Source organism: Chrysoperla carnea (genome assembly GCF_905475395.1).
Source record: "Chrysoperla carnea chromosome X unlocalized genomic scaffold, inChrCarn1.1 SUPER_X_unloc_21, whole genome shotgun sequence".
Classification (NCBI taxonomy): Eukaryota; Metazoa; Arthropoda; class Insecta; order Neuroptera; family Chrysopidae; genus Chrysoperla; species Chrysoperla carnea.
This window is the reverse complement of record NW_025408147.1, coordinates 1-57,500: the sequence shown is the minus strand read 5'-3', so window position 1 is coordinate 57,500 and position 57,500 is coordinate 1. Positions and strand designations below refer to the sequence as shown.

The 57,500-nt window shown below is 24.2% G+C and overlaps 8 non-coding genes across 8 annotated transcripts; all 8 read right to left on the bottom strand.

The window, feature by feature from the left end:
* Window positions 1–5,788: 5,788 nt before the first annotated feature.
* Window positions 5,789–5,907, bottom strand: LOC123304112. Its single transcript, XR_006536162.1, has one exon. It is a non-coding gene; the product is annotated as a 5S ribosomal RNA (ribosomal RNA).
* Window positions 5,908–12,264: 6,357 nt separating this feature from the next.
* On the bottom strand, window positions 12,265–12,383 carry LOC123304115. The gene has a single exon (XR_006536165.1). It is a non-coding gene; the product is annotated as a 5S ribosomal RNA (ribosomal RNA).
* A 6,355-nt stretch (window positions 12,384–18,738) lies between these two features.
* LOC123304120 lies at window positions 18,739–18,857 on the bottom strand. The gene has a single exon (XR_006536169.1). It is a non-coding gene; the product is annotated as a 5S ribosomal RNA (ribosomal RNA).
* Window positions 18,858–25,214: 6,357 nt separating this feature from the next.
* Window positions 25,215–25,333, bottom strand: LOC123304119. The gene has a single exon (XR_006536168.1). It is a non-coding gene; the product is annotated as a 5S ribosomal RNA (ribosomal RNA).
* A 6,352-nt stretch (window positions 25,334–31,685) lies between these two features.
* On the bottom strand, window positions 31,686–31,804 carry LOC123304117. Its single transcript, XR_006536167.1, has one exon. It is a non-coding gene; the product is annotated as a 5S ribosomal RNA (ribosomal RNA).
* Window positions 31,805–38,157: 6,353 nt separating this feature from the next.
* Window positions 38,158–38,276, bottom strand: LOC123304116. Its single transcript, XR_006536166.1, has one exon. It is a non-coding gene; the product is annotated as a 5S ribosomal RNA (ribosomal RNA).
* A 6,987-nt stretch (window positions 38,277–45,263) lies between these two features.
* On the bottom strand, window positions 45,264–45,382 carry LOC123304114. The gene has a single exon (XR_006536164.1). It is a non-coding gene; the product is annotated as a 5S ribosomal RNA (ribosomal RNA).
* A 6,357-nt stretch (window positions 45,383–51,739) lies between these two features.
* Window positions 51,740–51,858, bottom strand: LOC123304111. The gene has a single exon (XR_006536161.1). It is a non-coding gene; the product is annotated as a 5S ribosomal RNA (ribosomal RNA).
* Between the last annotated feature and the right edge of the window lie 5,642 nt (window positions 51,859–57,500).

Here is a 57,500-nt window from a genome sequence, read left to right as displayed (position 1 = left end):
TGCTTTAGGCTTTTTGGCTGCCAATGATGTAGTTGTGGCTTTCTTTTCTTTTGGTGCCCGTTTACTTTTAGCACTCTTTGCTGAACCTTTTGCTCCACTTTCTTTTTTGGATACTTTTGATTTAGCTGAAGAATTAGATGAAGCGGAAGCAGCCAATTTGAATGAACCAGATGCACCTTTACCTTTAGTTTGTACCAAGGCTCCTCAGTTACAGCAGCTTTTAAATATTTTTTAATAAATGGTGAAATTTTATCAGAATCCACTTTATAATTTGCAGCTAAATATTTTTTAATTGCTTGTAATGATGAACCACCACGTTCTTTTAAATTTTTAATTGCGTTAACAACCATTTCTGATGTACGTGGATGTGTTGGTTTTGAATGTTGTTTTGTACGTTTAGCACCAGAAGCTGTTGCTTTTTTTGTTGGTGTTGTAGAAGCAGCAGTAACCGCAGTTGCTGCAACAGCTGTAGAATTTTCTTCGGCCATATTTTTTTACTTTATAAAAATAATGTATTTATTATAAATATTTAAATGATAAAATATAATAATTCTATCAAATAAAAAATAAAGGTTTTCAATTATATCATTATTCACAATAATATAAGTCCCTATGTAAGTCAAAGTACCATGTAGAAAACACATAAAAATTAAATAGTATTTCTAATTTACTGTCGTAGTAAACATGATTTATTTTTTCAATTTCTATAATATATAAAATAATAAATTATAAATTTAATAATAATATTTATTTTATAAATTAAAATATATTTAATTTTTTTATTAACAATTATTAATAAACATAGTTTAATATTAATTATTTCAATCATACAAAACAATAATATTTTTAAGGTAAACTTAAAAAGTATATATTTTTATTTTTTATTTAATATCGATTTATTATAAATTATTAGTATATAAATAATTAAAAAATTTAATATATAAATATATATATTATAGTATAAGATTTCATTTTTAGAAAAACTTTTTTTGTCAATAATGAAAACGTATTATTATGAAATGTGTTAATCGAACATTGACAAAATATATTTCATTAGAAAATACTTTTATTTATGCATTAATATCAATAATTAACTATTAAATTAATTTTTTCATAATTATATAAAGAAATTTTATACTGATATAAGTATTTATATATTATAATATTTATTTTAAATATAAAAAAATTTATGACAAAATATATTATTAGAGTATTTGTTGAGATTAATATAAGATTATTTTAAATAAGAATTAATTTATATAATTATTAAATATTATTAATTTTATGTTATGTAATTTTAATAAAATAAATAATAATAATAATAAATATACAAATTTTTTAACAATTTAAATTTTATATGATCTAAATAATTTTGTTAAGTACGATATGAGAAATCATTGTAAGCTTCGTTAAGAAACTTTGTAATATAAAATAATAATAATAATATTAAATATATAAATAAATAAAATAAATTTGATATATATTTTTAGTTCATTCTGTGTATAAATCAAAGGATACCGAATAATTGGTAACGGATGCGATATATTATAGTATCGAGTATTAAAACATAATATATAAATTTATCTTGTTATTCAAATTTTTTGTTACTTAACTTATGTATTTAGAAAATTTATAATATTATTTATATAATTGACATAAAATCTTATAAATTGAAATTTTATTAATATGTATCAAAAGAAGAGAGTAACGTATTGATATAATATCAAAGGATACTGATTATTTAAATAACGAATACGTCATATATTGTTTGTGTAACGAAGTTCACTTGGCCATCTAGTTTAAAATAACATTTTCAATAGAAAGTTTATATGCTTTGTTTTTTTTTTTTCTTTAATTATTAAAAAAATAAATTGAAATTTAATTCAATCAAATTTTATAATAATTTTAAAAAAATTTTTCCTTTTAAAAAATATTTTGTGATGTTGTGATAATATGTATTAATACAAGTGCATCCTGATACTTTTATCTCTAGTAAAGGTATGAGTATCATGAACAGTTTTGTTATCTAATGATATTATTTTGATAATATTTTGTGTATATTCTTATAATATTTTGTCTAAATATCATCATAATACAATATTATTTTGATAATATTTTATGAATATTCTTATAATATGTTACCTAAATGTCATCATAATATGATGAATTATTTCCATAATAACATATAAAAAAAGAAAAAAAAAAAAAGAATCATTAATTTATAATTATTTAAATTGATTCTTTAAAAAATATTATAATATATTATTTATAAAAATAATTTTTACTCTTATTTTAAATAAATTTGTGGCCTTTTATTAAAAGGCCTATGATCGATGTATTATTATTATAAAAATTAATGCAATGTTTTTAATTTATGCTTTCTTTTCAGTTTTCTTTGGTAATAACACTGCTTGAATGTTTGGTAATACACCACCTTGAGCAATTGTTACACCAGATAATAATTTATTTAATTCTTCATCATTACGAATTGCCAATTGTAAATGACGTGGAATGATACGTGTTTTTTTGTTATCACGGGCAGCATTACCAGCTAACTCGAGAACTTCTGCAGCCAAATATTCCATAACAGCAGCCAAATATACTGGGGCACCAGCACCTACTCGTTCAGCATAATTTCCTTTTCGTAATAATCTGTGAATTCTTCCAACAGGAAATTGTAATCCTGCTCGGCTTGATCTTGACTTTGCCTTTCCCTTTACTTTACCACCTTTACCTCGTCCAGACATAGCGAATAAATTTATTTAATTAATATTTTTTTTTGTAAATATAATCACACAGATGTGTACGTTACGGGGATTGTAACATAAATGTTTAAAATGTTATTTGGGTATTTTAATTTATAATATTTATAAAATATAAAACTTTAAAAATAAACCAATCACCTTATAGTATTATTTTTAGCCAATCAGAGAGTAGTATTCATTTTTATTGTTATATCCATCTTCGCGTATATAATACGCTAGTTGTATACACGACACGCTCATACATATACTGACTGGTGTTCTGTAACTATCTGTGTATATTAATTGTTTGTAACAATGCCACCAAAAACAAGTGGAAAAGCAGCAAAAAAAGCTGGCAAAGCTCAAAAAAATATATCAAAGAGTGATAAGAAAAAGAAGAGGAAGCGCAAGGAATCATATGCAATTTACATTTACAAAGTATTAAAACAAGTGCATCCTGATACTGGTATCTCTAGTAAAGCTATGAGTATCATGAACAGTTTTGTTAATGATATTTTTGAACGTATTGCTGCTGAAGCATCACGTTTAGCACATTATAATAAACGTTCAACAATCACAAGTCGGGAAATTCAAACCGCAGTTCGATTATTATTACCTGGTGAATTGGCAAAGCACGCTGTTAGTGAAGGTACTAAAGCTGTTACAAAATATACAAGTTCAAAATAAATAAATCGAAAATATTATTTAATTGATAACATAAAAATACATCAACATATAAAAACGGCTCTCTTTTTAAGAGAGCCATCAAATTTTTTAAATAAGAGTAAATTATTTTTATATATACAAAAAAATAAAATAAACAATTATTAATATCATATTTAATATAAAATTTTATATATTAATAGCTTGAATATATCTATTATTAGTATATCAATATTATTAATTTTAAATATAATAAAGGATATCGCGGAATATATATCGTAAATCAGTGTAATGCAAATGCATTACATTACCTTTATTATTTTCATTTTACATTTACTACTTGTTTATGTACGCTTATAATTATTAGAAAAATATTTTTAATAATTTTAAAAAATAAATGAAATAATAAAAATTTAATAATAAATTATTTATTGAAAGTATAAAAAATGGTATAGCAAAATCTTTATTTTCTTTGATTAAGGCGAAATGTTTTATTAGTTATAAATTCGATAATCTCCTATCGATACTTGTTACTCTTAACTTGTATATATAAAAAATATAATAGTATATTAATTTATAATAAAATTTTTTCAAAAATTCAATAAGTTATTGTAAAATAAAATAGATAATATACAAATTATAATTTATTATTGCAGATATATTACAATAAAAAAAAAAAAAATAAATAAAAATATTTGGTAATGTATGTTATAAACAAAATAATTTGTTGTAAACAAATTATATAATATGTTATATTTATTAACAAATTTATTTACTCTTATATAAATAAAATTAGTGGCTTCCCAAAAAGGAAAGCCTGTTTAAATTTATCGGATGTATTAAATATTCTTTAATAAATTTACTAAATATTTTAAGTAAATTATTATATTTTCTTAACCTCCAAAACCATACAAAGTACGACCTTGTCGTTTTAATGCATATACAACATCCATAGCTGTAACTGTTTTACGTTTTGCGTGTTCAGTATATGTAACAGCATCCCGAATAACATTTTCAAGGAATACTTTAAGTACACCACGTGTTTCTTCATAAATTAAACCAGAGATACGTTTTACTCCACCTCGTCGTGCTAAACGACGAATTGCAGGTTTTGTAATACCTTGGATATTATCACGCAAAACTTTTCTATGACGTTTTGCACCCCCTTTTCCAAGACCCTTTCCACCTTTTCCTCTGCCAGTCATTTTAATAAAAAATTATTTACAATATTTTAACGAACGGATAACACGTGTGTTAACCTCACAAGTATTGTAATGTATGTGAGCGCCGGTACAATTGTGCCTTTTTATATAAAGCATTAAAGATTTTTTAAGCCACGCCTATACAATTTGATTAGTCCATACTCTGATAGCTATCCAATAGGATATGACAACAAAAATTTTGAAATTTCATATAAATATAAATACAACACATTTATTTCGCATTTAAACATTTGACTTTGTAGTATCAAATTGTCGAATATAATTTTTAAAATTGTGTGTTTTTTTGTAAAAACATTATTATTTGAAAATGGCTAGAACCAAGCAAACTGCACGTAAATCAACTGGTGGTAAAGCACCAAGAAAACAATTAGCAACGAAAGCTGCACGTAAAAGTGCACCAGCAACTGGTGGAGTAAAAAAACCACACAGATATCGTCCTGGTACAGTAGCTTTACGAGAAATTCGTCGTTATCAAAAAAGTACTGAATTGTTAATTCGTAAATTACCATTCCAACGTTTAGTACGTGAAATTGCACAAGATTTTAAAACCGATTTACGTTTCCAAAGTTCAGCTGTTATGGCATTACAAGAAGCTAGTGAAGCCTATTTAGTAGGTTTATTTGAAGATACCAATTTATGCGCAATTCATGCAAAGCGTGTTACAATTATGCCTAAGGATATACAATTGGCAAGACGTATTCGTGGAGAACGTGCATAAGCGTTTTAAATGACAATTTAAAAAAAAAAAAAACAAATAAGAAATATTTTCGGTCCTATATATAGGACCAACATATATTATTAAATAAGAGTATATTATTTTTATTAAAAAATATATATATATATATATATATATAAATTATTGAAATAAAATTAAACATTATTAAAATTTTGTTATAATTATAAGCGATTGCTATTTCTAAAAATAAATAAATTTCATAAAATTTATATTATTTTATATTCATTTGAAATATTAAAAAAACTTCTCGCTTTAAAGTAACCATGATATGAGTTATAAATGCAATAAAATTTTATACAAAAAATAATATTTATTTGTTGACGAATAATATAAAAGGTTTACATTTCTAAATAACATATATTTATATATGGTGTGTAAAAAAAAAGAAAAGAAGAAAAATAATTTATATTTTTAATATAAAAAGGCAACCGCACACAGTGTTCCCAAGCGGTCACCCATCCAAGTACTGACTGTGCCCAATGTTGCTTAACTTCGGTGATCGGACGAGAACCGGTGTTTTCAACGTGGTATGGCTGTTGCCAGTAATAAATGAAAATTTTTACAAATATATATTTTTCATAAATATCATTAATATTAAAGTATATTATTAAAATTTTCAATGAAGTAATCAATTTAAATATATACTTATTTATTATACCATATATTTTAAATAAAAATGCAACCGCACACAGTATTCTCAAGTGGCCACCCATCCGTGGTACTGACTGTGGCAAATGTTTCTTAACTATTATTTTATAAAATATTTATACAAAAAATAATTTACTCTTATCAAATATTAATTTGTGGCCTGTATTAAGGCCTATGTTATTTTCATTTTTTAGCAAAAATAATGAAATATTTCAATATATTATTAAAGTAACAGATCATTTCTTTTTTGGTGCTGCTTTTTTAATTTTTGTAGGAGATGATTTGGCAACAGAAGCTTTCTTAGCTTTTGGTGCTTTCGGTTTACGAGCAGGGCTACTTTTGGCAGCGGGTTTTGTACTTTTTGCTGGTTTTGCTTTAACTGGTGCTTTTTTTGATGCCGCTGATGATTTTGCAGTAACTTTTTTAGCAGCAGTTGATGATGATGGAGTCGCTTTTTTTGCTTTAGGCTTTTTGGCTGCCAATGATGTAGTTGTGGCTTTCTTTTCTTTTGGTGCCCGTTTACTTTTAGCACTCTTTGCTGAACCTTTTGCTCCACTTTCTTTTTTGGATACTTTTGATTTAGCTGAAGAATTAGATGAAGCGGAAGCAGCCAATTTGAATGAACCAGATGCACCTTTACCTTTAGTTTGTACCAAGGCTCCCTCAGTTACAGCAGCTTTTAAATATTTTTTAATAAATGGTGAAATTTTATCAGAATCCACTTTATAATTTGCAGCTAAATATTTTTTAATTGCTTGTAATGATGAACCACCACGTTCTTTTAAATTTTTAATTGCGTTAACAACCATTTCTGATGTACGTGGATGTGTTGGTTTTGAATGTTGTTTTGTACGTTTAGCACCAGAAGCTGTTGCTTTTTTTGTTGGTGTTGTAGAAGCAGCAGTAACCGCAGTTGCTGCAACAGCTGTAGAATTTTCTTCGGCCATATTTTTTTACTTTATAAAAATAATGTATTTATTATAAATATTTAAATGATAAAATATAATAATTCTATCAAATAAAAAATAAAGGTTTTCAATTATATCATTATTCACAATAATATAAGTCCCTATGTAAGTCAAAGTACCATGTAGAAAACACATAAAAATTAAATAGTATTTCTAATTTACTGTCGTAGTAAACATGATTTATTTTTTCAATTTCTATAATATATAAAATAATAAATTATAAATTTAATAATAATATTTATTTTATAAATTAAAATATATTTAATTTTTTTATTAACAATTATTAATAAACATAGTTTAATATTAATTATTTCAATCATACAAAACAATAATATTTTTAAGGTAAACTTAAAAAGTATATATTTTTATTTTTTATTTAATATCGATTTATTATAAATTATTAGTATATAAATAATTAAAAAATTTAATATATAAATATATATATTATAGTATAAGATTTCATTTTTAGAAAAACTTTTTTTGTCAATAATGAAAACGTATTATTATGAAATGTGTTAATCGAACATTGACAAAATATATTTCATTAGAAAATACTTTTATTTATGCATTAATATCAATAATTAACTATTAAATTAATTTTTTCATAATTATATAAAGAAATTTTATACTGATATAAGTATTTATATATTATAATATTTATTTTAAATATAAAAAAATTTATGACAAAATATATTATTAGAGTATTTGTTGAGATTAATATAAGATTATTTTAAATAAGAATTAATTTATATAATTATTAAAATATTATTAATTTTATGTTATGTAATTTTAATAAAAATAAATAATAATAATAATAAATATACAAATTTTTTAACAATTTAAATTTTATATGATCTAAATAATTTTGTTAAGTACGATATGAGAAATCATTGTAAGCTTCGTTAAGAAACTTTGTAATATAAAATAATAATAATAATATTAAATATATAAATAAATAAAATAAATTTGATATATATTTTTAGTTCATTCTGTGTATAAATCAAAGGATACCGAATAATTGGTAACGGATGCGATATATTATAGTATCGAGTATTAAAACATAATATATAAATTTATCTTGTTATTCAAATTTTTTGTTACTTAACTTATGTATTTAGAAAATTTATAATATTATTTATATAATTGACATAAAATCTTATAAATTGAAATTTTATTAATATGTATCAAAAGAAGAGAGTAACGTATTGATATAATATCAAAGGATACTGATTATTTAAATAACGAATACGTCATATATTGTTTGTGTAACGAAGTTCACTTGGCCATCTAGTTTAAAATAACATTTTCAATAGAAAGTTTATATGCTTTGTTTTTTTTTTTTCTTTAATTATTAAAAAAATAAATTGAAATTTAATTCAATCAAATTTTATAATAATTTTAAAAAAATTTTTCCTTTTAAAAAATATTTTGTGATGTTGTGATAATATGTATTAATACAAGTGCATCCTGATACTTTTATCTCTAGTAAAGGTATGAGTATCATGAACAGTTTTGTTATCTAATGATATTATTTTGATAATATTTTGTGTATATTCTTATAATATTTTGTCTAAATATCATCATAATACAATATTATTTTGATAATATTTTATGAATATTCTTATAATATGTTACCTAAATGTCATCATAATATGATGAATTATTTCCATAATAACATATAAAAAAAGAAAAAAAAAAAAAGAATCATTAATTTATAATTATTTAAATTGATTCTTTAAAAAAATATTATAATATATTATTTATAAAAATAATTTTTACTCTTATTTTAAATAAATTTGTGGCCTTTTATTAAAAGGCCTATGATCGATGTATTATTATTATAAAAATTAATGCAATGTTTTTAATTTATGCTTTCTTTTCAGTTTTCTTTGGTAATAACACTGCTTGAATGTTTGGTAATACACCACCTTGAGCAATTGTTACACCAGATAATAATTTATTTAATTCTTCATCATTACGAATTGCCAATTGTAAATGACGTGGAATGATACGTGTTTTTTTGTTATCACGGGCAGCATTACCAGCTAACTCGAGAACTTCTGCAGCCAAATATTCCATAACAGCAGCCAAATATACTGGGGCACCAGCACCTACTCGTTCAGCATAATTTCCTTTTCGTAATAATCTGTGAATTCTTCCAACAGGAAATTGTAATCCTGCTCGGCTTGATCTTGACTTTGCCTTTCCCTTTACTTTACCACCTTTACCTCGTCCAGACATAGCGAATAAATTTATTTAATTAATATTTTTTTTTGTAAATATAATCACACAGATGTGTACGTTACGGGGATTGTAACATAAATGTTTAAAATGTTATTTGGGTATTTTAATTTATAATATTTATAAAATATAAAACTTTAAAAATAAACCAATCACCTTATAGTATTATTTTTAGCCAATCAGAGAGTAGTATTCATTTTTATTGTTATATCCATCTTCGCGTATATAATACGCTAGTTGTATACACGACACGCTCATACATATACTGACTGGTGTTCTGTAACTATCTGTGTATATTAATTGTTTGTAACAATGCCACCAAAAACAAGTGGAAAAGCAGCAAAAAAAGCTGGCAAAGCTCAAAAAAATATATCAAAGAGTGATAAGAAAAAGAAGAGGAAGCGCAAGGAATCATATGCAATTTACATTTACAAAGTATTAAAACAAGTGCATCCTGATACTGGTATCTCTAGTAAAGCTATGAGTATCATGAACAGTTTTGTTAATGATATTTTTGAACGTATTGCTGCTGAAGCATCACGTTTAGCACATTATAATAAACGTTCAACAATCACAAGTCGGGAAATTCAAACCGCAGTTCGATTATTATTACCTGGTGAATTGGCAAAGCACGCTGTTAGTGAAGGTACTAAAGCTGTTACAAAATATACAAGTTCAAAATAAATAAATCGAAAATATTATTTAATTGATAACATAAAAATACATCAACATATAAAAACGGCTCTCTTTTTAAGAGAGCCATCAAATTTTTTAAATAAGAGTAAATTATTTTTATATATACAAAAAAATAAAATAAACAATTATTAATATCATATTTAATATAAAATTTTATATATTAATAGCTTGAATATATCTATTATTAGTATATCAATATTATTAATTTTAAATATAATAAAGGATATCGCGGAATATATATCGTAAATCAGTGTAATGCAAATGCATTACATTACCTTTATTATTTTCATTTTACATTTACTACTTGTTTATGTACGCTTATAATTATTAGAAAAATATTTTTAATAATTTTAAAAAATAAATGAAATAATAAAAATTTAATAATAAATTATTTATTGAAAGTATAAAAAATGGTATAGCAAAATCTTTATTTTCTTTGATTAAGGCGAAATGTTTTATTAGTTATAAATTCGATAATCTCCTATCGATACTTGTTACTCTTAACTTGTATATATAAAAAATATAATAGTATATTAATTTATAATAAAATTTTTTCAAAAATTCAATAAGTTATTGTAAAATAAAATAGATAATATACAAATTATAATTTATTATTGCAGATATATTACAATAAAAAAAAAAAAAATAAATAAAAATATTTGGTAATGTATGTTATAAACAAAATAATTTGTTGTAAACAAATTATATAATATGTTATATTTATTAACAAATTTATTTACTCTTATATAAATAAAATTAGTGGCTTCCCAAAAAGGAAAGCCTGTTTAAATTTATCGGATGTATTAAATATTCTTTAATAAATTTACTAAATATTTTAAGTAAATTATTATATTTTCTTAACCTCCAAAACCATACAAAGTACGACCTTGTCGTTTTAATGCATATACAACATCCATAGCTGTAACTGTTTTACGTTTTGCGTGTTCAGTATATGTAACAGCATCCCGAATAACATTTTCAAGGAATACTTTAAGTACACCACGTGTTTCTTCATAAATTAAACCAGAGATACGTTTTACTCCACCTCGTCGTGCTAAACGACGAATTGCAGGTTTTGTAATACCTTGGATATTATCACGCAAAACTTTTCTATGACGTTTTGCACCCCCTTTTCCAAGACCCTTTCCACCTTTTCCTCTGCCAGTCATTTTAATAAAAAATTATTTACAATATTTTAACGAACGGATAACACGTGTGTTAACCTCACAAGTATTGTAATGTATGTGAGCGCCGGTACAATTGTGCCTTTTTATATAAAGCATTAAAGATTTTTTAAGCCACGCCTATACAATTTGATTAGTCCATACTCTGATAGCTATCCAATAGGATATGACAACAAAAATTTTGAAATTTCATATAAATATAAATACAACACATTTATTTCGCATTTAAACATTTGACTTTGTAGTATCAAATTGTCGAATATAATTTTTAAAATTGTGTGTTTTTTTGTAAAAACATTATTATTTGAAAATGGCTAGAACCAAGCAAACTGCACGTAAATCAACTGGTGGTAAAGCACCAAGAAAACAATTAGCAACGAAAGCTGCACGTAAAAGTGCACCAGCAACTGGTGGAGTAAAAAAACCACACAGATATCGTCCTGGTACAGTAGCTTTACGAGAAATTCGTCGTTATCAAAAAAGTACTGAATTGTTAATTCGTAAATTACCATTCCAACGTTTAGTACGTGAAATTGCACAAAATTTTAAAACCGATTTACGTTTCCAAAGTTCAGCTGTTATGGCATTACAAGAAGCTAGTGAAGCCTATTTAGTAGGTTTATTTGAAGATACCAATTTATGCGCAATTCATGCAAAGCGTGTTACAATTATGCCTAAGGATATACAATTGGCAAGACGTATTCGTGGAGAACGTGCATAAGCGTTTTAAATGACAATTTAAAAAAAAAAAAAACAAATAAGAAATATTTTCGGTCCTATATATAGGACCAACATATATTATTAAATAAGAGTATATTATTTTTATTAAAAAATATATATATATATATATATATATAAATTATTGAAATAAAATTAAACATTATTAAAATTTTGTTATAATTATAAGCGATTGCTATTTCTAAAAATAAATAAATTTCATAAAATTTATATTATTTTATATTCATTTGAAATATTAAAAAAACTTCTCGCTTTAAAGTAACCATGATATGAGTTATAAATGCAATAAAATTTTATACAAAAAATAATATTTATTTGTTGACGAATAATATAAAAGGTTTACATTTCTAAATAACATATATTTATATATGGTGTGTAAAAAAAAAGAAAAGAAGAAAAATAATTTATATTTTTAATATAAAAAGGCAACCGCACACAGTGTTCCCAAGCGGTCACCCATCCAAGTACTGACTGTGCCCAATGTTGCTTAACTTCGGTGATCGGACGAGAACCGGTGTTTTCAACGTGGTATTGCTGTTGCCAGTAATAAATGAAAATTTTTACAAATATATATTTTTCATAAATATCATTAATATTAAAGTATATTATTAAAATTTTCAATGAAGTAATCAATTTAAATATATACTTATTTATTATACCATATATTTTAAATAAAAATGCAACCGCACACAGTATTCTCAAGTGGCCACCCATCCGTGGTACTGACTGTGGCAAATGTTTCTTAACTATTATTTTATAAAATATTTATACAAAAAATAATTTACTCTTATCAAATATTAATTTGTGGCCTGTATTAAGGCCTATGTTATTTTCATTTTTTAGCAAAAATAATGAAATATTTCAATATATTATTAAAGTAACAGATCATTTCTTTTTTGGTGCTGCTTTTTTAATTTTTGTAGGAGATGATTTGGCAACAGAAGCTTTCTTAGCTTTTGGTGCTTTCGGTTTACGAGCAGGGCTACTTTTGGCAGCGGATTTTGTACTTTTTGCTGGTTTTGCTTTAACTGGTGCTTTTTTTGATGCCGCTGATGATTTTGCAGTAACTTTTTTAGCAGCAGTTGATGATGATGGAGTCGCTTTTTTTGCTTTAGGCTTTTTGGCTGCCAATGATGTAGTTGTGGCTTTCTTTTCTTTTGGTGCCCGTTTACTTTTAGCACTCTTTGCTGAACCTTTTGCTCCACTTTCTTTTTTGGATACTTTTGATTTAGCTGAAGAATTAGATGAAGCGGAAGCAGCCAATTTGAATGAACCAGATGCACCTTTACCTTTAGTTTGTACCAAGGCTCCCTCAGTTACAGCAGCTTTTAAATATTTTTTAATAAATGGTGAAATTTTATCAGAATCCACTTTATAATTTGCAGCTAAATATTTTTTAATTGCTTGTAATGATGAACCACCACGTTCTTTTAAATTTTTAATTGCGTTAACAACCATTTCTGATGTACGTGGATGTGTTGGTTTTGAATGTTGTTTTGTACGTTTAGCACCAGAAGCTGTTGCTTTTTTTGTTGGTGTTGTAGAAGCAGCAGTAACCGCAGTTGCTGCAACAGCTGTAGAATTTTCTTCGGCCATATTTTTTTACTTTATAAAAATAATGTATTTATTATAAATATTTAAATGATAAAATATAATAATTCTATCAAATAAAAAATAAAGGTTTTCAATTATATCATTATTCACAATAATATAAGTCCCTATGTAAGTCAAAGTACCATGTAGAAAACACATAAAAATTAAATAGTATTTCTAATTTACTGTCGTAGTAAACATGATTTATTTTTTCAATTTCTATAATATATAAAATAATAAATTATAAATTTAATAATAATATTTATTTTATAAATTAAAATATATTTAATTTTTTTATTAACAATTATTAATAAACATAGTTTAATATTAATTATTTCAATCATACAAAACAATAATATTTTTAAGGTAAACTTAAAAAGTATATATTTTTATTTTTTATTTAATATCGATTTATTATAAATTATTAGTATATAAATAATTAAAAAATTTAATATATAAATATATATATTATAGTATAAGATTTCATTTTTAGAAAAACTTTTTTTGTCAATAATGAAAACGTATTATTATGAAATGTGTTAATCGAACATTGACAAAATATATTTCATTAGAAAATACTTTTATTTATGCATTAATATCAATAATTAACTATTAAATTAATTTTTTCATAATTATATAAAGAAATTTTATACTGATATAAGTATTTATATATTATAATATTTATTTTAAATATAAAAAAATTTATGACAAAATATATTATTAGAGTATTTGTTGAGATTAATATAAGATTATTTTAAATAAGAATTAATTTATATAATTATTAAAATATTATTAATTTTATGTTATGTAATTTTAATAAAAATAAATAATAATAATAATAAATATACAAATTTTTTAACAATTTAAATTTTATATGATCTAAATAATTTTGTTAAGTACGATATGAGAAATCATTGTAAGCTTCGTTAAGAAACTTTGTAATATAAAATAATAATAATAATATTAAATATATAAATAAATAAAATAAATTTGATATATATTTTTAGTTCATTCTGTGTATAAATCAAAGGATACCGAATAATTGGTAACGGATGCGATATATTATAGTATCGAGTATTAAAACATAATATATAAATTTATCTTGTTATTCAAATTTTTTGTTACTTAACTTATGTATTTAGAAAATTTATAATATTATTTATATAATTGACATAAAATCTTATAAATTGAAATTTTATTAATATGTATCAAAAGAAGAGAGTAACGTATTGATATAATATCAAAGGATACTGATTATTTAAATAACGAATACGTCATATATTGTTTGTGTAACGAAGTTCACTTGGCCATCTAGTTTAAAATAACATTTTCAATAGAAAGTTTATATGCTTTGTTTTTTTTTTTTCTTTAATTATTAAAAAAATAAATTGAAATTTAATTCAATCAAATTTTATAATAATTTTAAAAAAATTTTTCCTTTTAAAAAATATTTTGTGATGTTGTGATAATATGTATTAATACAAGTGCATCCTGATACTTTTATCTCTAGTAAAGGTATGAGTATCATGAACAGTTTTGTTATCTAATGATATTATTTTGATAATATTTTGTGTATATTCTTATAATATTTTGTCTAAATATCATCATAATACAATATTATTTTGATAATATTTTATGAATATTCTTATAATATGTTACCTAAATGTCATCATAATATGATGAATTATTTCCATAATAACATATAAAAAAAGAAAAAAAAAAAAAGAATCATTAATTTATAATTATTTAAATTGATTCTTTAAAAAAATATTATAATATATTATTTATAAAAATAATTTTTACTCTTATTTTAAATAAATTTGTGGCCTTTTATTAAAAGGCCTATGATCGATGTATTATTATTATAAAAATTAATGCAATGTTTTTAATTTATGCTTTCTTTTCAGTTTTCTTTGGTAATAACACTGCTTGAATGTTTGGTAATACACCACCTTGAGCAATTGTTACACCAGATAATAATTTATTTAATTCTTCATCATTACGAATTGCCAATTGTAAATGACGTGGAATGATACGTGTTTTTTTGTTATCACGGGCAGCATTACCAGCTAACTCGAGAACTTCTGCAGCCAAATATTCCATAACAGCAGCCAAATATACTGGGGCACCAGCACCTACTCGTTCAGCATAATTTCCTTTTCGTAATAATCTGTGAATTCTTCCAACAGGAAATTGTAATCCTGCTCGGCTTGATCTTGACTTTGCCTTTCCCTTTACTTTACCACCTTTACCTCGTCCAGACATAGCGAATAAATTTATTTAATTAATATTTTTTTTTGTAAATATAATCACACAGATGTGTACGTTACGGGGATTGTAACATAAATGTTTAAAATGTTATTTGGGTATTTTAATTTATAATATTTATAAAATATAAAACTTTAAAAATAAACCAATCACCTTATAGTATTATTTTTAGCCAATCAGAGAGTAGTATTCATTTTTATTGTTATATCCATCTTCGCGTATATAATACGCTAGTTGTATACACGACACGCTCATACATATACTGACTGGTGTTCTGTAACTATCTGTGTATATTAATTGTTTGTAACAATGCCACCAAAAACAAGTGGAAAAGCAGCAAAAAAAGCTGGCAAAGCTCAAAAAAATATATCAAAGAGTGATAAGAAAAAGAAGAGGAAGCGCAAGGAATCATATGCAATTTACATTTACAAAGTATTAAAACAAGTGCATCCTGATACTGGTATCTCTAGTAAAGCTATGAGTATCATGAACAGTTTTGTTAATGATATTTTTGAACGTATTGCTGCTGAAGCATCACGTTTAGCACATTATAATAAACGTTCAACAATCACAAGTCGGGAAATTCAAACCGCAGTTCGATTATTATTACCTGGTGAATTGGCAAAGCACGCTGTTAGTGAAGGTACTAAAGCTGTTACAAAATATACAAGTTCAAAATAAATAAATCGAAAATATTATTTAATTGATAACATAAAAATACATCAACATATAAAAACGGCTCTCTTTTTAAGAGAGCCATCAAATTTTTTAAATAAGAGTAAATTATTTTTATATATACAAAAAAATAAAATAAACAATTATTAATATCATATTTAATATAAAATTTTATATATTAATAGCTTGAATATATCTATTATTAGTATATCAATATTATTAATTTTAAATATAATAAAGGATATCGCGGAATATATATCGTAAATCAGTGTAATGCAAATGCATTACATTACCTTTATTATTTTCATTTTACATTTACTACTTGTTTATGTACGCTTATAATTATTAGAAAAATATTTTTAATAATTTTAAAAAATAAATGAAATAATAAAAATTTAATAATAAATTATTTATTGAAAGTATAAAAAATGGTATAGCAAAATCTTTATTTTCTTTGATTAAGGCGAAATGTTTTATTAGTTATAAATTCGATAATCTCCTATCGATACTTGTTACTCTTAACTTGTATATATAAAAAATATAATAGTATATTAATTTATAATAAAATTTTTTCAAAAATTCAATAAGTTATTGTAAAATAAAATAGATAATATACAAATTATAAGTTATTATTGCAGATATATTACAATAAAAAAAAAAAAAATAAATAAAAATATTTGGTAATGTATGTTATAAACAAAATAATTTGTTGTAAACAAATTATATAATATGTTATATTTATTAACAAATTTATTTACTCTTATATAAATAAAATTAGTGGCTTCCCAAAAAGGAAAGCCTGTTTAAATTTATCGGATGTATTAAATATTCTTTAATAAATTTACTAAATATTTTAAGTAAATTATTATATTTTCTTAACCTCCAAAACCATACAAAGTACGACCTTGTCGTTTTAATGCATATACAACATCCATAGCTGTAACTGTTTTACGTTTTGCGTGTTCAGTATATGTAACAGCATCCCGAATAACATTTTCAAGGAATACTTTAAGTACACCACGTGTTTCTTCATAAATTAAACCAGAGATACGTTTTACTCCACCTCGTCGTGCTAAACGACGAATTGCAGGTTTTGTAATACCTTGGATATTATCACGCAAAACTTTTCTATGACGTTTTGCACCCCCTTTTCCAAGACCCTTTCCACCTTTTCCTCTGCCAGTCATTTTAATAAAAAATTATTTACAATATTTTAACGAACGGATAACACGTGTGTTAACCTCACAAGTATTGTAATGTATGTGAGCGCCGGTACAATTGTGCCTTTTTATATAAAGCATTAAAGATTTTTTAAGCCACGCCTATACAATTTGATTAGTCCATACTCTGATAGCTATCCAATAGGATATGACAACAAAAATTTTGAAATTTCATATAAATATAAATACAACACATTTATTTCGCATTTAAACATTTGACTTTGTAGTATCAAATTGTCGAATATAATTTTTAAAATTGTGTGTTTTTTTGTAAAAACATTATTATTTGAAAATGGCTAGAACCAAGCAAACTGCACGTAAATCAACTGGTGGTAAAGCACCAAGAAAACAATTAGCAACGAAAGCTGCACGTAAAAGTGCACCAGCAACTGGTGGAGTAAAAAAACCACACAGATATCGTCCTGGTACAGTAGCTTTACGAGAAATTCGTCGTTATCAAAAAAGTACTGAATTGTTAATTCGTAAATTACCATTCCAACGTTTAGTACGTGAAATTGCACAAGATTTTAAAACCGATTTACGTTTCCAAAGTTCAGCTGTTATGGCATTACAAGAAGCTAGTGAAGCCTATTTAGTAGGTTTATTTGAAGATACCAATTTATGCGCAATTCATGCAAAGCGTGTTACAATTATGCCTAAGGATATACAATTGGCAAGACGTATTCGTGGAGAACGTGCATAAGCGTTTTAAATGACAATTTAAAAAAAAAAAAAACAAATAAGAAATATTTTCGGTCCTATATATAGGACCAACATATATTATTAAATAAGAGTATATTATTTTTATTAAAAAATATATATATATATATATATATAAATTATTGAAATAAAATTAAACATTATTAAAATTTTGTTATAATTATAAGCGATTGCTATTTCTAAAAATAAATAAATTTCATAAAATTTATATTATTTTATATTCATTTGAAATATTAAAAAAACTTCTCGCTTTAAAGTAACCATGATATGAGTTATAAATGCAATAAAATTTTATACAAAAAATAATATTTATTTGTTGACGAATAATATAAAAGGTTTACATTTCTAAATAACATATATTTATATATGGTGTGTAAAAAAAAAGAAAAGAAGAAAAATAATTTATATTTTTAATATAAAAAGGCAACCGCACACAGTGTTCCCAAGCGGTCACCCATCCAAGTACTGACTGTGCCCAATGTTGCTTAACTTCGGTGATCGGACGAGAACCGGTGTTTTCAACGTGGTATGGCTGTTGCCAGTAATAAATGAAAATTTTTACAAATATATATTTTTCATAAATATCATTAATATTAAAGTATATTATTAAAATTTTCAATGAAGTAATCAATTTAAATATATACTTATTTATTATACCATATATTTTAAATAAAAATGCAACCGCACACAGTATTTCTCAAGTGGCCACCCATCCGTGGTACTGACCTGTGGCAAATGTTTCTTAACTATTATTTTATAAAATATTTATACAAAAAAATTAATTTACTCTTATCAAATATTAATTTGTGGCCTGTATTAAGGCCTATGTTATTTTCATTTTTTAGCAAAAATAATGAAATATTTCAATATTTCATTCATTCATTTCTTTTTTGGTGCTGCTTTTTTAATTTTTGTAGGAGATGATTTGGCAACAGAAGCTTTCTTAGCTTTTGGTGCTTTCGGTTTACGAGCAGGGCTACTTTTGGCAGCGGATTTTGTACTTTTTGCTGGTTTTGCTTTAACTGGGTGCTTTTTTTGATGCCGCTGATGATTTTGCAGTAACTTTTTTAGCAGCAGTTGATGATGATGGAGTCGCTTTTTTTGCTTTAGGCTTTTTGGCTGCCAATGATGTAGTTGTGGCTTTCTTTTCTTTTGGTGCCCGTTTACTTTTAGCACTCTTTGCTGAAACCTTTTGCTCCACTTTCTTTTTTGGATACTTTTGATTTAGCTGAAGAATTAGATGAAGCGGAAGCAGCCAATTTGAATGAACCAGATGCACCTTTACCTTTAGTTTGTACCAAGGCTCCCTCAGTTACAGCAGCTTTTAAATATTTTTTAATAAATGGTGAAATTTTATCAGAATCCACTTTATAATTTGCAGCTAAATATTTTTTAATTGCTTGTAATGATGAACCACCACGTTCTTTTAAATTTTTAATTGCGTTAACAACCATTTCTGATGTACGTGGATGTGTTGGTTTTGAATGTTGTTTTGTACGTTTAGCACCAGAAGCTGTTGCTTTTTTTGTTGGTGTTGTAGAAGCAGCAGTAACCGCAGTTGCTGCAACAGCTGTAGAATTTTCTTCGGCCATATTTTTTTACTTTATAAAAATAATGTATTTATTATAAATATTTAAATGATAAAATATAATAATTCTATCAAATAAAAAATAAAGGTTTTCAATTATATCATTATTCACAATAATATAAGTCCCTATGTAAGTCAAAGTACCATGTAGAAAACACATAAAAATTAAATAGTATTTCTAATTTACTGTCGTAGTAAACATGATTTATTTTTTCAATTTCTATAATATATAAAATAATAAATTATAAATTTAATAATAATATTTATTTTATAAATTAAAATATATTTAATTTTTTTATTAACAATTATTAATAAACAATAGTTTAATATTAATTATTTCAATCATACAAAACAATAATATTTTTAAGGTAAACTTAAAAAGTATATATTTTTATTTTTTATTTAATATCGATTTATTATAAATTATTAGTATATAAATAATTAAAAATTTAATATATAAATATATATATTATAGTATAAGATTTCATTTTTAGAAAAACTTTTTTTGTCAATAATGAAAACGTATTATTATGAAATGTGTTAATCGAACATTGACAAAATATATTTCATTAGAAAATACTTTTATTTATGCATTAATATCAATAATTAACTATTAAATTAATTTTTTTCATAATTATATAAAGAAATTTTATACTGATATAAGTATTTATATATTATAATATTTATTTTAAATATAAAAAAATTTATGACAAAATATATTATTAGAGTATTTGTTGAGATTAATATAAGATTATTTTAAATAAGAATTAATTTATATAAATTATTAAAATATTATTAATTTTATGTTATGTAATTTTAATAAAAATAAATAATAATAATAATAAATATACAAATTTTTTAACAATTTAAATTTTATATGATCTAAATAATTTTGTTAAGTACGATATGAGAAATCATTGTAAGCTTCGTTAAGAAACTTTGTAATATAAAATAATAATAATAATATTAAATATATAAATAAATAAAATAAATTGATATATATTTTTAGTTCATTCTGTGTATAAATCAAAGGATACCGAATAATTGGTAACGGATGCGATATATTATAGTATCGAGTATTAAAACATAATATATAAATTTATCTTGTTATTCAAATTTTTGGTTACTTAACTTATGTATTTAGAAAATTTATAATATTATTTATATAATTGACATAAAATCTTATAAATTGAAATTTTATTAATATGTATCAAAAGAATAGAGTAACGTATTGATATAATATCAAAGGATACTGATTATTTAAATAACGAATACGTCATATATTGTTTGTGTAACGAAGTTCACTTGGCCATCTAGTTTAAAATAACATTTTCAATAGAAAGTTTATATGCTTTGGTTTTTTTTTTTCTTTAATTATTAAAAAAATAAATTGAAATTTAATTCAATCAAATTTTATAATAATTTTAAAAAAATTTTTCCTTTTAAAAAATATTTTGTGATGTTGTGATAATATGTATTAATACAAGTGCATCCTGATACTTTATCTCTAGTAAAGGTATGAGTATCATGAACAGTTTTGTTATCTAATGATATTATTTTGATAATATTTTGTGTATATTCTTATAATATTTTGTCTAAATATCATCATAATACAATATTATTTTGATAATATTTTATGAATATTCTTATAATATGTTACCTAAATGTCATCATAATATGATGAATTATTTCCATAATAACATATAAAAAAAGAAAAAAAAAAAAAGAATCATTAATTTATAATTATTTAAATTGATTCTTTAAAAAAATATTATAATATTTTTTTAAAATAATTTTTACTCTTATTTTAAATAAATTTGGTGGCCTTTTATTAAAAGGGCCTATGATCGATGTATTATTATTATAAAAATTAATGCAATGTTTTTAATTTATGCTTTCTTTTCAGTTTTCTTTGGTAATAACACTGCTTGAATGTTTGGTAATACACCACCTTGAGCAATTGTTACACCAGATAATAATTTATTTAATTCTTCATCATTACGAATTGCCAATTGTAAATGACGTGGAATGATACGTGTTTTTTTGTTATCACGGGCAGCATTACCAGCTAACTCGAGAACTTCTGCAGCCAAATATTCCATAACAGCAGCCAAATATACTGGGGCACCAGCACCTACCTCGTTCAGCATAATTTCCTTTTCGTAATAATCTGTGAATTCTTCCAACAGGAAATTGTAATCCTGCTCGGCTTGATCTTGACTTTGCCTTTCCCTTTACTTTACCACCTTACCTCGTCCAGACATAGCGAATAAATTTATTTAATTAATATTTTTTTTTGTAAATATAATCACACAGATGTGTACGTTACGGGGATTGTAACATAAATGTTTAAAATGTTATTTGGGTATTTTAATTTTATAATATTTATAAAATATAAAACTTTAAAAATAAACCAATCACCTTATAGTATTATTTTTAGCCAATCAGAGAGTAGTATTCATTTTTATTGTTATAATCCATCTTCGCGTATATAATACGCTAGTTGTATACACGACACGCTCATACATATACTGACTGGTGTTCTGTAACTATCTGTGTATATAATTGTTTGTAACAATGCCACCAAAAACAAGTGGAAAAGCAGCAAAAAAAGCTGGCAAAGCTCAAAAAAATATATCAAAGAGTGATAAGAAAAAGAAGAGGAAGCGCAAGGAATCATATGCAATTTACATTTACAAAGTATTAAAACAAGTGCATCCTGATACTGGTATCTCTAGTAAAGCTATGAGTATCATGAACAGTTTTGTTAATGATATTTTTGAACGTATTGCTGCTGAAGCATCACGTTTAGCACATTATAATAAACGTTCAACAATCACAAGTCGGGAAATTCAAACCGCAGTTCGATTATTATTACCTGGTGAATTGGCAAAGCACGCTGTTAGTGAAGGTACTAAAGCTGTTACAAAATATACAAGGTTCAAAATAAATAAATCGAAAATATTATTTAATTGATAACATAAAAATACATCAACATATAAAAACGGCTCTCTTTTTAAGAGAGCCATCAAATTTTTTAAATAAGAGTAAATTATTTTTATATATACAAAAAAATAAAATAAACAATTATTAATATCATATTTAATATAAAATTTTATATATTAATAGCTTGAATATATCTATTATTAGTATATCAATATTATTAATTTTAAATATAATAAAGGATATCGCGGAATATATATCGTAAATCAGTGTAATGCAAATGCATTACATTACCTTTATTATTTTCATTTTACATTTACTACTTGTTTATGTACGCTTATAATTATTAGAAAAATATTTTTAATAATTTTAAAAAATAAATGAAATAATAAAAATTTAATAATAAATTATTTATTGAAAGTATAAAAAATGGTATAGCAAAATCTTTATTTTCTTTGATTAAGGCGAAATGTTTTATTAGTTATAAATTCGATAATCTCCTATCGATACTTGTTACTCTTAACTTGTATATATAAAAAATATAATAGTATATTAATTTATAATAAAATTTTTTCAAAAATTCAATAAGTTATTGTAAAATAAAATAGATAATATACAAATTATAATTTATTATTGCAGATATATTACAATAAAAAAAAAAAAAATAAATAAAAATATTTGGTAATGTATGTTATAAACAAAATAATTTGTTGTAAACAAATTATATAATATGTTATATTTATTAACAAATTTATTTACTCTTATATAAATAAAATTAGTGGCTTCCCAAAAAGGAAAGCCTGTTTAAATTTATCGGATGTATTAAATATTCTTTAATAAATTTACTAAATATTTTAAGTAAATTATTATATTTTCTTAACCTCCAAAACCATACAAAGTACGACCTTGTCGTTTTTAATGCATATACAACATCCATAGCTGTAACTGTTTTACGTTTTGCGTGTTCAGTATATGTAACAGCATCCCGAATAACTTTTTCAAGGAATACTTTAAGTACACCACGTGTTTCTTCATAAATTAAACCAGAGATACGTTTTACTCCACCTCGTCGTGCTAAACGACGAATTGCAGGTTTTGTAATACCTTGGATATTATCACGCAAAACTTTTCTATGACGTTTTGCACCCCCTTTTCCAAGACCCTTTCCACCTTTTCCTCTGCCAGTCATTTTAATAAAAAATTATTTACAATATTTTAACGAACGGATAACACGTGTGTTAACCTCACAAGTATTGTAATGTATGTGAGCGCCGGTACAATTGTGCCTTTTTATATAAAGCATTAAAGATTTTTTAAGCCACGCCTATACAATTTGATTAGTCCCATACTCTGATAGCTATCCAATAGGATATGACAACAAAAATTTTGAAATTTCATATAAATATAAATACAACACATTTATTTCGCATTTAAACATTTGACTTTGTAGTATCAAATTGTCGAATATAATTTTTAAAATTGTGTGTTTTTTTGTAAAAACATTATTATTTGAAAATGGCTAGAACCAAGCAAACTGCACGTAAATCAACTGGTGGTAAAGCACCAAGAAAACAATTAGCAACGAAAGCTGCACGTAAAAGTGCACCAGCAACTGGTGGAGTAAAAAAACCACACAGATATCGTCCTGGTACAGTAGCTTTACGAGAAATTCGTCGTTATCAAAAAAGTACTGAATTGTTAATTCGTAAATTACCATTCCAACGTTTAGTACGTGAAATTGCACAAGATTTTAAAACCGATTTACGTTTCCAAAGTTCAGCTGTTATGGCATTACAAGAAGCTAGTGAAGCCTATTTAGTAGGTTTATTTGAAGATACCAATTTATGCGCAATTCATGCAAAGCGTGTTACAATTATGCCTAAGGATATACAATTGGCAAGACGTATTCGTGGAGAACGTGCATAAGCGTTTTAAATGACAATTTAAAAAAAAAAAAAACAAATAAGAAATATTTTCGGTCCTATATATAGGACCAACATATATTATTAAATAAGAGTATATTATTTTTATTAAAAATATATATATATATATATATATATAAATTATTGAAATAAAATTAAACATTATTAAAATTTTGTTATAATTATAAGCGATTGCTATTTCTAAAAATAAATAAATTTCATAAAATTTATATTATTTTTTATTCATTTGAAATATTAAAAAAACTTCTCGCTTTAAAGTAACCATGATATGAGTTATAAATGCAATAAAATTTTATACAAAAAATAATATTTATTTGTTGACGAATAATATAAAAGGTTTACATTTCTAAATAACATATATTTATATATGGTGTGTAAAAAAAAAGAAAAGAAGAAAAAATAATATATATTTTTAATATAAAAAGGCAACCGCACACAGTGTTCCCAAGCGGTCACCCATCCAAGTACTGACTGTGCCCAATGTTGCTTAACTTCGGTGATCGGACGAGAACCGGTGTTTTCAACGTGGTATGGCTGTTGCCAGTAATAAATGAAAATTTTTACAAATATATATTTTTCATAAATATCATTAATATTAAAGTATATTATTAAAATTTTCAATGAAGTAATCAATTTAAATATATACTTATTTATTATACCATATATTTTAAATAAAAATGCAACCGCACACAGTATTCTCAAGTGGCCACCCATCCGTGGTACTGACTGTGGCAAATGTTTCTAAACTATTATTTTATAAAATATTTATACAAAAAATAATTTACTCTTATCAAATATTAATTTGTGGCCTGTATTAAGGCCTATGTTATTTTCATTTTTTAGCAAAAATAATGAAATATTTCAATATATTATTAAAGTAACAGATCATTTCTTTTTTGGTGCTGCTTTTTTAATTTTTGTAGGAGATGATTTGGCAACAGAAGCTTTCTTAGCTTTTGGTGCTTTCGGTTTACGAGCAGGGCTACTTTTGGCAGCGGATTTTGTACTTTTTGCTGGTTTTGCTTTAACTGGTGCTTTTTTTGATGCCGCTGATGATTTTGCAGTAACTTTTTTAGCAGCAGTTGATGATGATGGAGTCGCTTTTTTTGCTTTAGGCTTTTTGGCTGCCAATGATGTAGTTGTGGCTTTCTTTTCTTTTGGTGCCCGTTTACTTTTAGCACTCTTTGCTGAACCTTTTGCTCCACTTTCTTTTTTGGATACTTTTGATTTAGCTGAAGAATTAGATGAAGCGGAAGCAGCCAATTTGAATGAACCAGATGCACCTTTACCTTTAGTTTGTACCAAGGCTCCCTCAGTTACAGCAGCTTTTAAATATTTTTTAATAAATGGTGAAATTTTATCAGAATCCACTTTATAATTTGCAGCTAAATATTTTTTAATTGCTTGTAATGATGAACCACCACGTTCTTTTAAATTTTTAATTGCGTTAACAACCATTTCTGATGTACGTGGATGTGTTGGTTTTGAATGTTGTTTTGTACGTTTAGCACCAGAAGCTGTTGCGTTTTTTTGTTGGTGTTGTAGAAGCAGCAGTAACCGCAGTTGCTGCAACAGCTGTAGAATTTTCTTCGGCCATATTTTTTTACTTTATAAAAATAATGTATTTATTATAAATATTTAAATGATAAAATATAATAATTCTATCAAATAAAAAATAAAGGTTTTCAATTATATCATTATTCACAATAATATAAGTCCCTATGTAAGTCAAAGTACCATGTAGAAAACACATAAAAATTAAATAGTATTTCTAATTTACTGTCGTAGTAAACATGATTTATTTTTTCAATTTCTATAATATATAAAATAATAAATTATAAATTTAATAATAATATTTATTTTATAAATTAAAATATATTTAATTTTTTTATTAACAATTATTAATAAACATAGTTTAATATTAATTATTTCAATCATACAAAACAATAATATTTTTAAGGTAAACTTAAAAAGTATATATTTTTATTTTTTATTTAATATCGATTTATTATAAATTATTAGTATATAAATAATTAAAAAATTTAATATATAAATATATAATTATAGTATAAGATTTCATTTTTAGAAAAACTTTTTTTGTCAATAATGAAAACGTATTATTATGAAATGTGTTAATCGAACATTGACAAAATATATTTCATTAGAAAATACTTTTATTTATGCATTAATATCAATAATTAACTATTAAATTAATTTTTTCATAATTATATAAAGAAATTTTATACTGATATAAGTATTTATATATTATAATATTTATTTTAAATATAAAAAAATTTATGACAAAATATATTATTAGAGTATTTGTTGAGATTAATATAAGATTATTTTAAATAAGAATTAATTTATATAATTATTAAAATATTATTAATTTTATGTTATGTAATTTTAATAAAAATAAATAATAATAATAATAAATATACAAATTTTTTAACAATTTAAATTTTATATGATCTAAATAATTTTGTTAAGTACGATATGAGAAATCATTGTAAGCTTCGTTAAGAAACTTTGTAATATAAAATAATAATAATAATATTAAATATATAAATAAATAAAATAAATTTGATATATATTTTTAGTTCATTCTGTGTATAAATCAAAGGATACCGAATAATTGGTAACGGATGCGATATATTATAGTATCGAGTATTAAAACATAATATATAAATTTATCTTGTTATTCAAATTTTTTGTTACTTAACTTATGTATTTAGAAAATTTATAATATTATTTATATAATTGACATAAAATCTTATAAATTGAAATTTTATTAATATGTATCAAAAGAAGAGAGTAACGTATTGATATAATATCAAAGGATACTGATTATTTAAATAACGAATACGTCATATATTGTTTGTGTAACGAAGTTCACTTGGCCATCTAGTTTAAAATAACATTTTCAATAGAAAGTTTATATGCTTTTTTTTTTTTTTTTCTTTAATTATTAAAAAAATAAATTGAAATTTAATTCAATCAAATTTTATAATAATTTTAAAAAAATTTTTCCTTTTAAAAAATATTTTGTGATGTTGTGATAATATGTATTAATACAAGTGCATCCTGATACTTTTATCTCTAGTAAAGGTATGAGTATCATGAACAGTTTTGTTATCTAATGATATTATTTTGATAATATTTTGTGTATATTCTTATAATATTTTGTCTAAATATCATCATAATACAATATTATTTTGATAATATTTTATGAATATTCTTATAATATGTTACCTAAATGTCATCATAATATGATGAATTATTTCCATAATAACATAAAAAAAAAGAAAAAAAAAAAAAGAATCATTAATTTATAATTATTTAAATTGATTCTTTAAAAAAATATTATAATATATTATTTATAAAAATAATTTTTACTCTTATTTTAAATAAATTTGTGGCCTTTTATTAAAAGGCCTATGATCGATGTATTATTATTATAAAAATTAATGCAATGTTTTTAATTTATGCTTTCTTTTCAGTTTTCTTTGGTAATAACACTGCTTGAATGTTTGGTAATACACCACCTTGAGCAATTGTTACACCAGATAATAATTTATTTAATTCTTCATCATTACGAATTGCCAATTGTAAATGACGTGGAATGATACGTGTTTTTTTGTTATCACGGGCAGCATTACCAGCTAACTCGAGAACTTCTGCAGCCAAATATTCCATAACAGCAGCCAAATATACTGGGGCACCAGCACCTACTCGTTCAGCATAATTTCCTTTTCGTAATAATCTGTGTTCCAACAGGAAATTGTAATCCTGCTCGGCTTGATCTTGACTTTGCCTTTCCCTTTACTTTACCACCTTTACCTCGTCCAGACATAGCGAATAAATTTATTTAATTAATACTTTTTTTTGTAAATATAATCACACAGATGTGTACGTTACGGGGATTGTAACATAAATGTTTAAAATGTTATTTGGGTATTTTAATTTATAATATTTATAAAATATAAAACTTTAAAAATAAACCAATCACCTTATAGTATTATTTTCAGCCAATCAGAGAGTAGTATTCATTTTTATTGTTATATCCATCTTCGCGTATATAATACGCTAGTTGTATACACGACACGCTCATACATATACTGACTGGTGTTCTGTAACTATCTGTGTATATTAATTGTTTGTAACAATGCCACCAAAAACAAGTGGAAAAGCAGCAAAAAAAGCTGGCAAAGCTCAAAAAAATATATCAAAGAGTGATAAGAAAAAGAAGAGGAAGCGCAAGGAATCATATGCAATTTACATTTACAAAGTATTAAAACAAGTGCATCCTGATACTGGTATCTCTAGTAAAGCTATGAGTATCATGAACAGTTTTGTTAATGATATTTTTGAACGTATTGCTGCTGAAGCATCACGTTTAGCACATTATAATAAACGTTCAACAATCACAAGTCGGGAAATTCAAACCGCAGTTCGATTATTATTACCTGGTGAATTGGCAAAGCACGCTGTTAGTGAAGGTACTAAAGCTGTTACAAAATATACAAGTTCAAAATAAATAAATCGAAAATATTATTTAATTGATAACATAAAAATACATCAACATATAAAAACGGCTCTCTTTTTAAGAGAGCCATCAAATTTTTTAAATAAGAGTAAATTATTTTTATATATACAAAAAAATAAAATAAACAATTATTAATATCATATTTAATATAAAATTTTATATATTAATAGCTTGAATATATCTATTATTAGTATATCAATATTATTAATTTTAAATATAATAAAGGATATCGCGGAATATATATCGTAAATCAGTGTAATGCAAATGCATTACATTACCTTTATTATTTTCATTTTACATTTACTACTTGTTTATGTACGCTTATAATTATTAGAAAAATATTTTTAATAATTTTAAAAAATAAATGAAATAATAAAAATTTAATAATAAATTATTTATTGAAAGTATAAAAAATGGTATAGCAAAATCTTTATTTTCTTTGATTAAGGCGAAATGTTTTATTAGTTATAAATTCGATAATCTCCTATCGATACTTGTTACTCTTAACTTGTATATATAAAAAATATAATAGTATATTAATTTATAATAAAATTTTTTCAAAAATTCAATAAGTTATTGTAAAATAAAATAGATAATATACAAATTATAATTTTTTATTGCAGATATATTACAATAAAAAAAAAAAATAAATAAAAATATTTGGTAATGTATGTTATAAACAAAATAATTTGTTGTAAACAAATTATATAATATGTTATATTTATTAACAAATTTATTTACTCTTATATAAATAAAATTAGTGGCTTCCCAAAAAGGAAAGCCTGTTTAAATTTATCGGATGTATTAAATATTCTTTAATAAATTTACTAAATATTTTAAGTAAATTATTATATTTTCTTAACCTCCAAAACCATACAAAGTACGACCTTGTCGTTTTAATGCATATACAACATCCATAGCTGTAACTGTTTTACGTTTTGCGTGTTCAGTATATGTAACAGCATCCCGAATAACATTTTCAAGGAATACTTTAAGTACACCACGTGTTTCTTCATAAATTAAACCAGAGATACGTTTTACTCCACCTCGTCGTGCTAAACGACGAATTGCAGGTTTTGTAATACCTTGGATATTATCACGCAAAACTTTTCTATGACGTTTTGCACCCCCTTTTCCAAGACCCTTTCCACCTTTTCCTCTGCCAGTCATTTTAATAAAAAATTATTTACAATATTTTAACGAACGGATAACACGTGTGTTAACCTCACAAGTATTGTAATGTATGTGAGCGCCGGTACAATTGTGCCTTTTTATATAAAGCATTAAAGATTTTTTAAGCCACGCCTATACAATTTGATTAGTCCATACTCTGATAGCTATCCAATAGGATATGACAACAAAAATTTTGAAATTTCATATAAATATAAATACAACACATTTATTTCGCATTTAAACATTTGACTTTGTAGTATCAAATTGTCGAATATAATTTTTAAAATTGTGTGTTTTTTTGTAAAAACATTATTATTTGAAAATGGCTAGAACCAAGCAAACTGCACGTAAATCAACTGGTGGTAAAGCACCAAGAAAACAATTAGCAACGAAAGCTGCACGTAAAAGTGCACCAGCAACTGGTGGAGTTAAAAAAACCACACAGATATCGTCCTGGTACAGTAGCTTTACGAGAAATTCGTCGTTATCAAAAAAGTACTGAATTGTTAATTCGTAAATTACCATTCCAACGTTTAGTACGTGAAATTGCACAAGATTTTAAAACCGATTTACGTTTCCAAAGTTCAGCTGTTATGGCATTACAAGAAGCTAGTGAAGCCTATTTAGTAGGTTTATTTGAAGATACCAATTTATGCGCAATTCATGCAAAGCGTGTTACAATTATGCCTAAGGATATACAATTGGCAAGACGTATTCGTGGAGAACGTGCATAAGCGTTTTAAATGACAATTTAAAAAAAAAAAAACAAATAAGAAATATTTTCGGTCCTATATATAGGACCAACATATATTATTAAATAAGAGTATATTATTTTTATTAAAAAAATATATATATATATATATATATATAAATTATTGAAATAAAATTAAACATTATTAAAATTTTGTTATAATTATAAGCGATTGCTATTTCTAAAAATAAATAAATTTCATAAAATTTATATTATTTTATATTCATTTGAAATATTAAAAAAACTTCTCGCTTTAAAGTAACCATGATATGAGTTATAAATGCAATAAAATTTTATACAAAAAATAATATTTATTTGTTGACGAATAATATAAAAGGTTTACATTTCTAAATAACATATATTTATATATGGTGTGTAAAAAAAAAGAAAAGAAGAAAAATAATATATATTTTTTAATATAAAAAGGCAACCGCACACAGTGTTCCCAAGCGGTCACCCATCCAAGTACTGACTGTGCCCAATGTTGCTTAACTTCGGTGATCGGACGAGAACCGGTGTTTTCAACGTGGTATGGCTGTTGCCAGTAATAAATGAAAATTTTTACAAATATATATTTTTCATAAATATCATTAATATTAAAGTATATTATTAAAATTTTCAATGAAGTAATCAATTTAAATATATACTTATTTATTATACCATATATTTTAAATAAAAATGCAACCGCACACAGTATTCTCAAGTGGCCACCCATCCGTGGTACTGACTGTGGCAAATGTTTCTAAACTATTATTTTATAAAATATTTATACAAAAAATAATTTACTCTTATCAAATATTAATTTGTGGCCTGTATTAAGGCCTATGTTATTTTCATTTTTTAGCAAAAATAATGAAATATTTCAATATATTATTAAAGTAACAGATCATTTCTTTTTTGGTGCTGCTTTTTTAATTTTTGTAGGAGATGATTTGGCAACAGAAGCTTTCTTAGCTTTTGGTGCTTTCGGTTTACGAGCAGGGCTACTTTTGGCAGCGGATTTTGTACTTTTTGCTGGTTTTGCTTTAACTGGTGCTTTTTTTGATGCCGCTGATGATTTTGCAGTAACTTTTTTAGCAGCAGTTGATGATGATGGAGTCGCTTTTTTTGCTTTAGGCTTTTTGGCTGCCAATGATGTAGTTGTGGCTTTCTTTTCTTTTGGTGCCCGTTTACTTTTAGCACTCTTTGCTGAACCTTTTGCTCCACTTTCTTTTTTGGATACTTTTGATTTAGCTGAAGAATTAGATGAAGCGGAAGCAGCCAATTTGAATGAACCAGATGCACCTTTACCTTTAGTTTGTACCAAGGCTCCCTCAGTTACAGCAGCTTTTAAATATTTTTTAATAAATGGTGAAATTTTATCAGAATCCACTTTATAATTTGCAGCTAAATATTTTTTAATTGCTTGTAATGATGAACCACCACGTTCTTTTAAATTTTTAATTGCGTTAACAACCATTTCTGATGTACGTGGATGTGTTGGTTTTGAATGTTGTTTTGTACGTTTAGCACCAGAAGCTGTTGCTTTTTTTTGTTGGTGTTGTAGAAGCAGCAGTAACCGCAGTTGCTGCAACAGCTGTAGAATTTTCTTCGGCCATATTTTTTTACTTTATAAAAATAATGTATTTATTATAAATATTTAAATGATAAAATATAATAATTCTATCAAATAAAAAATAAAGGTTTTCAATTATATCATTATTCACAATAATATAAGTCCCTATGTAAGTCAAAGTACCATGTAGAAAACACATAAAAATTAAATAGTATTTCTAATTTACTGTCGTAGTAAACATGATTTATTTTTTCAATTTCTATAATATATAAAATAATAAATTATAAATTTAATAATAATATTTATTTTATAAATTAAAATATATTTAATTTTTTTATTAACAATTATTAATAAACATAGTTTAATATTAATTATTTCAATCATACAAAACAATAATATTTTTAAGGTAAACTTAAAAAGTATATATTTTTATTTTTTATTTAATATCGATTTATTATAAATTATTAGTATATAAATAATTAAAAAATTTAATATATAAATATATATATTATAGTATAAGATTTCATTTTTAGAAAAACTTTTTTTGTCAATAATGAAAACGTATTATTATGAAATGTGTTAATCGAACATTGACAAAATATATTTCATTAGAAAATACTTTTATTTATGCATTAATATCAATAATTAACTATTAAATTAATTTTTTCATAATTATATAAAGAAATTTTATACTGATATAAGTATTTATATATTATAATATTTATTTTAAATATAAAAAAATTTATGACAAAATATATTATTAGAGTATTTGTTGAGATTAATATAAGATTATTTTAAATAAGAATTAATTTATATAATTATTAAAATATTATTAATTTTATGTTATGTAATTTTAATAAAAATAAATAATAATAATAATAAATATACAAATTTTTTAACAATTTAAATTTTATATGATCTAAATAATTTTGTTAAGTACGATATGAGAAATCATTGTAAGCTTCGTTAAGAAACTTTGTAATATAAAATAATAATAATAATATTAAATATATAAATAAATAAAATAAATTTGATATATATTTTTAGTTCATTCTGTGTATAAATCAAAGGATACCGAATAATTGGTAACGGATGCGATATATTATAGTATCGAGTATTAAAACATAATATATAAATTTATCTTGTTATTCAAATTTTTTGTTACTTAACTTATGTATTTAGAAAATTTATAATATTATTTATATAATTGACATAAAATCTTATAAATTGAAATTTTATTAATATGTATCAAAAGAAGAGAGTAACGTATTGATATAATATCAAAGGATACTGATTATTTAAATAACGAATACGTCATATATTGTTTGTGTAACGAAGTTCACTTGGCCATCTAGTTTAAAATAACATTTTCAATAGAAAGTTTATATGCTTTTTTTTTTTTTTTCTTTAATTATTAAAAAAATAAATTGAAATTTAATTCAATCAAATTTTATAATAATTTTAAAAAAATTTTTCCTTTTAAAAAATATTTTGTGATGTTGTGATAATATGTATTAATACAAGTGCATCCTGATACTTTTATCTCTAGTAAAGGTATGAGTATCATGAACAGTTTTGTTATCTAATGATATTATTTTGATAATATTTTGTGTATATTCTTATAATATTTTGTCTAAATATCATCATAATACAATATTATTTTGATAATATTTTATGAATATTCTTATAATATGTTACCTAAATGTCATCATAATATGATGAATTATTTCCATAATAACATATAAAAAAAGAAAAAAAAAAAAGAATCATTAATTTATAATTATTTAAATTGATTCTTTAAAAAAATATTATAATATATTATTTATAAAAATAATTTTTACTCTTATTTTAAATAAATTTGTGGCCTTTTATTAAAAGGCCTATGATCGATGTATTATTATTATAAAAATTAATGCAATGTTTTTAATTTATGCTTTCTTTTCAGTTTTCTTTGGTAATAACACTGCTTGAATGTTTGGTAATACACCACCTTGAGCAATTGTTACACCAGATAATAATTTATTTAATTCTTCATCATTACGAATTGCCAATTGTAAATGACGTGGAATGATACGTGTTTTTTTGTTATCACGGGCAGCATTACCAGCTAACTCGAGAACTTCTGCAGCCAAATATTCCATAACAGCAGCCAAATATACTGGGGCACCAGCACCTACTCGTTCAGCATAATTTCCTTTTCGTAATAATCTGTGAATTCTTCCAACAGGAAATTGTAATCCTGCTCGGCTTGATCTTGACTTTGCCTTTCCCTTTACTTTACCACCTTTACCTCGTCCAGACATAGCGAATAAATTTATTTAATTAATACTTTTTTTTGTAAATATAATCACACAGATGTGTACGTTACGGGGATTGTAACATAAATGTTTAAAATGTTATTTGGGTATTTTAATTTATAATATTTATAAAATATAAAACTTTAAAAATAAACCAATCACCTTATAGTATTATTTTCAGCCAATCAGAGAGTAGTATTCATTTTTATTGTTATATCCATCTTCGCGTATATAATACGCTAGTTGTATACACGACACGCTCATACATATACTGACTGGTGTTCTGTAACTATCTGTGTATATTAATTGTTTGTAACAATGCCACCAAAAACAAGTGGAAAAGCAGCAAAAAAAGCTGGCAAAGCTCAAAAAAATATATCAAAGAGTGATAAGAAAAAGAAGAGGAAGCGCAAGGAATCATATGCAATTTACATTTACAAAGTATTAAAACAAGTGCATCCTGATACTGGTATCTCTAGTAAAGCTATGAGTATCATGAACAGTTTTGTTAATGATATTTTTGAACGTATTGCTGCTGAAGCATCACGTTTAGCACATTATAATAAACGTTCAACAATCACAAGTCGGGAAATTCAAACCGCAGTTCGATTATTATTACCTGGTGAATTGGCAAAGCACGCTGTTAGTGAAGGTACTAAAGCTGTTACAAAATATACAAGTTCAAAATAAATAAATCGAAAATATTATTTAATTGATAACATAAAAATACATCAACATATAAAAATGGCTCTCTTTTTAAGAGAGCCATCAAATTTTTTAAATAAGAGTAAATTATTTTTATATATACAAAAAAATAAAATAAACAATTATTAATATCATATTTAATATAAAATTTTATATATTAATAGCTTGAATATATCTATTATTAGTATATCAATATTATTAATTTTAAATATAATAAAGGATATCGCGGAATATATATCGTAAATCAGTGTAATGCAAATGCATTACATTACCTTTATTATTTTCATTTTACATTTACTACTTGTTTATGTACGCTTATAATTATTAGAAAAATATTTTTAATAATTTTAAAAAATAAATGAAATAATAAAAATTTAATAATAAATTATTTATTGAAAGTATAAAAAATGGTATAGCAAAATCTTTATTTTCTTTGATTAAGGCGAAATGTTTTATTAGTTATAAATTCGATAATCTCCTATCGATACTTGTTACTCTTAACTTGTATATATAAAAAATATAATAGTATATTAATTTATAATAAAATTTTTTCAAAAATTCAATAAGTTATTGTAAAATAAAATAGATAATATACAAATTATAATTTATTATTGCAGATATATTACAATAAAAAAAAAAAATAAATAAAAATATTTGGTAATGTATGTTATAAACAAAATAATTTGTTGTAAACAAATTATATAATATGTTATATTTATTAACAAATTTATTTACTCTTATATAAATAAAATTAGTGGCTTCCCAAAAAGGAAAGCCTGTTTAAATTTATCGGATGTATTAAATATTCTTTAATAAATTTACTAAATATTTTAAGTAAATTATTATATTTTCTTAACCTCCAAAACCATACAAAGTACGACCTTGTCGTTTTAATGCATATACAACATCCATAGCTGTAACTGTTTTACGTTTTGCGTGTTCAGTATATGTAACAGCATCCCGAATAACATTTTCAAGGAATACTTTAAGTACACCACGTGTTTCTTCATAAATTAAACCAGAGATACGTTTTACTCCACCTCGTCGTGCTAAACGACGAATTGCAGGTTTTGTAATACCTTGGATATTATCACGCAAAACTTTTCTATGACGTTTTGCACCCCCTTTTCCAAGACCCTTTCCACCTTTTCCTCTGCCAGTCATTTTAATAAAAAATTATTTACAATATTTTAACGAACGGATAACACGTGTGTTAACCTCACAAGTATTGTAATGTATGTGAGCGCCGGTACAATTGTGCCTTTTTATATAAAGCATTAAAGATTTTTTAAGCCACGCCTATACAATTTGATTAGTCCATACTCTGATAGCTATCCAATAGGATATGACAACAAAAATTTTGAAATTTCATATAAATATAAATACAACACATTTATTTCGCATTTAAACATTTGACTTTGTAGTATCAAATTGTCGAATATAATTTTTAAAATTGTGTGTTTTTTTGTAAAAACATTATTATTTGAAAATGGCTAGAACCAAGCAAACTGCACGTAAATCAACTGGTGGTAAAGCACCAAGAAAACAATTAGCAACGAAAGCTGCACGTAAAAGTGCACCAGCAACTGGTGGAGTAAAAAAACCACACAGATATCGTCCTGGTACAGTAGCTTTACGAGAAATTCGTCGTTATCAAAAAAGTACTGAATTGTTAATTCGTAAATTACCATTCCAACGTTTAGTACGTGAAATTGCACAAGATTTTAAAACCGATTTACGTTTCCAAAGTTCAGCTGTTATGGCATTACAAGAAGCTAGTGAAGCCTATTTAGTAGGTTTATTTGAAGATACCAATTTATGCGCAATTCATGCAAAGCGTGTTACAATTATGCCTAAGGATATACAATTGGCAAGACGTATTCGTGGAGAACGTGCATAAGCGTTTTAAATGACAATTTAAAAAAAAAAAAACAAATAAGAAATATTTTCGGTCCTATATATAGGACCAACATATATTATTAAATAAGAGTATATTATTTTTATTAAAAAATATATATATATATATATATATATAAATTATTGAAATAAAATTAAACATTATTAAAATTTTGTTATAATTATAAGCGATTGCTATTTCTAAAAATAAATAAATTTCATAAAATTTATATTATTTTATATTCATTTGAAATATTAAAAAAACTTCTCGCTTTAAAGTAACCATGATATGAGTTATAAATGCAATAAAATTTTATACAAAAAATAATATTTATTTGTTGACGAATAATATAAAAGGTTTACATTTCTAAATAACATATATTTATATATGGTGTGTAAAAAAAAAGAAAAGAAGAAAAATAATATATATTTTTAATATAAAAAGGCAACCGCACACAGTGTTCCCAAGCGGTCACCCATCCAAGTACTGACTGTGCCCAATGTTGCTTAACTTCGGTGATCGGACGAGAACCGGTGTTTTCAACGTGGTATGGCTGTTGCCAGTAATAAATGAAAATTTTTACAAATATATATTTTTCATAAATATCATTAATATTAAAGTATATTATTAAAATTTTCAATGAAGTAATCAATTTAAATATATACTTATTTATTATACCATATATTTTAAATAAAAATGCAACCGCACACAGTATTCTCAAGTGGCCACCCATCCGTGGTACTGACTGTGGCAAATGTTTCTAAACTATTATTTTATAAAATATTTATACAAAAAATAATTTACTCTTATCAAATATTAATTTGTGGCCTGTATTAAGGCCTATGTTATTTTCATTTTTTAGCAAAAATAATGAAATATTTCAATATATTATTAAAGTAACAGATCATTTCTTTTTTGGTGCTGCTTTTTTAATTTTTGTAGGAGATGATTTGGCAACAGAAGCTTTCTTAGCTTTTGGTGCTTTCGGTTTACGAGCAGGGCTACTTTTGGCAGCGGATTTTGTACTTTTTGCTGGTTTTGCTTTAACTGGTGCTTTTTTTGATGCCGCTGATGATTTTGCAGTAACTTTTTTAGCAGCAGTTGATGATGATGGAGTCGCTTTTTTTGCTTTAGGCTTTTTGGCTGCCAATGATGTAGTTGTGGCTTTCTTTTCTTTTGGTGCCCGTTTACTTTTAGCACTCTTTGCTGAACCTTTTGCTCCACTTTCTTTTTTGGATACTTTTGATTTAGCTGAAGAATTAGATGAAGCGGAAGCAGCCAATTTGAATGAACCAGATGCACCTTTACCTTTAGTTTGTACCAAGGCTCCCTCAGTTACAGCAGCTTTTAAATATTTTTTAATAAATGGTGAAATTTTATCAGAATCCACTTTATAATTTGCAGCTAAATATTTTTTAATTGCTTGTAATGATGAACCACCACGTTCTTTTAAATTTTTAATTGCGTTAACAACCATTTCTGATGTACGTGGATGTGTTGGTTTTGAATGTTGTTTTGTACGTTTAGCACCAGAAGCTGTTGCTTTTTTTGTTGGTGTTGTAGAAGCAGCAGTAACCGCAGTTGCTGCAACAGCTGTAGAATTTTCTTCGGCCATATTTTTTTACTTTATAAAAATAATGTATTTATTATAAATATTTAAATGATAAAATATAATAATTCTATCAAATAAAAAATAAAGGTTTTCAATTATATCATTATTCACAATAATATAAGTCCCTATGTAAGTCAAAGTACCATGTAGAAAACACATAAAAATTAAATAGTATTTCTAATTTACTGTCGTAGTAAACATGATTTATTTTTTCAATTTCTATAATATATAAAATAATAAATTATAAATTTAATAATAATATTTATTTTATAAATTAAAATATATTTAATTTTTTTATTAACAATTATTAATAAACATAGTTTAATATTAATTATTTCAATCATACAAAACAATAATATTTTTAAGGTAAACTTAAAAAGTATATATTTTTATTTTTTATTTAATATCGATTTATTATAAATTATTAGTATATAAATAATTAAAAAATTTAATATATAAATATATATATTATAGTATAAGATTTCATTTTTAGAAAAACTTTTTTTGTCAATAATGAAAACGTATTATTATGAAATGTGTTAATCGAACATTGACAAAATATATTTCATTAGAAAATACTTTTATTTATGCATTAATATCAATAATTAACTATTAAATTAATTTTTTCATAATTATATAAAGAAATTTTATACTGATATAAGTATTTATATATTATAATATTTATTTTAAATATAAAAAAATTTATGACAAAATATATTATTAGAGTATTTGTTGAGATTAATATAAGATTATTTTAAATAAGAATTAATTTATATAATTATTAAAATATTATTAATTTTATGTTATGTAATTTTAATAAAAATAAATAATAATAATAATAAATATACAAATTTTTTAACAATTTAAATTTTATATGATCTAAATAATTTTGTTAAGTACGATATGAGAAATCATTGTAAGCTTCGTTAAGAAACTTTGTAATATAAAATAATAATAATAATATTAAATATATAAATAAATAAAATAAATTTGATATATATTTTTAGTTCATTCTGTGTATAAATCAAAGGATACCGAATAATTGGTAACGGATGCGATATATTATAGTATCGAGTATTAAAACATAATATATAAATTTATCTTGTTATTCAAATTTTTTGTTACTTAACTTATGTATTTAGAAAATTTATAATATTATTTATATAATTGACATAAAATCTTATAAATTGAAATTTTATTAATATGTATCAAAAGAAGAGAGTAACGTATTGATATAATATCAAAGGATACTGATTATTTAAATAACGAATACGTCATATATTGTTTGTGTAACGAAGTTCACTTGGCCATCTAGTTTAAAATAACATTTTCAATAGAAAGTTTATATGCTTTTTTTTTTTTTTTCTTTAATTTTTAAAAAAATAAATTGAAATTTAATTCAATCAAATTTTATAATAATTTTAAAAAAATTTTTCCTTTTAAAAAATATTTTGTGATGTTGTGATAATATGTATTAATACAAGTGCATCCTGATACTTTTATCTCTAGTAAAGGTATGAGTATCATGAACAGTTTTGTTATCTAATGATATTATTTTGATAATATTTTGTGTATATTCTTATAATATTTTGTCTAAATATCATCATAATACAATATTATTTTGATAATATTTTATGAATATTCTTATAATATGTTACCTAAATGTCATCATAATATGATGAATTATTTCCATAATAACATATAAAAAAAGAAAAAAAAAAAAGAATCATTAATTTATAATTATTTAAATTGATTCTTTAAAAAAATATTATAATATATTATTTATAAAAATAATTTTTACTCTTATTTTAAATAAATTTGTGGCCTTTTATTAAAAGGCCTATGATCGATGTATTATTATTATAAAAATTAATGCAATGTTTTTAATTTATGCTTTCTTTTCAGTTTTCTTTGGTAATAACACTGCTTGAATGTTTGGTAATACACCACCTTGAGCAATTGTTACACCAGATAATAATTTATTTAATTCTTCATCATTACGAATTGCCAATTGTAAATGACGTGGAATGATACGTGTTTTTTTGTTATCACGGGCAGCATTACCAGCTAACTCGAGAACTTCTGCAGCCAAATATTCCATAACAGCAGCCAAATATACTGGGGCACCAGCACCTACTCGTTCAGCATAATTTCCTTTTCGTAATAATCTGTGAATTCTTCCAACAGGAAATTGTAATCCTGCTCGGCTTGATCTTGACTTTGCCTTTCCCTTTACTTTACCACCTTTACCTCGTCCAGACATAGCGAATAAATTTATTTTTACAACGCCCACTCGGGAAGTAGACTTTTCGAGCGCTGTATGTCACCTTCAAAATACACAATAATCGCATACTTAACTATATGTGTTTCATAAACGCACATGTTCGGTTATAGGTGTTTCATAAACGCACATGTTCGGTTATAGACTACATAATTGTATGTACTACTGACACGCCATCTGTACTAAAAAAAAATAAGTAATCAATCTTAACCCTCATTTATTAAAGTTACCACACTGATTGTGTCAAACGCGAGTGTTACATACAAAAAAACAAAATTAAAAATTGAAATTAAAATGAACGAGCAATAAAAATTTGTATGCAATAAAATTTAAATTTAAAATAAGTAAATAAATCATTTCTCAAATTGATAAATTTCTCTCAAAGTCAACTTCCCGAGCGATTGTTGTAAAAAGTATTGAATGCTACTTGCGGAATAACTAGCAAATATGACAGTCGTGATTACGGCATTCGCTCTAAGGTTATGAGACATTCTTATGAAGACTCGTGTGGTTGTCGCAACTCGCCTACGGCTCGTAGCGACATCTACCACACTCGTCTTCATAAGAATGTCTCATAACCTTACGCTCATGCCGCAACACCACGACTGTCAGATTATTTGCTAGTTATCCCACTTGTAGCATTAATAACTATTAATTAATACTTTTTTTTGTAAATATAATCACACAGATGTGTACGTTACGGGGACTGTAACATAAATGTTTAAAATGTTATTTGGGTATTTTAATTTATAATATTTATAAAATATAAAACTTTAAAAATAAACCAATCACCTTATAGTATTATTTTCAGCCAATCAGAGAGTAGTATTCATTTTTATTGTTATATCCATCTTCGCGTATATAATACGCTAGTTGTATACACGACACGCTCATACATATACTGACTGGTGTTCTGTAACTATCTGTGTATATTAATTGTTTGTAACAATGCCACCAAAAACAAGTGGAAAAGCAGCAAAAAAAGCTGGCAAAGCTCAAAAAAATATATCAAAGAGTGATAAGAAAAAGAAGAGGAAGCGCAAGGAATCATATGCAATTTACATTTACAAAGTATTAAAACAAGTGCATCCTGATACTGGTATCTCTAGTAAAGCTATGAGTATCATGAACAGTTTTGTTAATGATATTTTTGAACGTATTGCTGCTGAAGCATCACGTTTAGCACATTATAATAAACGTTCAACAATCACAAGTCGGGAAATTCAAACCGCAGTTCGATTATTATTACCTGGTGAATTGGCAAAGCACGCTGTTAGTGAAGGTACTAAAGCTGTTACAAAATATACAAGTTCAAAATAAATAAATCGAAAATATTATTTAATTGATAACATAAAAATACATCAACATATAAAAACGGCTCTCTTTTTAAGAGAGCCATCAAATTTTTTAAATAAGAGTAAATTATTTTTATATATACAAAAAAATAAAATAAACAATTATTAATATCATATTTAATATAAAATTTTATATATTAATAGCTTGAATATATCTATTATTAGTATATCAATATTATTAATTTTAAATATAATAAAGGATATCGCGGAATATATATCGTAAATCAGTGTAATGCAAATGCATTACATTACCTTTATTATTTTCATTTTACATTTACTACTTGTTTATGTACGCTTATAATTATTAGAAAAATATTTTTAATAATTTTAAAAAATAAATGAAATAATAAAAATTTAATAATAAATTATTTATTGAAAGTATAAAAAATGGTATAGCAAATTCTTTATTTTCTTTGATTAAGGCGAAATGTTTTATTAGTTATAAATTCGATAATCTCCTATCGATACTTGTTACTCTTAACTTGTATATATAAAAAATATAATAGTATATTAATTTATAATAAAATTTTTTCAAAAATTCAATAAGTTATTGTAAAATAAAATAGATAATATACAAATTATAAGTTATTATTGCAGATATATTACAATAAAAAAAAAAAATAAATAAAAATATTTGGTAATGTATGTTATAAACAAATTATATAATATGTTATATTTATTAACAAATTTATTTACTCTTATATAAATAAAATTAGTGGCTTCCCAAAAAGGAAAGCCTGTTTAAATTTATCGGATGTATTAAATATTCTTTAATAAATTTACTAAATATTTTAAGTAAATTATTATATTTTCTTAACCTCCAAAACCATACAAAGTACGACCTTGTCGTTTTAATGCATATACAACATCCATAGCTGTAACTGTTTTACGTTTTGCGTGTTCAGTATATGTAACAGCATCCCGAATAACATTTTCAAGGAATACTTTAAGTACACCACGTGTTTCTTCATAAATTAAACCAGAGATACGTTTTACTCCACCTCGTCGTGCTAAACGACGAATTGCAGGTTTTGTAATACCTTGGATATTATCACGCAAAACTTTTCTATGACGTTTTGCACCCCCTTTTCCAAGACCCTTTCCACCTTTTCCTCTGCCAGTCATTTTAATAAAAAATTATTTACAATATTTTAACGAACGGATAACACGTGTGTTAACCTCACAAGTATTGTAATGTATGTGAGCGCCGGTACAATTGTGCCTTTTTATATAAAGCATTAAAGATTTTTTAAGCCACGCCTATACAATTTGATTAGTCCATACTCTGATAGCTATCCAATAGGATATGACAACAAAAATTTTGAAATTTCATAGAAATATAAATACAACACATTTATTTCGCATTTAAACATTTGACTTTGTAGTATCAAATTGTCGAATATAATTTTTAAAATTGTGTGTTTTTTTGTAAAAACATTATTATTTGAAAATGGCTAGAACCAAGCAAACTGCACGTAAATCAACTGGTGGTAAAGCACCAAGAAAACAATTAGCAACGAAAGCTGCACGTAAAAGTGCACCAGCAACTGGTGGAGTAAAAAAACCACACAGATATCGTCCTGGTACAGTAGCTTTACGAGAAATTCGTCGTTATCAAAAAAGTACTGAATTGTTAATTCGTAAATTACCATTCCAACGTTTAGTACGTGAAATTGCACAAGATTTTAAAACCGATTTACGTTTCCAAAGTTCAGCTGTTATGGCATTACAAGAAGCTAGTGAAGCCTATTTAGTAGGTTTATTTGAAGATACCAATTTATGCGCAATTCATGCAAAGCGTGTTACAATTATGCCTAAGGATATACAATTGGCAAGACGTATTCGTGGAGAACGTGCATAAGCGTTTTAAATGACAATTTAAAAAAAAAAAAACAAATAAGAAATATTTTCGGTCCTATATATAGGACCAACATATATTATTAAATAAGAGTATATTATTTTTATTAAAAAATATATATATATATATATATATATAAATTATTGAAATAAAATTAAACATTATTAAAATTTTGTTATAATTATAAGCGATTGCTATTTCTAAAAATAAATAAATTTCATAAAATTTATATTATTTTATATTCATTTGAAATATTAAAAAAACTTCTCGCTTTAAAGTAACCATGATATGAGTTATAAATGCAATAAAATTTTATACAAAAAATAATATTTATTTGTTGACGAATAATATAAAAGGTTTACATTTCTAAATAACATATATTTATATATGGTGTGTAAAAAAAAAGAAAAGAAGAAAAATAATATATATTTTTAATATAAAAAGGCAACCGCACACAGTGTTCCCAAGCGGTCACCCATCCAAGTACTGACTGTGCCCAATGTTGCTTAACTTCGGTGATCGGACGAGAACCGGTGTTTTCAACGTGGTATGGCTGCTGCCAGTAATAAATGAAAATTTTTACAAATATATATTTTTCATAAATATCATTAATATTAAAGTATATTATTAAAATTTTCAATGAAGTAATCAATTTAAATATATACTTATTTATTATACCATATATTTTAAATAAAAATGCAACCGCACACAGTATTCTCAAGTGGCCACCCATCCGTGGTACTGACTGTGGCAAATGTTTCTAAACTATTATTTTATAAAATATTTATACAAAAAATAATTTACTCTTATCAAATATTAATTTGTGGCCTGTATTAAGGCCTATGTTATTTTCATTTTTTAGCAAAAATAATGAAATATTTCAATATATTATTAAAGTAACAGATCATTTCTTTTTTGGTGCTGCTTTTTTAATTTTTGTAGGAGATGATTTGGCAACAGAAGCTTTCTTAGCTTTTGGTGCTTTCGGTTTACGAGCAGGGCTACTTTTGGCAGCGGATTTTGTACTTTTTGCTGGTTTTGCTTTAACTGGTGCTTTTTTTGATGCCGCTGATGATTTTGCAGTAACTTTTTTAGCAGCAGTTGATGATGATGGAGTCGCTTTTTTTGCTTTAGGCTTTTTGGCTGCCAATGATGTAGTTGTGGCTTTCTTTTCTTTTGGTGCCCGTTTACTTTTAGCACTCTTTGCTGAACCTTTTTCTCCACTTTCTTTTTTGGATACTTTTGATTTAGCTGAAGAATTAGATGAAGCGGAAGCAGCCAATTTGAATGAACCAGATGCACCTTTACCTTTAGTTTGTACCAAGGCTCCCTCAGTTACAGCAGCTTTTAAATATTTTTTAATAAATGGTGAAATTTTATCAGAATCCACTTTATAATTTGCAGCTAAATATTTTTTAATTGCTTGTAATGATGAACCACCACGTTCTTTTAAATTTTTAATTGCGTTAACAACCATTTCTGATGTACGTGGATGTGTTGGTTTTGAATGTTGTTTTGTACGTTTAGCACCAGAAGCTGTTGCTTTTTTTGTTGGTGTTGTAGAAGCAGCAGTAACCGCAGTTGCTGCAACAGCTGTAGAATTTTCTTCGGCCATATTTTTTTACTTTATAAAAATAATGTATTTATTATAAATATTTAAATGATAAAATATAATAATTCTATCAAATAAAAAATAAAGGTTTTCAATTATATCATTATTCACAATAATATAAGTCCCTATGTAAGTCAAAGTACCATGTAGAAAACACATAAAAATTAAATAGTATTACTAATTTACTGTCGTAGTAAACATGATTTATTTTTTCAATTTCTATAATATATAAAATAATAAATTATAAATTTAATAATAATATTTATTTTATAAATTAAAATATATTTAATTTTTTTATTAACAATTATTAATAAACATAGTTTAATATTAATTATTTCAATCATACAAAACAATAATATTTTTAAGGTAAACTTAAAAAGTATATATTTTTATTTTTTATTTAATATCGATTTATTATAAATTATTAGTATATAAATAATTAAAAAATTTAATATATAAATATATATATTATAGTATAAGATTTCATTTTTAGAAAAACTTTTTTTGTCAATAATGAAAACGTATTATTATGAAATGTGTTAATCGAACATTGACAAAATATATTTCATTAGAAAATACTTTTATTTATGCATTAATATCAATAATTAACTATTAAATTAATTTTTTCATAATTATATAAAGAAATTTTATACTGATATAAGTATTTATATATTATAATATTTATTTTAAATATAAAAAAATTTATGACAAAATATATTATTAGAGTATTTGTTGAGATTAATATAAGATTATTTTAAATAAGAATTAATTTATATAATTATTAAAATATTATTAATTTTATGTTATGTAATTTTAATAAAAATAAATAATAATAATAATAATAAATATACAAATTTTTTAACAATTTAAATTTTATATGATCTAAATAATTTTGTTAAGTACGATATGAGAAATCATTGTAAGCTTCGTTAAGAAACTTTGTAATATAAAATAATAATAATAATATTAAATATATAAATAAATAAAATAAATTTGATATATATTTTTAGTTCATTCTGTGTATAAATCAAAGGATACCGAATAATTGGTAACGGATGCGATATATTATAGTATCGAGTATTAAAACATAATATATAAATTTATCTTGTTATTCAAATTTTTTGTTACTTAACTTATGTATTTAGAAAATTTATAATATTATTTATATAATTGACATAAAATCTTATAAATTGAAATTTTATTAATATGTATCAAAAGAAGAGAGTAACGTATTGATATAATATCAAAGGATACTGATTATTTAAATAACGAATACGTCATATATTGTTTGTGTAACGAAGTTCACTTGGCCATCTAGTTTAAAATAACATTTTCAATAGAAAGTTTATATGCTTTTTTTTTTTTTTTCTTTAATTATTAAAAAAATAAATTGAAATTTAATTCAATCAAATTTTATAATAATTTTAAAAAAATTTTTCCTTTTAAAAAATATTTTGTGATGTTGTGATAATATGTATTAATACAAGTGCATCCTGATACTTTTATCTCTAGTAAAGGTATGAGTATCATGAACAGTTTTGTTATCTAATGATATTATTTTGATAATATTTTGTGTATATTCTTATAATATTTTGTCTAAATATCATCATAATACAATATTATTTTGATAATATTTTATGAATATTCTTATAATATGTTACCTAAATGTCATCATAATATGATGAATTATTTCCATAATAACATATAAAAAAAGAAAAAAAAAAAAGAATCATTAATTTATAATTATTTAAATTGATTCTTTAAAAAAATATTATAATATATTATTTATAAAAATAATTTTTACTCTTATTTTAAATAAATTTGTGGCCTTTTATTAAAAGGCCTATGATCGATGTATTATTATTATAAAAATTAATGCAATGTTTTTAATTTATGCTTTCTTTTCAGTTTTCTTTGGTAATAACACTGCTTGAATGTTTGGTAATACACCACCTTGAGCAATTGTTACACCAGATAATAATTTATTTAATTCTTCATCATTACGAATTGCCAATTGTAAATGACGTGGAATGATACGTGTTTTTTTGTTATCACGGGCAGCATTACCAGCTAACTCGAGAACTTCTGCAGCCAAATATTCCATAACAGCAGCCAAATATACTGGGGCACCAGCACCTACTCGTTCAGCATAATTTCCTTTTCGTAATAATCTGTGAATTCTTCCAACAGGAAATTGTAATCCTGCTCGGCTTGATCTTGACTTTGCCTTTCCCTTTACTTTACCACCTTTACCTCGTCCAGACATAGCGAATAAATTTATTTAATTAATACTTTTTTTTGTAAATATAATCACACAGATGTGTACGTTACGGGGATTGTAACATAAATGTTTAAAATGTTATTTGGGTATTTTAATTTATAATATTTATAAAATATAAAACTTTAAAAATAAACCAATCACCTTATAGTATTATTTTCAGCCAATCAGAGAGTAGTATTCATTTTTATTGTTATATCCATCTTCGCGTATATAATACGCTAGTTGTATACACGACACGCTCATACATATACTGACTGGTGTTCTGTAACTATCTGTGTATATTAATTGTTTGTAACAATGCCACCAAAAACAAGTGGAAAAGCAGCAAAAAAAGCTGGCAAAGCTCAAAAAAATATATCAAAGAGTGATAAGAAAAAGAAGAGGAAGCGCAAGGAATCATATGCAATTTACATTTACAAAGTATTAAAACAAGTGCATCCTGATACTGGTATCTCTAGTAAAGCTATGAGTATCATGAACAGTTTTGTTAATGATATTTTTGAACGTATTGCTGCTGAAGCATCACGTTTAGCACATTATAATAAACGTTCAACAATCACAAGTCGGGAAATTCAAACCGCAGTTCGATTATTATTACCTGGTGAATTGGCAAAGCACGCTGTTAGTGAAGGTACTAAAGCTGTTACAAAATATACAAGTTCAAAATAAATAAATCGAAAATATTATTTAATTGATAACATAAAAATACATCAACATATAAAAACGGCTCTCTTTTTAAGAGAGCCATCAAATTTTTTAAATAAGAGTAAATTATTTTTATATATACAAAAAAATAAAATAAACAATTATTAATATCATATTTAATATAAAATTTTATATATTAATAGCTTGAATATATCTATTATTAGTATATCAATATTATTAATTTTAAATATAATAAAGGATATCGCGGAATATATATCGTAAATCAGTGTAATGCAAATGCATTACATTACCTTTATTATTTTCATTTTACATTTACTACTTGTTTATGTACGCTTATAATTATTAGAAAAATATTTTTAATAATTTTAAAAAATAAATGAAATAATAAAAATTTAATAATAAATTATTTATTGAAAGTATAAAAAATGGTATAGCAAAATCTTTATTTTCTTTGATTAAGGCGAAATGTTTTATTAGTTATAAATTCGATAATCTCCTATCGATACTTGTTACTCTTAACTTGTATATATAAAAAATATAATAGTATATTAATTTATAATAAAATTTTTTCAAAAATTCAATAAGTTATTGTAAAATAAAATAGATAATATACAAATTATAAGTTATTATTGCAGATATATTACAATAAAAAAAAAAAATAAATAAAAATATTTGGTAATGTATGTTATAAACAAAATAATTTGTTGTAAACAAATTATATAATATGTTATATTTATTAACAAATTTATTTACTCTTATATAAATAAAATTAGTGGCTTCCCAAAAAGGAAAGCCTGTTTAAATTTATCGGATGTATTAAATATTCTTTAATAAATTTACTAAATATTTTAAGTAAATTATTATATTTTCTTAACCTCCAAAACCATACAAAGTACGACCTTGTCGTTTTAATGCATATACAACATCCATAGCTGTAACTGTTTTACGTTTTGCGTGTTCAGTATATGTAACAGCATCCCGAATAACATTTTCAAGGAATACTTTAAGTACACCACGTGTTTCTTCATAAATTAAACCAGAGATACGTTTTACTCCACCTCGTCGTGCTAAACGACGAATTGCAGGTTTTGTAATACCTTGGATATTATCACGCAAAACTTTTCTATGACGTTTTGCACCCCCTTTTCCAAGACCCTTTCCACCTTTTCCTCTGCCAGTCATTTTAATAAAAAATTATTTACAATATTTTAACGAACGGATAACACGTGTGTTAACCTCACAAGTATTGTAATGTATGTGAGCGCCGGTACAATTGTGCCTTTTTATATAAAGCATTAAAGATTTTTTAAGCCACGCCTATACAATTTGATTAGTCCATACTCTGATAGCTATCCAATAGGATATGACAACAAAAATTTTGAAATTTCATATAAATATAAATACAACACATTTATTTCGCATTTAAACATTTGACTTTGTAGTATCAAATTGTCGAATATAATTTTTAAAATTGTGTGTTTTTTTGTAAAAACATTATTATTTGAAAATGGCTAGAACCAAGCAAACTGCACGTAAATCAACTGGTGGTAAAGCACCAAGAAAACAATTAGCAACGAAAGCTGCACGTAAAAGTGCACCAGCAACTGGTGGAGTAAAAAAACCACACAGATATCGTCCTGGTACAGTAGCTTTACGAGAAATTCGTCGTTATCAAAAAAGTACTGAATTGTTAATTCGTAAATTACCATTCCAACGTTTAGTACGTGAAATTGCACAAGATTTTAAAACCGATTTACGTTTCCAAAGTTCAGCTGTTATGGCATTACAAGAAGCTAGTGAAGCCTATTTAGTAGGTTTATTTGAAGATACCAATTTATGCGCAATTCATGCAAAGCGTGTTACAATTATGCCTAAGGATATACAATTGGCAAGACGTATTCGTGGAGAACGTGCATAAGCGTTTTAAATGACAATTTAAAAAAAAAAAAACAAATAAGAAATATTTTCGGTCCTATATATAGGACCAACATATATTATTAAATAAGAGTATATTATTTTTATTAAAAAATATATATATATATATATATATATATAAATTATTGAAATAAAATTAAACATTATTAAAATTTTGTTATAATTATAAGCGATTGCTATTTCTAAAAATAAATAAATTTCATAAAATTTATATTATTTTATATTCATTTGAAATATTAAAAAAACTTCTCGCTTTAAAGTAACCATGATATGAGTTATAAATGCAATAAAATTTTATACAAAAAATAATATTTATTTGTTGACGAATAATATAAAAGGTTTACATTTCTAAATAACATATATTTATATATGGTGTGTAAAAAAAAAGAAAAGAAGAAAAATAATATATATTTTTAATATAAAAAGGCAACCGCACACAGTGTTCCCAAGCGGTCACCCATCCAAGTACTGACTGTGCCCAATGTTGCTTAACTTCGGTGATCGGACGAGAACCGGTGTTTTCAACGTGGTATGGCTGTTGCCAGTAATAAATGAAAATTTTTACAAATATATATTTTTCATAAATATCATTAATATTAAAGTATATTATTAAAATTTTCAATGAAGTAATCAATTTAAATATATACTTATTTATTATACCATATATTTTAAATAAAAATGCAACCGCACACAGTATTCTCAAGTGGCCACCCATCCGTGGTACTGACTGTGGCAAATGTTTCTAAACTATTATTTTATAAAATATTTATACAAAAAATAATTTACTCTTATCAAATATTAATTTGTGGCCTGTATTAAGGCCTATGTTATTTTCATTTTTTAGCAAAAATAATGAAATATTTCAATATATTATTAAAGTAACAGATCATTTCTTTTTTGGTGCTGCTTTTTTAATTTTTGTAGGAGATGATTTGGCAACAGAAGCTTTCTTAGCTTTTGGTGCTTTCGGTTTACGAGCAGGGCTACTTTTGGCAGCGGATTTTGTACTTTTTGCTGGTTTTGCTTTAACTGGTGCTTTTTTTGATGCCGCTGATGATTTTGCAGTAACTTTTTTAGCAGCAGTTGATGATGATGGAGTCGCTTTTTTTGCTTTAGGCTTTTTGGCTGCCAATGATGTAGTTGTGGCTTTCTTTTCTTTTGGTGCCCGTTTACTTTTAGCACTCTTTGCTGAACCTTTTGCTCCACTTTCTTTTTTGGATACTTTTGATTTAGCTGAAGAATTAGATGAAGCGGAAGCAGCCAATTTGAATGAACCAGATGCACCTTTACCTTTAGTTTGTACCAAGGCTCCCTCAGTTACAGCAGCTTTTAAATATTTTTTAATAAATGGTGAAATTTTATCAGAATCCACTTTATAATTTGCAGCTAAATATTTTTTAATTGCTTGTAATGATGAACCACCACGTTCTTTTAAATTTTTAATTGCGTTAACAACCATTTCTGATGTACGTGGATGTGTTGGTTTTGAATGTTGTTTTGTACGTTTAGCACCAGAAGCTGTTGCTTTTTTTGTTGGTGTTGTAGAAGCAGCAGTAACCGCAGTTGCTGCAACAGCTGTAGAATTTTCTTCGGCCATATTTTTTTACTTTATAAAAATAATGTATTTATTATAAATATTTAAATGATAAAATATAATAATTCTATCAAATAAAAAATAAAGGTTTTCAATTATATCATTATTCACAATAATATAAGTCCCTATGTAAGTCAAAGTACCATGTAGAAAACACATAAAAATTAAATAGTATTTCTAATTTACTGTCGTAGTAAACATGATTTATTTTTTCAATTTCTATAATATATAAAATAATAAATTATAAATTTAATAATAATATTTATTTTATAAATTAAAATATATTTAATTTTTTTATTAACAATTATTAATAAACATAGTTTAATATTAATTATTTCAATCATACAAAACAATAATATTTTTAAGGTAAACTTAAAAAGTATATATTTTTATTTTTTATTTAATATCGATTTATTATAAATTATTAGTATATAAATAATTAAAAAATTTAATATATAAATATATATATTATAGTATAAGATTTCATTTTTAGAAAAACTTTTTTTGTCAATAATGAAAACGTATTATTATGAAATGTGTTAATCGAACATTGACAAAATATATTTCATTAGAAAATACTTTTATTTATGCATTAATATCAATAATTAACTATTAAATTAATTTTTTCATAATTATATAAAGAAATTTTATACTGATATAAGTATTTATATATTATAATATTTATTTTAAATATAAAAAAATTTATGACAAAATATATTATTAGAGTATTTGTTGAGATTAATATAAGATTATTTTAAATAAGAATTAATTTATATAATTATTAAAATATTATTAATTTTATGTTATGTAATTTTAATAAAAATAAATAATAATAATAATAAATATAAAAATTTTTTAACAATTTAAATTTTATATGATCTAAATAATTTTGTTAAGTACGATATGAGAAATCATTGTAAGCTTCGTTAAGAAACTTTGTAATATAAAATAATAATAATAATATTAAATATATAAATAAATAAAATAAATTTGATATATATTTTTAGTTCATTCTGTGTATAAATCAAAGGATACCGAATAATTGGTAACGGATGCGATATATTATAGTATCGAGTATTAAAACATAATATATAAATTTATCTTGTTATTCAAATTTTTTGTTACTTAACTTATGTATTTAGAAAATTTATAATATTATTTATATAATTGACATAAAATCTTATAAATTGAAATTTTATTAATATGTATCAAAAGAAGAGAGTAACGTATTGATATAATATCAAAGGATACTGATTATTTAAATAACGAATACGTCATATATTGTTTGTGTAACGAAGTTCACTTGGCCATCTAGTTTAAAATAACATTTTCAATAGAAAGTTTATATGCTTTTTTTTTTTTTTCTTTAATTATTAAAAAAATAAATTGAAATTTAATTCAATCAAATTTTATAATAATTTTAAAAAAATTTTTCCTTTTAAAAAATATTTTGTGATGTTGTGATAATATGTATTAATACAAGTGCATCCTGATACTTTTATCTCTAGTAAAGGTATGAGTATCATGAACAGTTTTGTTATCTAATGATATTATTTTGATAATATTTTGTGTATATTCTTATAATATTTTGTCTAAATATCATCATAATACAATATTATTTTGATAATATTTTATGAATATTCTTATAATATGTTACCTAAATGTCATCATAATATGATGAATTATTTCCATAATAACATATAAAAAAAGAAAAAAAAAAAAGAATCATTAATTTATAATTATTTAAATTGATTCTTTAAAAAAATATTATAATATATTATTTATAAAAATAATTTTTACTCTTATTTTAAATAAATTTGTGGCCTTTTATTAAAAGGCCTATGATCGATGTATTATTATTATAAAAATTAATGCAATGTTTTTAATTTATGCTTTCTTTTCAGTTTTCTTTGGTAATAACACTGCTTGAATGTTTGGTAATACACCACCTTGAGCAATTGTTACACCAGATAATAATTTATTTAATTCTTCATCATTACGAATTGCCAATTGTAAATGACGTGGAATGATACGTGTTTTTTTGTTATCACGGGCAGCATTACCAGCTAACTCGAGAACTTCTGCAGCCAAATATTCCATAACAGCAGCCAAATATACTGGGGCACCAGCACCTACTCGTTCAGCATAATTTCCTTTTCGTAATAATCTGTGAATTCTTCCAACAGGAAATTGTAATCCTGCTCGGCTTGATCTTGACTTTGCCTTTCCCTTTACTTTACCACCTTTACCTCGTCCAGACATAGCGAATAAATTTATTTAATTAATACTTTTTTTTGTAAATATAATCACACAGATGTGTACGTTACGGGGATTGTAACATAAATGTTTAAAATGTTATTTGGGTATTTTAATTTATAATATTTATAAAATATAAAACTTTAAAAATAAACCAATCACCTTATAGTATTATTTTCAGCCAATCAGAGAGTAGTATTCATTTTTATTGTTATATCCATCTTCGCGTATATAATACGCTAGTTGTATACACGACACGCTCATACATATACTGACTGGTGTTCTGTAACTATCTGTGTATATTAATTGTTTGTAACAATGCCACCAAAAACAAGTGGAAAAGCAGCAAAAAAAGCTGGCAAAGCTCAAAAAAATATATCAAAGAGTGATAAGAAAAAGAAGAGGAAGCGCAAGGAATCATATGCAATTTACATTTACAAAGTATTAAAACAAGTGCATCCTGATACTGGTATCTCTAGTAAAGCTATGAGTATCATGAACAGTTTTGTTAATGATATTTTTGAACGTATTGCTGCTGAAGCATCACGTTTAGCACATTATAATAAACGTTCAACAATCACAAGTCGGGAAATTCAAACCGCAGTTCGATTATTATTACCTGGTGAATTGGCAAAGCACGCTGTTAGTGAAGGTACTAAAGCTGTTACAAAATATACAAGTTCAAAATAAATAAATCGAAAATATTATTTAATTGATAACATAAAAATACATCAACATATAAAAATGGCTCTCTTTTTAAGAGAGCCATCAAATTTTTTAAATAAGAGTAAATTATTTTTATATATACAAAAAAATAAAATAAACAATTATTAATATCATATTTAATATAAAATTTTATATATTAATAGCTTGAATATATCTATTATTAGTATATCAATATTATTAATTTTAAATATAATAAAGGATATCGCGGAATATATATCGTAAATCAGTGTAATGCAAATGCATTACATTACCTTTATTATTTTCATTTTACATTTACTACTTGTTTATGTACGCTTATAATTATTAGAAAAATATTTTTAATAATTTTAAAAAATAAATGAAATAATAAAAATTTAATAATAAATTATTTATTGAAAGTATAAAAAATGGTATAGCAAAATCTTTATTTTCTTTGATTAAGGCGAAATGTTTTATTAGTTATAAATTCGATAATCTCCTATCGATACTTGTTACTCTTAACTTGTATATATAAAAAATATAATAGTATATTAATTTATAATAAAATTTTTTCAAAAATTCAATAAGTTATTGTAAAATAAAATAGATAATATACAAATTATAAGTTATTATTGCAGATATATTACAATAAAAAAAAAAAATAAATAAAAATATTTGGTAATGTATGTTATAAACAAAATAATTTGTTGTAAACAAATTATATAATATGTTATATTTATTAACAAATTTATTTACTCTTATATAAATAAAATTAGTGGCTTCCCAAAAAGGAAAGCCTGTTTAAATTTATCGGATGTATTAAATATTCTTTAATAAATTTACTAAATATTTTAAGTAAATTATTATATTTTCTTAACCTCCAAAACCATACAAAGTACGACCTTGTCGTTTTAATGCATATACAACATCCATAGCTGTAACTGTTTTACGTTTTGCGTGTTCAGTATATGTAACAGCATCCCGAATAACATTTTCAAGGAATACTTTAAGTACACCACGTGTTTCTTCATAAATTAAACCAGAGATACGTTTTACTCCACCTCGTCGTGCTAAACGACGAATTGCAGGTTTTGTAATACCTTGGATATTATCACGCAAAACTTTTCTATGACGTTTTGCACCCCCCTTTTCCAAGACCCTTTCCACCTTTTCCTCTGCCAGTCATTTTAATAAAAAATTATTTACAATATTTTAACGAACGGATAAACACGTGTGTTAACCTCACAAGTATTGTAATGTATGTGAGCGCCGGTACAATTGTGCCTTTTTATATAAAGCATTAAAGATTTTTTAAGCCACGCCTATACAATTTGATTAGTCCATACTCTGATAGCTATCCAATAGGATATGACAACAAAAATTTTGAAATTTCATATAAATATAAATACAAACACATTTATTTCGCATTTAAACATTTGACTTTGTAGTATCAAATTGTCGAATATAATTTTTAAAATTGTGTGTTTTTTTGTAAAAACATTATTATTTGAAAATGGCTAGAACCAAGCAAACTGCACGTAAATCAACTGGTGGTAAAGCACCAAGAAAACAATTAGCAACGAAAGCTGCACGTAAAAGTGCACCAGCAACTGGTGGAGTAAAAAAAACCACACAGATATCGTCCTGGTAC